Here is a 72,089-nt window from a genome sequence, read left to right as displayed (position 1 = left end):
CATGATGACTAACCGCGGATGAAATGGAAGAGGTGGTTAGGCACCGGCTATTTAACCTTCTGAAAGGATATTTGAAGATGTTTTTCTTTTTTCTTTTTGTTGGAATGGAAAACTGCAGCCTTTAATTTCATGCAGATTTTTTAAAATTCTGATCGACTCTTTCCCATATATCACTTATTAGTTGGCAAAAATATTCCTTTCCATCACAAGGAGCGAAAATGAATTTTCCGCTACGAGGGAAATCCCTGCCGCGCCTTTCAATTTTGATCAAGACAAAAAAAATAAATAAAAAAATGGTGCGTTAGAACTCAAGGCCTCTCTGACTGACCGGTCATTTCGTTTACGTTTTAATATTCATTTTGTGAAGTACGCACGTGTTTCAAGCAGTTTTTGTACACACTCGAGCCGTACCAGACTGAGCTGGTCTAAACCGTGTGTGGCTGGCCACATTTCAAAGCTGCTTTTGTGTGGCCACATTCCCAAGCTGCTTTTGGGTGGCCACATTCCCAAGCTGAGTCGCGGTATACTTTGGGTCATTGGGACTTATGGGCATCCCGTCCAGAACTGAGAAGTCTATATACGCTAGTTTCATTCTTTACTTTAAATTGCCCTGTTTCACGTGGTAATGCAAAGACGGTAGACACAAACATGAATGTGGTCTTTTGGTTGGCCTACGATCAATACATTATATTTAGAGTTCTTCATTGACGGAAAACTAAATAAATGATGTAGTGTAGTGTAATTTGGATTTTTAATGAAGCGTTAGCAATTTTTCAGTCATATCGCAGTGTCTGCAGTGTTGCGGGTTATAGTGATGTGTAGCACTGGGATATAATGTCGCAGGCATGTAGCATCACATCCAACCCAATCACATTATCCGGACACCAGGCCGACCAGTCCTAAGTCTAAATTCCTAATGCTGAGCAAACAAGACTGATGTTAATACCATTTTTAGAAGCCTTTGGTATGACTCAGCCGGGGTTCGAACCCGCGACCTCCCGCATCCGAGGCGGACACCCTAACCACTTAGGCCACCGGAGCAGTCTGTATCTAGGAAAATCAAATACGTAAACAATATATTATCAATCTTAATGTTATCACAAAACAAAATGATATCACATTGATATTCACGCCGTGTTAATTCGCGTGTAAGTTGAATCCAGCTGCAAACTGCACGGATCAGGGTCTGATGTCGCATTATGCAACGGTAGAACAAGGTCTGTGCAGTTTTTTTTTAGGAGCAATCAGTAAAAAAAAAAAACACAATCAAGACCCTAATCTGCAGGCGTATTATGTTACACGAATTAGGATCATTGCTGTTTGCAACTTTGTTTCAACTTATAAGCGAGTATATACGGTGCATGTATTGAAAAAATGTAATTAACATTGCAAAGATAAGAAGATTGCTTTAATAAGATACTTGTAATAGCATAGTCATAACTAGGTAAAGTTTAGATAACTTTGACAAAATGAATATGTCAGAGGTGCATGTTGTGTAACTTATTGTTTTAAACTATGAATCTGTCCTATTATAAACTTTGAGATTTTACCAATAAATATTTCTGTTAGAGGTATTGAAAGTGCAACTCATTGATTTGTATTATGCCAACTCCGAAACAAAAATGGAGGTCAGTTATCACTGGCTTTTACGCACATCTTTTATGAAAACAAGAGTTCAATGAATTTTTCAGATATTCACACTAGCAAATCTAGTACAGTAGGTCAAATACAGCATTCGATGATAAGACTAATTCGTGGAGGCTTCAACAGACAAAAGATCCACTTGACAACCTAGTATTTAAACCATATTTATGAACACCTGACCTGACTATAGGTATTATTTGGCATCAATTTTACCTGACAAAAATGTACGGTCCAAAAATTAGAACCCTTGAAGATTCAATTTTATATTTAAACCAAGGATTTTATGTGTTTCTATAAACAACAAAATATAACAATCAAAAATGGGGAGAGATTCTGCCACGTGAAAATCAAGGAAGACACTGCAGAAATAGTCTATCAGGCCTTTAACCTGCTGGAATGTTTTCTAATAATAGAATTTCACTTACACGCTAACTGAAAGGAAGACAATACAAATTCTTGAATAGGCAACGCAACGGTTTTTTGACACTTGTGACTAAAAATAAGATTAATGTGGCATTGACTCAGCTGAAACTACTAAATCAGTTTTTTTTATATATATATATAAAATAATTAAAAATATAATTCAGTGTTACAAACACACTTGAAAAAGAATTAAAGGGTTAAACAATATCATGTTCTCACTGCTAATGCAAAACAAATCAGTCATAAGGGCTTTCGTGTTTTTTATGGCTTGCTCTAGCTGGGAGTTCCTTCCTTGACTTAGTAGGCCATGCCGATTTAATCAAAATGGCTTTTATAGTCTGCGCCTAAATATTGCAGGCTTTCGTACAAGGTCAGATGCGAGTGTTTTGAATGAATGGAAAGGTTAATAGTGTTTTATATTTATCTGTCCAGTGATAATAATTAGAGTATACTTACTTATCTCCCAATAATAACATTCACAAAAAAAACCCAAAAATAAAAAACCCCAAAGACAGTTTGTGAATAGACAGCTAATCCATCATCAATCACACAAAAATCTTGAGCTGCACCTCGTTTTAGAAACATTTTTCAGTCCAAATTTAATATGTGTTAATAGTGCCTTTTGCGATGCGGATTTTTCGTACCATGGAAAAGCCTGTCACAACAAATGCCATCAATAAATATGTACAAAATCAATTGCAGTACACATGGAAAACAAAGTAAAATTGTTATCGTGTTACATATTTAGGTTAAGCATGTTTATATTTCTACCTCATTTAGGTTAAGCATTCTTATATTTCTACCTCATTTAGGTTAAGCATGCTTATATTTCTACCTCATTTAGGTTAAGCATGCTTATATTTCTACCTCATTCAATTATTTGGTAAAATACACATTTATGGTTAAAGTAAATAAAAAACAGAAACAGCACGCTATGAAAATTCCTACCAACTAACTAGAGCTATAAGATTTGTACAAACAAAATTACGAATATTTTGCTAAGTATAATACTTTTAAATACTTCTAATTACTGTTGCAGAAATATTTCTTTCTTTCTTTAAGTTGCATTTTGTATCGTCCTTTCCTTTCAGTAGGACTCTATGTTGGAACTGCACTGGGGATCGCAGCCATCTTAATTGTGATTTCTATTATCTGTTTTATCTGCAGGTAAGTTTGTGCAAGTGATTATTTTGCATCCAGCATTATCATCGACATCATCATCACTTATGCCGTCATGACCATACACATTTTCCTTGTTCCCAGCAATAATTACACAGTACTTATCATTATCGTTGTTGTCATCAACATTATCACTAAACGCATTACCATTATCATGAACAAGAATGGCAAACGCAACAGCATCTTCATTTGTCAGTCTGGGAAAATAATTATCACCAACATCGTCAGCATAACTTTCTTATCTCTTTTGTCACATGTTTAACGTCATAATTATTAGATCGTCTTTAATTTCTGTCTTCTTTTTATCTGATAATTCTTTACCTTTCCTTCTACTCCTGCTCTTAGCATTTCCTCTATGTAAATGACTGAAATGATTATGAAAGTACTGTAGTGTGTGGAGTACTCTTCACTGAATGACTATCAACGTACTGTAATGTGTGGAGTACTCATCATTGAAATGATTATCAACGTACTGTAATGTGTGGAGTACTCTTCACTGAATGATTATCAACGTACTGTAATGTGTGGAGTACTCATCATTGAAATGATTATCAACGTACTGTAATGTGTGGAGTACTCTTCACTGAATGATTATCAACGTACTGTAATGTGTGGAGTACTCATCATTGAAATGATTATCAACGTACTGTAATGTGTGGAGTACTCTTCACTGAATGATTATCAACGTACTGTAATGTGTGGAGTACTCATCATTGAAATGATTATCAACGTACTGTAATGTGTGGAGTACTCTTCACTGAATGATTATCAACGTACTGTAATGTGTGGAGTACTCATCATTGAAATGATTATCAACGTACTGTAATGTGTGGAGTACTCTTCACTGAATGACTATCAAGGTACTGTAATGTGTGGAGTACTCTTCACTGAATGACTATCAAGGTACTGTAATGTGTGGAGTACTCTTCACTGAATGATTATCAACGTACTGTAATGTGTGGAGTACTCATCATTGAAATGATTATCAACGTACTGTAATGTGTGGAGTACTCTTCACTGAATGATTATCAACGTACTGTAATGTGTGGAGTACTCATCATTGAAATGATTATCAACGTACTGTAATGTGTGGAGTACTCTTCACTGAATGACTATCAAGGTACTGTAATGTGTGGAGTACTCTTCACTGAATGACTATCAAGGTACTGTAATGTGTGGAGTACTCTTCACTGAATGACTATCAAGGTACTGTAATTGTGGAATACTCGTAATTGAAATGATTATCAAGGTGCTGTAATTTGTGGAATATTCTTCATTGAAATGATTATTTAGGTGCTGTAGTTTGGGGAGTACTCTTTACTGAAAGCTTATCAAGGTACTGTAATTTGTGGAATACTCTTCACTGAATGATTATCAAGGTACTGTCTTTTTTGTAATAGTCTTTATTGAAATGATTATCAAGGTCTGCAATTTGTGGAATATTCTTCGGTGAAATGATTATCAAGGTATTGTAATTTGTGGAGTATTCTTCATTGAAATGATTATAAGGTTCTCTAATTTGTGGGATACATTTCATTGCAATGATTATCAAAGTACTATATATAGTGTGTGGAATACTCTTCATTAAAATGATTATCAAGGAAGTGTCGTTTGTGAAGTACTCTTAATTTAAATGATTATCAAGGTAGTGTCTTTTGTGAAGTACTCTTAACTGAAATGATTATCAAGGTACTGTAATTTATGAAATACTCTGAATTGAAATGATTATCAAAGTACTGTTGTGTGTGGAGTACTCTTCGTTTAAATGATTATCAAGTTGCTGTACTTTTTTCAGATTACTGTTCATTTAAGTGATTATCAGAGTATTGTTATTTGTGAAGTACTCTTCATTTAAATGAATATCAAGTTAGGGTAGCTTGTGGATTACTCTTTATTGAAATGATTATCAAGGTAGTATAGTTTGTGGAGTACTCTTCATTGAAATGGTGTCAGATTTACGAAACTATTGAGCAATGTTTGCAGTTGGTATTCAAAACACCACTGCAGTGTTTTCTTACGTGCAACGTTTTGCTATTGCTTCTTTCCAATGCAGGAAAAAAATCAAACGTCCTTTATTATGGCGGAAAAGACAAAAGAATAGCAGAGAAGAGGATTTAAACTTACCAGTTTATCAAAGTCCAGACAACATAAGCTTTCCTTGTAAGATGTTTTCTAACCTAGAGTACGACATGACCTTGGAGACTACGGCTGCTACGCAGATTTTTCATTTTCCCGCACAACTATCAGACAACAGTACACACTGTGGTGTTAACCAGATGACTGCGAGACAACTAAGGCGTGATTGCGAGGTAGTAGTCTCTGATGAGGTTGATAACGCGGACTCAAATGTGCCTCGTATAGTGTACAACAGACCTTGTAAAGATTTGTCGGCATCCGTCGGGAGTGATCACGCGTACGACCATGCTATACAGACACCACCCAATCGTATGGTAATATTTCCTCAGAAGATTTAATTTGAGATAAACAAAGAAAAACTATTTTAACGCCCTGTAAATAGCACGAGAATCTAAAGATGTTCGTGTTTTTAACAGATATCAGAAATATAGGGTAGCTGACAAATATGGCTGATTGGAGTTATGAAATATAACGTATTTCATTTTACCATATTTACGTTATAAAGAAAATACTGGCAAGGAAGCAATTAGTTAATCATGACATTATTATTATTATTATTATTATTATTGTTATTATTATTGGCAATGAGCCGTTTTTTCAAAAACATAATTATGTAAATGGTTGGTCTTTCAAAAAAAATAAGAAAGAAACAAATTATTCGTCATGGTCTCCGTATTATAATTATTTTTTTTTTTGTTGCTTTTTGTTTATCTTTCTTGTAAAATAGAGAAAAAAAACTATTAAAGTCTTTATTTATAATATAGATATGGTGTATTTATGGCTTATTGTTCTGCAATGTTTTATATATACAACTCTTGTATAGAGTTGGTGAGTCTGGGAGCAGTGCTTCTCTGATTAGCTTGACAAATATCTACTTTTGTGAGCGTTCTGTCTGTCTTCATTTCATATTAGCATTACCTTAGTGCAGTCAGACACACACCCACTCAGTCACATCCACACAAGTCCCATTACATTTCGACAAGGCACGCACACACATACTCTCACTTCTGAGTGATATGGATTGGCATAAACACATACAATATACCCACTAACAAATATACACAAAAATGGACCGCTCCGGTCGCCGAAGTGATTAGAGCATCCACATTGGATACGGGGGTCGGGGGTTCGAACCCCACCCGAGTCATACCAAAGACTTATAGAACTGGTACTACCTTGACGCTCAGCATTAAGAGGTTAGTGTTAGGCTTGGTCGGCCTGGTGTCAGCATAATGTAATCGGGTGTGATATGACTGAAGTTACGTTAAAAATCCAATTCACACACACACACACACACACACACACACACACAAACACACACACGAATGAATGATAAGAAATGGGCTCAGACAAACGCTCACATACCATTTTGGTAAACACTGACACATATACGAACTGATAAACACTGACACAGATACACATCAAAACATCCATAAATGCAAATGTCCGTATGATGAGACAAACAAAATGTCTATTAGATCTGCAGTAACTGATTTATATTATATTTTAATACGCTATACAATGGACAATAAGTTTATGTAGGCCGAGACATATTTACTTATAGGAATCAATAGTAACAGTTATGCAGAGTGCACACATATACAGTAATATGTCATAAGAGTAAACAAACCCATCGATCCTCTTTACATTCACAGATACACAGTACGCATACCTATATCGGTATGCAATACACAAGAACACGAAATAAAACAACGAGACACATACACATAGAAGAAATTCTCTTATGACAAACCCATGTACATTAGCGGCAAGATTCAACACAAAACGATGGTGCTGGGAATAAGAATTGATTTTCATACCTACGGTCTTGTTGGTGTCGATTTCATTACAGATTGCCGTCCTCAAGGAGCGATTTAATAGAGAGTTTTAATGAATTGAAAATAAGTTGAATGACCGAGACGAACGATTACATATCAAAGAGGTCACGGATAAATAAACCCTAACGTTGTACGAAACTTTTGTTTTTGAAAAAGGTATTTGATGGAAGAGCACAAAGAACATCCACGAAATTTTGAAATATTGTTAAGGAGGTTAGATACAATTTTAGGTATAAAATTATTTGTGACTCTGTGTTAATTAGGTCCCTAACATATATAAAAATCCACGTAAATTAAAAGTCATATTCTTTGAATTTAATCGCGATTGCTCGTTTTTTCTTGTTACATGTGAATTGACGCTTTTCAGTGCATCAACGGATATTGAATGCTTGACCGAAGCCATACGGTGGGCAACATCTATGTTTAACAACTTGTGTGTTAATTGTCTTTATCTCATTGTTTGCTGACCACATACCAGACACCTGAGCTGAACATCAGGAGGTTTCATTACATTTTTGGAAAAGAAATGGAGAAAAAAAACCTGGTAAAAAATATTTTTTTATTTTTCTGAAATTTTCACAATTTACTGGATGAAAATTTATTTTAGCATCACAGCAAAAAAACTGATTAGCTTGTAGGCATGAAATATGGTTTCAAAGTATTTATTTTCAAACTTTATCCTACACTATCATAAAGAGTATTTAAAAATATCACAGCAGGAAATAGAGAGGATTTAACAGTTTTAGCATATTTCGAGGGTATTTACCAAATAACAATATTTATTTAGATGATCCGACTGCCTGAGCAATGAAATGCAATAAATCACAGCTTGATAAAAGCTACTGACATATTGATATTCATGTATATTATTGTATGAGTATTAAAGCAAAATACAAAAGTATTTATAGCAGAACTCAAGTTGCTACATAGTAATAAACATATGACAAAAATGGTGTTAACGGAAGTGTGGTAGGAAGGTAAGTGAATTTCAACTTCTATTCTGATAATGTGTGCGTTTATCAAAGCATAAGAGATCAAATGTGGTGAGGTCAATAAAAGCTCTTCTTCGTCTTCTCATTATTATTATTATTATTATTATTATTGATATTGTTACCAGGAGTACCTGACATTTAAGATAGTTACACGATTTGTTGCACACGGCCTTGGAAAACAAACACTTCGCGATCTGATTAACCTTGAAGTAACACTCATCAAATGGCTAATATAACAAGTATGGTTCATTCATATCTAGTTCTTGCTACAAGTATGGTTCATTCATATGTAGTTATTGTTACAAGCAAGGCTCATTTATATGTAGTCATTGTTACAAGCATGGTTTATTTATATGTAGTCATTGTTACAAGCATGGTTTATTTATATGTAGTCATTGTTACAAGCATGGTTTATTTATATGTAGTCACTGTTACAAGCATGGTTTATTTATATGTAGTCATTGTTACAAGCATGGTTTATTTATATGTAGTCATTGTTACAAGCATGGTTTATTTATATGTAGTCACTGATACAGGGTATAGTTCATTCATATGTAGTTATTAAATTCAATCAGTCACTACGACTGAGTGTTATTTGAGATGCATCCACTCATGCCTGTCCATTTCATCCTAAGCCTGTTAATAGTGACCAATCACAGCAAAAAACGTCTTTTAGACTGGCCGTAAAAAACGGTTTCGAATTGTTTACGACAGTACTAGTTGGCACAATCCATCTGGTCACTAGTTGTTTTATGTTATTACGACTCTATGGTCTTTTAAACTAAGTAACATAAAAGAGCGAAAACCACCAAGTTTTGTACAAAATTCAACAAATAATGTTTTTCCGTACAATAAAAAGTGAAAATTTAAAAAGAACTTACAGTAATGCGAATTAAATTCCAAATAGTCATAAAAGATATATCATAAGTTCAAATGTGCAAAACTCCTACTGAATTCCAGTGGTATTCCAAGTAAGTTTCAATATTTGATGTGCTGATGTACCTGTAGTCTCTAACATAGTAAGATGTCAAAAGGCCTGAATCTTAATGATGTGCTAATAGTCTTTTGATGTATCACAATAATCTAATCCAAAAATGTTGTTACCTGAAATCACTGTAAAATTTCAAATTAACGCTGCAATCCAAAAATATTATAGATATCACCTTGTATTACCAGCGAATAATAATTTTAATAAATATTTCCACCCAAATGAAATGCTGAACACAGGAAGACTGATATTGTCTCAGATGTTAAATGCAAGGATGAGTGATTTCTCAAGTAAACAATATTATATAAAAAGCTGAGGCACAAAAACAAAACCAGTATGAGAGTCAAAACGTCATTTCTATAATATTTTAAGTTGTCAACAATACAAAATCTTTTACTAAAACTACAATAAGGAAACATGAAAAACATGAGGTACATTGGATTCTTCATGGGGGAATTCCAATATATTAGACTCAGACCCAAATAAACATGTTTACTTCCATTAATAATGATCATAATATTTAACCCACAATCCTAGAGGAATATTAAATACATATTTTTTGTTTAGAAAATAAAAATAACATCATCTTCCCTAGTCATGTACACAATGAACTTGATTTTGGACAAGGTCAAGTCCAAAATAAAATTATACTTAACCAATAATCAAGGAGAAAAAGGTAATAAGTACAAATTAAATATACATACAATTATAAATATAATGACTATATACATAATTTACTGATTGGTTACTTCATAGATGTGTTCAACGCCAAATTAATAGTTCTTTTATCAATATGAATTTTTACAACATTTATTTTACACTGAAGGGATTACAGACTTTTGGTTCCGTTGCGTGATTATGTATTATCCTTTAAAATAATTTTTCCAGTAATCAGGTATGCATTGATCAAATTTTTACCCCCTCATACCCGATGAAGCACTCAGTGTATTAATTATAACAGGCTAGAGCTTAGTTCTTATTCTTACACGAAAAGATGTGACCTGGGATATTTTCTTAATCCGTAGGTTTTGAATGCTCGTTTTGTTTTAAAGAGCTATTTGGTCCATATTTTAGGAAATACCATTATTTTCACAAATGTATACTCATCCATCGAAAGCCTCTGAATAAGACTTATCCAATGAAAATTAATATATACGTTGTCATTATAGACACTATTTATCCATTTTTCACTGATGCTACCGCACATGTATTGTTTAGTGGACACAAAAATTTATGCTTCTGAAGTTTACATCTTCATGCCTGCTACATATGGTCAAACTGTAACTAAAGGATAAATAAATTGTACTACTTTTTTATATAAAATTCACGTTCATTCTTGTTTCATATCTTCTGTCATGATGTATGATCTGTAAAATCAAGTCAATAGATATCATTACGTAGTGCTTGATGAAGACGTACGAGAACGATGACCTGTCATTTTGACCTTTCAGTAGGATAATCAGGCGGACATAAACCACTCTCAAAAATAGCTACTGGCGTGCGTGCATGATCAGAAGGAATACTCTTGTGCACATGCAGTATGTATGTTACTTCTTACATTCTTCTCTCAACATGCTTCACATTCTTCTCTCCGTTATTAGGCAAGGGAGAAAACAGAACAACGAAAATGAAATCTGTTTTTACGTTCCACCTGAAGTGGCCAAACTGATGTGCGAGCGAGGTACATGTGTAAGTTAACTCACTACTATACACAAAAGGTGCTTTGCTTAAGTCGATAGATTCCTATACAAGCGATGTGCTTGTTGTTGTTGTTGTTGTTGTTGTTATTATTATTATTATTATTATTATAGGGTTTAACGCCATTTTTCAGCACAAGATATGCAATATATGGCGGCCAGAAGAATATCTAATTATGTTTGTGTGTTGAGCGAATGGACGTCATTTTTACAGAGGCGTAGCTGGGGGGGGGGCAGGGGGGTACATATGTCCCCGGGGCACCAAGGTACAGGGGCGCCAAAATGAGGCTTACAACGTTACATTATAATAAGTAAACAAGGGTAATATTCAAAAATGTGATTAAACGGGGAGGGGGCTGGGGCGCCAATTTTATAGTTCGTCCCCGGGCGCAAAATATCATAGCTACGCCTCTGCATTTTGTAACCTGTTAACACTTTTTTCATTTTGCGCGCTATCTTAAAGTGAGGAAATGTTCGATAAACATTTTGCTGCTTAAGTTTCCGTCAGTATTTTAAATATTATTCTCCCTGCATAACTAGGCAAGTACAATAGGCCCAGTGTATTCTCCTAAATGTCATAAGAGGCGGTTAATGAAGGCAGTCGCGGTGGGCCACGTGTTAGCGTGCTGGACACGAAACTGAAAGCGCGCGGGTCCTAATCCTACCATCAGATCAATGAATGTGTGTACAGTGATGGTGTGTCCTTCGGCAAGGCACTTTACAAATACCTCAGCACTAAATAACCTACTTGTGTTACTTTGCCGGAAACATCCAAAACTAAATAACGATAATAAGTCATTCCGTCTTCGACCAGTCTGCTTTGTTCAACATCATGAGACAAAAAAAAAAATCATTCTTTATGCATCGTTGTTTAATATTAAAATTCCATCGCCAGCAACATAATTTTCTATCAGACACTCTGCAAGCTTCGCTTCGATGCTGATTCTTGGATTGAATTTTTCTGTACCGATGCATATGAACGATTATATTTACTTTGCCATCACATATGAGCCAAACATTAGTGAAAATAATACCACGTAAACAGCAAAATATCTCATTTATGGAATAGCTAAAATAAGAGAGTTGGTTTAACCATAGTTTACAAGCGTTACCGGAATTAACAAGAATTAAGAATTTAAAAAGTGGACATGGTTCAGTTTGAGTTCTATGTTACAATGTTTCAATATGTTATCGTAAGGCTTATCCAGTTTTACCAATTACTAGGCACAAGGCACTTACTCTCGGCCAATGTGGATATGTGAGAAAGCTTGCCGGTAGCTTCTCGTGGGTCGGTGGTTCTTTCCGGGGTTTTCCCGGGTTCTTCCTCCACCATTAATACTGGCCGCCATGTATAGCCTATCTTGTGCTGAAAAATGGCGTTAAGCCCTATAACAACAACAACAACAACAAGAAGAAGGCACTTACTAGAAAACCATAGAAATTTCTCAACGTAATAAGGATGTACCATCCATATGATGCAATTAAATGGAATCGTTCCAAACCAGACTAAGATCACAATCGATGACAATTGATAAAGACTTAGGTTTTCGTTATGTAAAGGTTCACAATAAATTGGTTTCAAATCATTTCAAGTCTTTTTAAATTACTGAGTGGAAATGCTTTTATGACAGTCCCAAGATAAACACAGGTCAAAGCCGTTGACAATGCTTACAATCCTCAACCCTGATTGCTTAGGTTAATAAAGCTGTTGCATTTCACATGACTGATCAGCTTTATGCTCTGTGACTCGACCGGAAGTAGGTGTAAATGGGACTGTTAAATTGTTGTTTTACTCTCTCAGATTTACATTGAAAGCATGCCAGGGGAATACATATAATTACCGTACATATAAATGTTCAATATTCGATAACCTTTGATCAATACATTCAGGAACGGCTTTAGCAAAGCTAGGTCTTGATTTGGATCATTATGGAGGAGCTGCCTGTGAGCACGGCATTCGGAAATAGTCTCAGGTTATGCTGGGAGGGGAGATAATTAATGTAACCATAGCATTTTTATCATCTAAATTTTTCTTTCAAATTACATTAACACTTCATTTCGCAATATAGTTTAGTACATTAAACACATGCAGCATTCATCAAGTACTATAATTAAAGTTTCCACCAACCCCGTCCCCAACTTTGTCACCTTTTTCGCCTTTCAGATCAAACAATAGTTTCAGCGTACATAGGACAAGCCTACTGACTCTTTATTGATCGATTACTGGAAGAGTCCATATTTAATGACAGGGTGGCAGCATGTTGGATTTTTTTTTTAGGTTTGAGAGAGAGAGAGAGAGAGAGAGAGAATCGGTAAGTTGTTAGTAACGATACGAACCGTAGCGTGGTCAGCCTTGTTATTTTATTTTTTATGTCCTACCTGGTCTTAGTGTCCCTCTTTAAACTCTAAATAATCCATTTATTTTATTTTTTATATTTATTTTATTTTATATATGTTGTTGCTTTTTAAGTTGATTGTTTCTCTCCTCGCAATTTTGTTTTTAAAATGGTTTAAAGAATCGGTGTTTGTTGCGTTGAAAACAACTCCATTAAGAACTGCAGACGACAACAAGGGTTGCTTCCCTTGAATAAGTAGTTCTAGAACGTATACGCATTGAAAAAAACAACAACAACAAAAAAAAAAAAAACCAAAAAAAAAAAAAAAACAGTTGCGACAATTTGATTGAGATAAAGAGATAAAAGAGAAAATCAGCTACATTTTTCTGTCACATGGGTGAGAAAGCTGTGCATGTGCGTGCGTGTGTTTATTTGTGTACGTGAGTCATCATTCCTTAAAGGACGTGCCTAAATACATATAAAAGTTAAGCATCCAGATAAACAAACGAATGTGGCGAAATTCACATAGGGAACTATAAATATATCAAGAGGCAAGATTCCCCAATGGAACTGTTATATTAATAAAAAGTGTAAGGTAGTATTTCCCCAGGGAACTGGTTATGGAATGTATAAATGTGTAAGATTCCCTCAGGAATTGAAAATGCATAAAAAGTCATATTTGTACCCATCGGTGAACTGGCTACATTCATAAAATATATTAAGCAAAAAATATCTCTCAAAATGCCTAAATATAAGATTGTGGGGTAAACTGGAATCTCAGTCATAAAATTAGGTATCTACAAACCTTTTTCTAACTGTGAAATGATAGAGGTATAAAAGTAAATTATACCGTACAAATGAAGCCACGGTAGAGCGGTTAATTAGCTATCAGTGGAGATAGCCAGGGTACAATACTAGAATACAAGACAATAAATACCATTTGGACCACTTCGACTGTTTGCGACACAATAACTGAACGAGAAGTTGCGAATCCATTCAAAATAAACTTGGGTAGTTCCTTTGGACTTCTAAAACAAATTCCGAGTTAGTGCGAGCTTTAAAAGAAACTTGTCTATAAACAAAGTGGTGAACACCCTCGACGATGGCAAAAGAGGCGCCAAATTTTTAAAACAAACTTTTGACAAAGAATTAAAAAAAAAATGTTTCGATCACTGTAAATCCCGAAATAAACGCTGATGCAGTGGAACGTAATGAAAGAATGTTAAATGAACTTATGTTGAAGTATTACATAAATCAATATATTTTCAAATGCATCGATTTAACACATGTATTCAAGGCCTTTAATCAATCGTAGCATTAGATGTTCTCAAAAAGAAGTTACAAATAAAAACCAGGTGATTGTGTTTGGTCGATTCTTTAGACGGTCAGAAAAAAGAAGTGTTAAGCACTGGATGTTGGGCTCGTTTTTTCATTAACAAGATGCCTTTTTTGCAAAGGTTATTTAGACAATTGGACGACAGAATTGTTTCGTTTCACATCGACGCCTTGGAGACCAAAAGCATCGAACAATGAATCACCAATTTTATTTTTAAGATTACCAAGTGACAGGCCTGATGACCTGTTTCCAATATAACGCTGCACAGCCAAATTTACATCAAGCTCGTTGGGAAGTAGCTTCGATAGAAATCATTCACTCATTGAAGTCTGGAATAAAACAGGATCATACCACATTCCTCGTAGAAATACCCCAATATCTGTCCGACTCTATGGACTTCAATTAAGTAACAGAAACGTGCGAAAACCATTAAGTTTTTAAACATTAAACACATAATTCGTTTCCGTAAGGTACAAAGAGAAAATTTCAAAAAGAACTTACATCATTTTGAATTAACTCCCAAATACTCCTTTAAGTTCTATGACAAGTCCATAAGTATAGATTATTCCTATGATTTTCAGCGGTGCTCCGAATAAATTCCAAACTTAAATATGCTGATGTACTAATAGACTGGAATAGTGTTGATGTGTCATAGCCTTCATGTATCACAATGACATAATCAAATATGTCCTTGAACGAATTAACATAATTCCATGATAGAAAATTAGTCCTAAAAGTATTCATGAGTACTGTATAAATTCCAATGAATAATTGAAACAAATGCAATTAACTGAAACTGAATGCAACTAAAATGCAAATTCCCCTTCAGATGTTTGGATGATGATCAGTGATTTTAATACAAACAACCTTTTTATATATATATATATATATATATATATATATATATATATATATATATATATATATATATATATATATATATATATATATATTAACAAAGCCGCAATCTACTTCTTTAATAAGTTCACTCTCTTTCGAAGAAGACTTCTCAGAAAAAGGCAAAATACATGATAATAAAAGACTCCGAGTAGCTCATGTGTCCCTTAAAATTTTAACATGGATAGGATTGGCCGAATCATCCAAGAGTGATATAGAACCCTGCAACATGAATGGTTCAAAATTCTCCATAATAAAATCAGTCTCGGATTTATTAGACCCAACAAATGTATTGCTTTCAATACATGACCGTGGCCATGACCATTTAGAAATTAGAGCTTTTGGAATAGGTCTGTCTTGATTCTGATGCTTATTTTTCAATTTGTAGCAATCAGAAATAATGTGTCCATTCTTCTTGCAATAGTTACACGTAGGAAGAGACAAGGATGTTTGAACAAGCTTATCAGAAGCTTGATTTCTAAAAGTTGTGCCAGATTGAAATTTAGAAGGGCTTGTGTTAGGCTGAAATACTTTTCTACCAGAAGACTGCTTAGTAGAAGACTTGCTTACAAAATAGACTGTATGAGCTAAGAAATACTCGTCAGCAGTAAGAGCAGCATATTTCCCAGGTTTCAACCTTATACTCATCAAGATAAGTCTTAATGTCTCTATGGACACTGTTCTTGAACTCTTCAATTAATACAGGTTGTCTGAGATTTTCGTAATCTTGATCAACTGTCCTGGTTAAGCACCATCTATCAAATAGCTGCACTTTTTCTCTTGCAAATTCGACAAGAGTTTGCCCCGCTTCCTTTTTATAGTGTCTGATTTTTCGTCGATAAGGCTCAGAGACCAACTCATGCATTCCTTAACTAGATCTTAGTCAGCACTTTGCTGTATTGACAGTGAATTGCAAATATCACTAACTTTATCATCAAATACACATTGTAATAATATAGTCCGATGCTCCATTGTCCATTTTAAATTTTCAGCAATTTTTTTTCAAACTGAGGAAAACATTTGTCCATTTCTTTTTCTCTAAAAGGGGACACTAACCTAATATTCTTGGTGACATCAAAACTTGAATTTGTATGTGAAGTGGGAACGTGTATTTCACTTGCAAGCTCTTTTTCTTTTATTCTAAATTGATATTCCCTCTCTTCCTTCTCTCTTTGCATTTGAATTTGCATCTGTCTCTCTCTCCTCTTTCTCCGATTGTAAATGCATTTGCTGTGTCCGTAACTGCATTTGTCTCTCTTTCTCCTCTTTCTCCGCTTGTAACTGCATTTGTTTCTGTTTTTCTCTCTCCTCTTTCTCCAATAACATTAGTTTTTCTTCTTTCTGTAACTGCAATTGTTTTTCTTCTTTCTGCAATAACATTTGGTCTTTCTCTTTCTTCAATTTCAACTGCATTTGTTTTTCTACTTTATCTTTCTGAAGTTCCAACTTTCTTAACTCTAATTCCATCTTGCATTTTAATTTTAATTCCTTTACTTTTGTGCTTGAGTCTGATACAGACTTACTGTTCGAAACCAAAGCAATTTTATCCAAAACATTGTTTTCCATCAAATACTGGATCAAATTTTGTTTTATAGTTTCCTTCGTTAAGGAAGCTTTTGCCTTCGAAAGATCATATTTTCTGGCAAGTTGAATTAATTCATCTTTGATGACATTGCAAAAATGCCTGTTGATTTCATTAAAGATTTCTAAAATGTGAAATAATACTTGGGATTTAAACTTTTTCAAACACTAGGGGAATTTAAATTTAAAAACAAATGTGTTCTAAATATTTTACCTAAAATTCATATATCCCAAGGACGAGCACCCTAATTTACTCTGTTTACGTGTTTAGACTCTTACAAAACGTAACAAGAAAGAGTGAAGACAACAACCGTTGCAAACTTTAACAAATAATTTATTTCCCTAGTAAAGCAAGGTAAAAATGAGAAAAAGAATATACGGTTTTACGAACCAAATCCAAAAACAAATCAAGAATTAACAAAAGAAGTCCTAATGAAACTGAGTTCGAATCCCAATGAAATCCAAAATCGAAGGCGATGACGTATGATGTGGTCAGCGTCGTACTGATGTGTCAACGGTTCTTTGTTGAATAACAGAAAAAAATATTTCAGATTTTTTAATTCTGTGTAAATTTCGTTAAATGTCTTTGCCCAAGAAGAGCACTAGTATTTCAAGGGAAAACAAACTTGAAGTCCAAAGAAATTGAAGAAAACAAAAAAATTAGTCCAAAACTGGTCACAACATAAAACACTTTAACTTCTCAAGTGTTACGGCAATAATCATTATTATTTCTCAAAACATCAGTAATAAATCTAATCACAACGCAAAAGAGATGCCCAGATGAGGGTCAATCCTCCGGAAAAACAGGATTTTGTAACAGCTGCTACGTGACATTTACTCTGAGAAAAAATAAAAAAATTAATAAAAAAGTTGTTTGCTTCAAACTATCACTGGTTCTGAATCAAGGTCAGAAACTAGGTCAGCATTAGAAACAATGTTTCTATAAAGTTGATTACGTCAAAAGTAAATAGGTCAGTCAGAACTGAATTCTATTCGGTAAATAAACTTACATTACAATAGTTTGTAATGGAATAAAAAATTTTAAAACTTGCAAACAAACAATTAAATTAAATTAAATCAAATATAAATTAAATCAAACATACATAACAGAAGAAAACGAAACAAGTTTAGAAATGATGGATCATTTGCATTTGGACATGTAATTGTAAGACAGGTTTTTGCCGAATGGTGTGGATGTACGTATGACATTTAATTGAAGTAGTCCCGTGCTTCAAGAGACGGATCATGCTAACGGGTAAATAATGAACATCAAAGAATCCAAAATTTAATTGTGACGTGTGAAATTCTTACCTAAGTGTGACATGGCATCAGCCAAACTCTGACACCAATAATACTCTGGAAAACAACGATGTGAGAGACGTGATCGTAGTCTATTAAAAAGGTGGAAGACAGGTGTATGGAAATAATTGAAGTGGGTGGATTTTTTTCAAAACAGCACCAGTTATATGCAGTAAGTTGAAAAGAAGCAAGGAAAAACATGGAACAAGAAGTCATGGACATGTACAGATTGGATGATGTTTTGCACCCAAAGCAGCCGTCGCTGACAACCTTCGTTGACACAAGCGGAGAACGAGAAAGGAAACCACACGTGCATAAAGAAAAAGATTTATGATGTCACGATGGACAAAAAAGAACAACACTTAGTCTCCTGTTTTGCTATCCACACGCCTGGCAAAACAACGCTGTCATAATTGTCAAATCGATCATGCCGGTCACGAAGAGCACAACTATTGGGTGATAAATAAAAAATAAATATTGGCAGAGTATCTAGAAGACGAATCGGCTATCAACACAAAAGAGAAATCTCGAATGAGTAGTATACTGACTGTTACCATTTCCTGACCTCGATGGAGAGGTCTCTTGTTAAAGAGTACTTAGACTACCTGTCTATCGACTTACTTGTCAAATACCCGAGAACTTCATTACATTTTGACTTACAGTTTCTTGAAATCAAGTGGTGTCTGGCTGCCAGTGATGAACTGGCGCATCGAAAGCCTAAAGACGTTCGAGCCTATGTTATCAACACAGACAGACATCGCCGAGGAACCCATTTGCTATTCCATCGACCCCAGCTTGGAGTATTTTGATTTATGTGGATTACCTCTTCTGCAAGTTAACATTTTCGGCTTTACGAAAGGAAATGAAATATTTGCTCGTTTCACTAATGTGAGTTTTTAATTTCTTAGAACCCTCTCTCTCTCTCTCTCTCTGGCTTGGTATCAATTTGATATTTAAATTTGCTGCCAGTGAATTGGTAAAAACATTGGTAAAGCAGAGACAATTTAACTCCTCTTATGAAAAGTAAACATCTGTCAATCCGATGATAGGGTTGGCAAATTTTTAACATTGTTTCAAAACACTGTTTTCAAGCGGCATAGTGAATAAACTAAGGTTGCAGACAGTGTTGGAATGAAAGTATTGTACCAAATCAAGAACCAAATTGGGAACAAGTCATTCATTCGTTTTTAACAATGTAGCATATTAACAATATTCTTCAGAAACTGATGAAACTTTGCCTTACTTGATACTTGGTATGTTCGAAATAAAACTTGCTACCAAGAAAAACCAGCAGTGTTTCTTCCGCGTTTGGAGACAGCATTGCGGATAAAGAGCATGAATGTGTACTGAACAATTTGATTCACTTTCAGATTTTTGAAAGCTGCACTTCGATTAGCTAATTCAAAGATCACCAGAACATGACCCGTAAGCGATCATCGTCAGATCTTCACATGGGACAGCGGAGATCTGATTTTAATCAGACTGAACTACAATAGTGACCCGTTTTTGTCTCCAGAGCTGTCTACTAATAATACTGCGGCAGTTGGAGCATACGGATGTTGCAAGAACCAAAATAATTTATTTATATCCTTTTGTAATCTTTGCTTTATTTTGTCTAATTTCATTTAATTTTATTTTAAAAACAATACCAGGGTTGTTTTATGCCAACCGTGCAAACAGTCGTGGAAAGAAATAGATCAGGTTTTCATTTGATTCAGAGTAAATTACGAAGATCGATCTTCTTGTGCACATAACTATGTGATAACGTCTGCAATTTCCGCAATATATCATCTGAATGATTTGCCAGGTAGCAGTACAAACTGTATAAACTGCATAAAACTGGACCCACCTATTTCACAGTTATATTTTGGAGGTGTGATGTGTGTGTGATTTGCATCTTTAACGTAGCTTCAGCATAACTTTAACAATTTTTTAGTCATATCGCTACGATATCTGCCATGTGGCATCATGTCCCACCCAGTCACATTATCCTGACACCAGGCTGACCAGTCCTAACACTAACCTATTATTGTTGAGCGCCAAGCGAGACAGCTGTTAGTACGATTTTAACAAGTCTTTGGTGTGACTCGGCCAGGCTTTTAACCCGCGACTTCCCGCGTACAAGGCGGATACTCTAACCACTAGGCCACTGGAGCGGTGAAGAATGGCTGTTTAAAGTCTGCACGATTACATTATAGTTGTGTCAAAGGGTATGGAGACTAAGAGTTGCAAACATTCAAAGGCTCAAAACCACGTGGAGGACAAATCATGCGTTGTATGTTTTATAGCAGAAATAGTGACTTCCGTCTATCTGCGCAGTGTGGTTCGTGTGTGTGTGTGTGTGTGTGTGTGTGTGTGTGTGTGATGTTCTAGTCGTCTGATATGAGGGAGGTCTCAAATTTGAGTCGTGTTCCATTAGCTTATGTTGCACCCCCCACCCTCATCTCGTGATATGTTGGTTATGATGAACTACAATATATACAACCTGACCTATAAACGAGGGGAATGTGATCATTTCGGACGAGAGAGACACTGAATTAAGACACAAACGGGAACATATTGTAGCGCTCTGGATATGCAGCTTATCAGTAAACTATAAAATTTTAAAACTTATATTCGACTTTAATAATGATGATTTTGAGTCGAGTGGCTCTTTGTGTACACTAAGTTGTGCCGAGGTGGAAGATGTGCTTACACCCACTGATATGAACGTCACTTGTTGTTGAAAATAATCCAGTACATGTAAAAGCTATATATGCAGTCTAAACATATCCGACACGCATCGGTGCGTTTAACTGAGTTCTTTGGATTAAATCCAAAGTAAATTTGTTACTTAATTACGTCAACAATGACTCGTCAATTTACCTATGTTGAAACCCGGAAGTCACGAAAACGCTTGTTGTCACAAGTCTAGGTATAATATACTGGAGACAGTAAATTCTACAATGATAAATCCAACTGAACAGTTGCTGCACAAAAGCAGTAAATTCTGAAGTGATATCTTTACTCCAGTGGGCCTTTCTTGTACTCTTCGTCCTGCTATAGAATTTATATAAGTTTAATAATGTTTTGTTAGATTCGTGATTTAAAAAATATTTTGTACACTTCTATGTCAGGATTTCTGACAGCTAAATTAGTTATATCTGCCTTGGTAGATAAATAGAAACATTGGTGTCATTTTCTAGCCGATAAGTGGCAATAATAATAATAATAATAATAATAATAAAATTGTTCGCACTTTATGTTAAAGTTTTTGAACGATCTATATAACATAACAATTTTACCTCAGTCAACCAATATCTATGCAGATCCATCAAATATCTTCTTAAAAGGTATATATGCGTCATATTATGAGACACTAGAATAATACTGAGTTAACTTCATCTTTTACATTGATTATTGATTTGGCACGTTTTCAATGTAACTCCGAAGTCCATCATAACACGTATAACAATAGAGACATGGAAAGAAAGTCCTAACTTTTCTAATAACCTAAATGACTAAGAACCGTTTAACGATAAATATATTCCTCGTGTTTATGAAGTTTCGATTTTCGTGCATGTTACATTCTGTTTAGCTGCAAATATAGTGCACAACTATCACTGCATTTGTTATACAATTCACGTCGATTCCCTTTACTGTCTTCTGTTAATAACACGTCTGATTTATAAAGTTGTGTCACTTGTTTGTGTCACATCACGTTTGGTAAAGAGGCTAGATATAGCATGACAAGGATATCATGTCAGTTTAAACTTTCGGTGGCATAAACCAGTCTCCAAAATAGGTACTACCGCAAATTAATCTTGCGTGCAAGATTTTAATGAATCATCTAGTTTGCATCCAACATGTATGATGCATGCATTCTCGTTATTTTTGTTTTACCATTTTCTCAGGATATGCTTTAAATTATTGTTTGAGTCAGTATGCAAGAAAGAAAACAATTAAATAAGGAAAAGGAATCATTTTTTGTTTCCACCGCAGACGACACAATGCTGTATTAGAGAGAAGCTTTGTCTCAGCTGACATAACTTTCTGAATAATTTACTTAGGATAATTAAGGTTTCATGAAATGAAATGTTTTCTAAGAAAACTATTCTAATTACCATCAATAATATTTACTACAATTGCAAACAAACAAATTTTTTTACGTTGCAAGTGAAGAGAGGACACTTCGTTGTCACTGTGAAATATATACGAATGAGACTGGTCTCATCCTTTTAGATACCTGTTCATATATGGAGGAGGGCTGCTCTTTGTGCCATCAGGCTTACAATCACTGCGACCCTTTGGTCACTAGCCACGTTAGTGCCTGGACCTTATGTTTTACACCATTGCCGCCACTTACTCCGCAGGCCGGTAACTTGCACAATGTGTGAGTGTGTATGATTTGGATTTTTAACGTAGCTTTAACAATGTTTCAGTCATATCGCTACTATGTCGGCGGTGTAGCAGCTTATAGTGATGTCTAGCACTGGGGCGTCAGGCCGCAGACATGTAGCATGATGTCCCACCCAGTCACATTATCCTGACACCAGGATGAAAATGTTTTTGTGTCTTCTTCTTCCATTAAACTGTACACCTGGATAAAGTAACAAGTACCACATTTATAACTCCAAGTACGAACGTCACTGTTGATGCTATTGCTGATAATTTGCATCCCTACTGATTCACTTTCTCCCTCAAGATGTAATAGCTATCCCACACATAATACCGTCACTTGGCTCTATAATCACTATGAAAGAGGAAATATCACTGAAGTCCAAGACTTCGTGCAGTATGTTTGTAAACAATGTTTTCGATGGAGAAAATGTCAAGTTAAATCTTAGCCTGTACGCTGGAAAATATGTCTTTCCTTTTATCTCTCTATCTTTTACAGCACAGACCTTTTGGCATGCCTTTGGGAGTCATCATTAAAACAGGACCTAGGCGCCTGGTCGAGTAATTAAGTCACCAAGGTTGGCAAACAGGCAGAGAATGCTAGAAGAGATAGGAGCAGCAGAAAAGCTAATCGTTTCCGGACTGAGCCTGCTCAACTCAAGCAAAATTCATTAGATAAGACAGAAATAAACTATATTTGTCGAATATGCATGTCCGAATTGCTGCAATGTTTCTAGATGACCGCTACAAAGACAACAATGATCCAGGACCAACAAATTTAAAAACTAGACAAAAATTTAACACATTTTGTAATAAATGGAACCCATTTGTCAGGTCACCTACATATATTAAATACAAATATGCATATCCAATTGTTTCTTTGTTTATTTCAAGTCTACTTCGTCAGTCGTGCATACAAAGTTGAAGTCACAATAGTTCATATCAAAGAAGTGGAAATGACGTGAAAGAATATTTCAAGAACTTAGGAAATCACACATAAAAATATTCTTAAGAAGAGTACTCAATTCCTCGCCAAGTCTGCCAGGTTCTGCATCCGCCACGAATTGAGATAGAAACTTCCTTCTATTGAGAGAGCGGATAGGTCAACTTCAAGAGCATCGTCCAACATAAGGAAGGTCTCAGATTCAAGTCTCCGTCTGACCGCTAACGTTTTCTTCCCTGACAGAGGGATGTGGGTTATAATAAATCCTGTATTGTAAATCCAAACACAGGTGTGGAAACAGGAACATATTTCTGTCATCTGAATATATAGATCATCAATAAACACTTAATCTGATGTGCTGTTTTTTTATTTCTCTTGATTTTAAGTCGAGTATGGTAGGTTATCTTCGCTAGCCAAGGTTCCGATATGTTTACCTATCTACAGTAGATAAGTTAATATATCAGTAAATTGGCTAGCAATGATGGTGGTGGGTCAGGTGAGGGTAGAAGATTTTCTTCTACCTGCGTATTATGACACTTTACTGTAACTAATACGATGCACATTCAAGGTATGTCTACCGTCAAAACATATCATGAAACATTATTCCTTTTATCTGAATTATCTGGGTTAGAGCCAAGGTAAATTTAATCGTTATTTAACACCATAATGATTTACGATCTACTGTGAATCTCCGAGAAGGAGAAACGACATAGTTGTCCAATACCTTAGTGCAGTTATAAACACTTTGGGAGAAAAAGACAAAATACATTATTATCTGGCCCCAAGAGCAGTTATCCAGCTGTTGAACACGAAATATGAAATCCGAAGTGAAATATCTACCGCTATGGGTCCTTCCTGTACTCTTCATTTTGCTACAGAAATCAGGTAAGCTTACTAATTTACTCTTAAATTCACTGGGAAACTGTGGAAACTGTTTTGGACTCCAGTACAAATTTACATCATTGAGGTATAGTGTGAATTCATTTTACCCTAATTATGCTTCCGTCTTGAGACGTTTTGTACTTTCTGTTCTTCTGTAGTATTTGTTTATCTTAAAGGCATGGGTTGGGTTGAATGAATTTACTATACGCTCGTCAATGAACGCGAAACAACACTGACGCCACCACGCCAGTAGTGAATGGGGCCACCCTAGCCTCAATGGGAATTAGCATTACAGAGACCCCTGGGCCACTCTAGCCTCAATGGAAAATTAACATGGAGAAAAATAGTCTTGGGCTACTCTAGCCTCAAGGGGAATTGAACATGGAGAAAAAACCCTGGGTCATTCTAGCCTCAAGGGGAATTGAACATGGGATTTTTTTTTTAAAATTTTTTTTTAATTTAAATTTAAATTTAAATTTAAAAAAGGGGTAGGCAATTGAATAAAGTCATTCTCTTTTCGAGAAATATGGCTGGCCCTGAAAAGGGCCTTTGGGTTTATGTTAATGTATCCATTAATGTCTTTTTTAGCCCCTGTTTTTTTTTCTTTTTTGACGGTCTGGACACTCTGAAGACCAATGCCTTTTCTTCTGACAGATATAGCAAGTATCCTGACTTTTATCTCGAAAGGAAGGAGAGTAGTCCGTAGGCTGGTCTGAAGAGAATTTTCTAATGACCCCTCGCAAAGCTCTGACGAAACGTTCCATCTGGGTAGCCTCTTCCATCGTTGTGCTCTGTTTGAGAGTGAAATGAATAGTGAAAGGACAAGACACACACCCTTTTATATACGCTGGTTTGTCATGACTATAAATTAGTCTATGGTGTTTAAACTTTAGTCATTTGACGTTTTTCACTCAAGATGAAACGATCCTATTCATTCGAGAAGAAAGAAGAAGAAGAAGAAAGTAAGAGGCAGAAACGTGATCTATCGCCTCGTACCAGGGCTGAAATCTTGGCACAAATTCATGCCAGTGATTTTGAAGAGGACATGAGTGAACCAGAATCAGAACCCTCTAAACCAAGTTCACCACCCTTAGTCAACCCTGAAAAGTACTATTCCATTCGAGAGACGGAAAAGCGCTCCTCTAGAAAATTTAGAACCACGGCTTACACCTACACAGTGAAGTTTAAAGATTTCAAGGCCGACGTACCCTTGGAGAAAGCAGAAGGGTTTATCACCGAGATGTGGGATTCTTTGCTCACCGCACTCAAGCGACAATGTCAACCCAAAGAAGACGATCGCTTGACACTATCCATAGATCACGACGGTTTGAAATCCCCTGTTTGGATCGAGTTTAGCAGACCCGCAGAACTAACCCCTTCCAAAGTCATGGACAAGATTCAACACGTACAACAATCTAATGACCAGTTTGACATCACCGATGGTAAAGCCACACTGAAAATGGCCCACGTCTCTCCTCCTCAAGGGACTGGACGCAAAAAGATGTTATTGGTGGACGACCTTCGCAACACCAAAACAAGTCTCGTCCGAATTAACAACCCTCAAGACCAGATGTGTTTAGCTCGAGCCATCGTGGTGGGACGAACCTATGCCAACAAGAACGACACAGTAGAATGGAAAAGAGCCTGGAAAACTATTCGACAATCGGACCGAGCCAAACAACGAAACGAAGCAGAACTCCTGTTGCAACAAGCTGGTCTGTCCAAAGACACACCCTGTGGCATTCCTGAGATGCAAAAATTGCAAGATGCCCTAGCTCCTATGGTTATAACAATCGAGAGCAACACAAGCATTGTGGATGGAAATGCCCAGGATGTTTGGCCTCTCCACCCTGTCTGAGCGAAGAACCAGTGCCTTGTTCGACTTGTCTGCGCACGTTTGTCAGCCCTACCTGTTACCAACAACATTTGAAAACACAATGTTCACAGAAGAAATGTGCTTGTCAACTCCTGAGATTGTGCCCTACGTGAGACAAGGCATAGGTACCAACAGTATCAAGGCACACGTATGTCGAGGAAAGAAAAAATGTCACATTTGTCACCACATCGTCGACTTGGAACACCAATGCTACGTGCAAAAATACCAACCCCCACCAGAGCAAGAGGACGGTCACAAGAAGAAAAGCAATTTCATCTTTTTCGATTTCGAATGCATGCAAGAGACCGGCATTCACATTCCTAATTTCTGCGTGGCTCATCGAGCGTGCGAGAAGTGCATTCAAGAACCTATCTTCAGTCATTGCCCTCACTGCAGCAAAATTCCTGGAGGGCGTGAAAAAATCTTTCGAGGACCGAACACGTTAGCCGATTTTGCCCAATGGGTCTTAGATCCCATCGACAAGACGTGGAGCCAAGAGGACATCGAACGTTACGGAGATTGTCATCGTCATGCCACCGTGATGGCTCACAATTTCTCCGGATACGATGGACAGTTTCTTCTCAGATACTATACGGAACAAGGCACCGAGCGTCCTAAAGTGACTTTGAACGGAGCCAAAATCATTTTCATGCAAGTGTGACAAGTGCAGTTTAAAGATTCGATGAGTTACTTGGCCATGCCTTTGAGTCGAATGCCTAAAACGTTTGGAATGACAGAAATGGCTAAAGGGTACTTTCCTCACTTTTTCAATACGGAAGCCAATCAACATGCCGTTCTACCCCATTTACCTGAGGCTCACTATTACGACCCCGACAACATGCGTACCGAACAACGAGAAGCTTTCTACGCTTGGTACCAAGCTCACGCCTCGGACTCTTTCGACTTTCAGGAAGAAATGCTAAAGTATTGTCGTTCCGACGTGGACATTTTACGGCGTTGCTGTGGAAAATTTCGAGAACTGTTCATGGAACACGGAGGGGTCGATCCTTTGAAAGAAGCTTGCACCATTGCCAAGCGTGTTCCTTAGTGTATCGACAACGATTCATGCCTGAAAACACTGTGGCTGTCATCAGTCCTCAAACGACCCACTTTGTCAAACGTCAATACTCGGTCAAAGCCCTACGTTGGTTACATTACTTGTGCGACAAGGAAGACAAGTGGATTCAGCATGCCCGCAACGGAGGGGGCGAAAAGACCATCGGAACGTATTCGGTCGATGGCTGGGACTTAGAAAACCCCAAGATCGTGTACGAGTTTAACGGTTGCTTATTTCACGGATGTCCCGTCTGTTACCCTGACCGTGGCACTAAAAATCAGTTTTTGCAACGAACCATGGAAGACTTGTACCAGGACACTTGTCAGCGGCGCCTAAAGTTAGAACAGGAAGGATACCAAGTGGTGGTAATGTGGGAACACGAGTACGATCACCGTATGAAAACCGATCCCGAGTTTAAACGCCTCGTGGAAGGTTACCAGTTCATGGACCCGCTGAACCCGAGGGATAGTTTGTACGGAGGAAGGACCAATGCCACCTGTTTGCTGTACCAAGCCGACGAAGAGAAAGGAGAAGAAATCAAATACTTGGACGTGTGTTCGCTGTATCCCTACGTGTGCAAATATTGTCGCTTTCCTGTAGGGCACCCGCAATTGTTAACGGAACACATCGACCTGAAAAACATTCGACAATACGAAGGCTTGATCAAGTGTAAAGTTTTGCCTCCCACGAACCTATACCATCCCGTCTTACCTCACCATTGTCAAGGCAAACTGATGTTTCCATTGTGCCGTACTTGTACCGAAACGTGCAACCAAGATCAGCCTTGTCAGCACACCCAGGAAGAACGGACCTTGACGGGAACCTGGGTCAGCATAGAATTGTTCAAAGCTCTGGACATGGGATACCAACTGTTAGAAGTGTACGAAATTTGCCACTTTCCCAAGACACAACAGTACCACAAGGGTGACCCTACTCAGAAAGGCATTTTCGCCGACTACGTGGATGCCTTTTTGAAACTGAAACAAGAAGACAGCGGCTATCCTTCCTGGTGTCACACTCCCGAAGACCAAATAAAATTCAAAGAGAAATACTACGAACAAGAAGGCATCTCTTTAGACCACATCGAAAAAAACGAAGGCAGGCGATCGTTTGCCAAAGTGATGTTAAATTGCTTGTGGGGTAAAATGGCACAACGACCGTGTTTACCCAAGACGGAATATTTGACAGAACCTTCCCGCTACTTCCAGATGATTCACGACAAAACCAAATACATGAAACACGTGGACGTCGTTCGAGAGGATTTGATCTTGGTCAATTACGAAGAAGATCTGGACTTTGTACAAGACGACCCTTTTGGAAATGTCATCATTGCGGCTTACGTGACAGCTCATGCTCGCTTAAAATTGTACGAAGCTTTGGAACTGTTAGAAGAACGCGTCCTGTACTTTGACACGGACAGTTGCATTTACATCCATCACCCGAGTCAACAGCACCCTGACACCGAAGGAGACCGTTTAGGAGCCTGGACAGACGAGCATCCCGACGACAAGATTCTAAGTTTCGTCAGTGGCGGCCCCAAAAATTACGGCTACGAATACCGGGACAAACAAGGAGAAGTGCACACGACGTGCAAAGTGAAAGGACTGACTCTGAATTATCGTACCAGTCGAGTGGTCAACTTTGGGGTATTGAAAGAAGCCTTGCAATCGGGAGAGGATGGAAACTTTAAAGTGACCACCTATCAACCGAACAAGATTGTACGTTTACCCACTCACCACATCGTCAGTCGACCCTTGGAAAAAGTCTATCAAATTGTATACCAGAAGCGAGTGCGACTTCCCAATCACTTTACGTTGCCGTACGGTCACGTCGGTATTGGTCTGTATATAAAAAGGAACCCTAGGCAAGATCGATAGTTCATTGTTCATTGAAGTAACTTACCATGTCGTTGACGAAGAAGAAACCAGATTGGTTAGGAGTCAAATGTTGGACATCACCGAGACCAGGGTTTTGAGGCTTGGACACAAGAGGTAGCGCAGTATGCACGAGAGTTATTCAAGGAAAAAAGTTACTTTTCAACCTGTGTTAGTGACGGTGCCAGAAGAACCCGTCACCCAGGACAGGACTGTCGTGGACATGCCTGAAAGACCCTTTCGGGAGGACACTTGTGTGACCTTACCCCCTACTATAGAACTGGTTAGAACTTTACCCAAAACATGTGGTTGTTGTACAGACACTTGTTTTTATTCCACGTTCATGGTTATCATGTGCCTTTTATTCTTGTACTTAAGCCTTTGGCTTTTATGTATTGTTGTCTTTCGTATTCATGTTTGAAAAAAAACATTCAATAAACGTGTTCTGAAAAAAAGTATATAAACTCTTGTCTTGTTTGTTTTCGTGTCACAAGTGACATTTCTCACACTATGGCTACCTCTGCTGTCTCTGCTCCCTCTTCCTCTACTGTCAAAGTCATCGACGAACACTTAGATCGTGCCAGTTGGGAGGCTTTGTATCTTCGCCATCCCTTTAACATGCTCATTGCTGGACCTAGCGGTTCAGGCAAAACCGAATTCGTCAAACGTTTGATCGAACATAAACATCATTTGATCGATCGACCCCCTCAACGAATCGTGTGGTGTTACAAAGAGTGGCAATCGGCGTACAGCCTCTTGCGAGAAAGTCAAGGCGATTCCATCGTGTTTGTGGAAGGCATTCCTAAAGAAGACGACGGCATCGTCTCTGACTCCCGTCTAACCCATTTGGTCATTTTTGACGACATGTTAGGAGAAGACGAAGAAGAAATTAAACTGTGGTTCACGCGCAAAGGGCATCACCGTAATGCCAGTGTCGTTTACATCACCCAAAATTTGTTTCAACAAAGTAAAGCCCATCGCACCATCAGTCTCAATGCGCATTACGTGGTCTTGTTTAAAAGCCCTCGAGATAAATCGCAAGTGCAAGTCTTAGCCAAACAGTTAGGAACGCCTTGGCTGACTCAGGCGTACGACGATGCCACTCAAGCTCCACACGCCTATTTACTCGCCGATTTGAAACCTACGACCCCCGAGTATTTGCGATTTCGTACCCACTTGTTTCACCACTGGTGTCAAGACGGAGGGCCTGTCCTGTACACATCTCCGTCCTCGACTTCATTTCACTCCACATAAAAAAATCTATAAAAACCTCAGACCCTTTTTCGTCTGTCTCACTCTCAGTGCGAACATGACGTCCCTTCAGTCGCATCTTCCTGTCAAATTGATTCGTGCCTTGTATGGCATCAGTCGAGAAAAAGATCCACAAACACGAGCTCGTGTCTTAGAAGCTAGTCTCAAAGAAGTCTTACGATGGTTCACGGTTACGGCACGTCAATTACTCCAAGGAATCATTCAGATTCCTCATCAAACCAAACGCTTTTTTGATCGAAACAAAGTCGCTTTGGTCCAACTGGCCGATCCCCGCATCGACACTCAAACCAAAAACAAATCATTTTGAAACCTGGAGGGAGAGGTACTCTAGGAGGGGTCATCATTCGCTCACTCTTAAGATGGGATCCTAATGCCCCCAAAGTTATCCCCAAGACAAAAGTCCAACGAAGCCCCAAGAAGAAAAAGACCAGGTCCCCAAGGAGAACTTCTCCAGTGGCAGGACCCTCCTCTTACCAGACACCACCCCGGAAAAAGAAAAGAAGCCCCCAGAAAAAGAAACAGAGAAAAAGTCCTCAGAAAAAGAAAAGTCCACAGAAGAAAACTAGTCGCAAGAGAGGCACCTCGGCCAGGACGCAACCTTACACTCGCAAACCACGACCTGCCACAGCGGTGACTGCGTCTCCGGCAGCCTCACGTTTGTCCACTTCTCCGTTGATGTCACCAGGAACTGAAGAGCACTTGGAGACGTTGATCACACCAAGAACTTCTCCGTTGATGACCCCCAAAAGAACTTCCCCAGTGGCAGGACCTTCCAATTTAGCGGCAGTGGCTGCTGCTCACAAAGTACCTTCTCCCAAAATTAAAGTCCATGAAAGATCGGGCATGTTACAAAGTTTACTGGATTTGTCCAAGCAAGAACTGGCTCGATTTAGTCCGTTACGTACCCCTGCACGACGTGTCATGCCTGTCCTCAAACTAATACGACGTAAAGACAATCAGTGGCGACGCGTTCCAGTATAAAAAAGGCCTGTGACCAAGTCGGGTATCAGTGTTTTTTGGTGCTCCTGAAGACTCAAAGATGTCACCCTCCAGAAAACCCCGAGGAAAGAAAAGGAAAGGACTGCCACCACGTTTAGCCAAACATGGGGACATGTTATCTGTCCTGTCCAAAGCTTCTCCACCCCTACGAAAAAAACTCATTCAAACAGCCTCCAAAGAGGTCATCGATACCGTGTGCGAATGTTGTTTGAACGTTTTGAAAGGCACGATCCCTTTGTCCAAACACCAGAAACAATGCTTAGGCAAACATCGTCACGTTCTTCGCCAAATGGTTCAAAAGAAAATTCCCATTCGTCAAAAAAGAAGATGTTAGTGCAACGTGGAGGTATTTTACCTCTCTTGTTAGGCCCCATACTGAAAGGAGTCTTGGGAACCATGTTGGGAGGACTGGTGGGAGCAAGATAAAAAGGCCTCGGAAGTTCCAAGATCTCAGAATCGACCCCTGACAACCCCATGGAAGGACGAAAACTAGCTTTAGTGCCTTACAAACGATGGATGGAATACCATCGGTGGCAAGAACAACACACCCCGCATTTACCTCCCAATCCCAATTTGAGCGAGATGTCCCAGTTACAACACGAGTTGCAGTCCTTGATGGATCGCCAAGATTTGTCCGAAACAGAAAAATCGCAAAAGTACGGTCAACTCTTGCAACGACTGCAACTCTTTCACCAGAAAGCTTTAGACGAAACAGCTCTACCCACTCTGAAAGATTTTAAGACCTTGATGAAAAGTCCAGCACCATCACCAGTACCAGTACCAGTACCAGTGACCAAGACAGAAAAAGGAAAAGAAGAAGAAGAAGAAGGGTTTCAAACTCCACCAGAAAAAGTACGCAAGTTAACAACACCACCTACCTCCAGAATTGGATGGATTAAAAAGATGATGGCCACCCCTTCTTCATCACAAGAGAAAAGAAAGTGAAGACAGAAGTGAAGACAGAAGTGAAACAAGAACCGATATCCCCCGCTCAGACATCCTCCTCCTCTTCAACACCTATTGCCGGTCGCACACGCAAAGCATTGCAATCCAAGAAAATACCCCAAGAGAAAAAGAGTAGCATCCTCCAAGAGTGGGTGCCTTATTAACACACCAACCAACACAAAAAAAATGGAAAAAGTCTTAGCCAGCATTTACTACGATCCCTCCCATCCTGCAGGTTACGGAGGAGTTCAAAAATTGTATCGTGCTGCCAAAACGCGACTGAAAAGTCTCCGTTTACCTCAAGTGCAACGATGGTTACAAGAACAAGCTACCTACGCTTTACACAAACCCATTCGACGCAAGTTTGCCAGAAGTCGCACCCGAGTGGAAGGCATCGATCATCAATGGCAAGCCGATTTAGCCGATGTCTCTCATTTGGCCAGCTACAATCGTGGCTACAAATATTTGTTTTGTGTCATCGACGTCTTTTCCAAATTTGCCTGGGTCGTACCCTTGACTTCCAAATCGAGCAGCGAGTTAGTGCGAGCCCTGCAACGGGTGCTGAAACAAAGCGGTCGTCACCCTCTTCGATGGCAAACGGACAAAGGTACCGAATTTCTGAACCAAGCTTTCCAAAAAGAATTAAATAAACTTGACATTCATTTTTTTACCACCGAGAATCCCGAAACCAAAGCCAGCATCGTGGAACGTTTTCAACGCACTTTGAAAGAACGCATGTGGAAATATTTTACGCATCACCACACTCTGAAGTACATCGACATCTTACCGCACCTGGTGCAAGCGTACAACCAATCTTACCATCGAAGCATTGGACGTGCCCCGCAAGACGTGACTCCCGACAACGAAGTGTTGGTGTTTGAGCGCCTGTTTGGTACGTCCCCGACGAGGGCTGTCCCCAAGAAAAGTGGAGACTTGGCCGTAGGAGATTGGGTGCGCATTGGCAAAACCAAACGCACTTTCGACAAAGGTTACTTACCTAACCTGACGACCGAATTGTTTCGCGTCACTGGACGAGTGCATGGCCGTCATCCTGCCGTCTATAAATTGGAAGACATGAACGGAGAAGTGCTCAAAGGAACGTTTTATTTGCCCGAGTTACAACGTGTCACCAAAAAAGAAGACGACGTGTACGACATCGAAAGCATTCTCGAACGCAGAACCCGTAAAGTGGGCAAACGACGTGTCAAAGAAGTCAAAGTACGTTGGAAAGGATATCCACCCAGTTTTGATTCTTGGATCGACGCTTCGCAAGTCATCGACTATAAAAAGAAGTGACCATCATGCCCTTTCACACAGCAGACGCAGCTACGTCGACCACTCCTCCTTCACCTAGTTCTTCTGTGCAAGATTTACAAAAACAACCCTTGTGGGTGTGGTGTGGAGAACGTGTGCCTAAAACGTAAATCGTCTTTTTCTGCCAAATCTTCGTGGTGTATTGTGTCATCGGGGCAGCCATCGCCAATTTGAGTTTGCAACAAGGAGACAAACAATTGTGGACCATTTTATTGAGAAGTTGCATCGGTTACCTGCTTCCCAATCCCTCCCTGAAATTCTCTTCCAACGGGAACCTTGTGTCCAGTGCCAGTGGCAGTCACCACTCCAATCACCACAATCAAAACCCCATTTTGGGCGGAGACACGCCTCTGACGTCCAGTAACCCCTCGGACAGCCACAGAACTCTGGAATTATGAGTCACCAAAACCAATTTTACTTAACCTTACCCAGTGACAGTTCCATGGAGGTGTTTCCCCACAACACGTTGTGCTGTTACACGGCCAAATTACCTCAGGCCATCCCCTTAGATCACGAAGCCCATTGGGAAGTGGCTTTAGTAGAAATCATTCACCCGACCCAAGTCCTCAATGTCCTTCCCAATCAAAATTTTTTTGATGTGGAAGTTCATGACGAACAATTGCAACAGTGGATGGATAGCAATGTCAAATATGACAAGAAAACCCGTACACAAAAGTACACCACCTATCACTTGTTCATTTCCCCAGGCTATTATTTTAGTGGTCAACATTTGGTCAGCACCATAACCTCCAGGTTTAATGTCGTGTTTCTGAAAGCTTTGGAGCATGTTAACAAAAGTGTCACCATGGAGTACCACAAAACAGCTCGTCGCTTCTTGATGAAATTTGAACGGAGTAAAATCCTGTCCATTTTATTTTGTCCTGAATTGTATGACATGTTTGGCGGAGACATGAACCTGAGAATGAGCATGATGAAGAAAAGCGAATTACCCATCGTTTACGACAACGAGTCTTTTAGCAAGTTATTTCGTGCCCCGGTAGAACTGAACCAAGGACTGAATTTGATGTTTGTGTACTCCGATGTGGTGGAGTATAACGTGGTGGGACACACCTCCGTACCGTTACTGCGTGTCATTCCTTTCAAAGTGGATTCTGCCACGAACACTGACGAGGAAGGTGAAAACACTTACCACGTCCACCGCGAATTTGTACATCCTCACTATTTGCCTGTCAGTAAGTCGTATTTGGACACAGTCAACATTACTATAAAAGGAGATTTGGGACAAAATATTCCATTCACCAAAGGAAAAGTCACGGTGAAACTCCATTTTCGAAAACGGTTTTCTCACGATTCGTAAGTCATGTATCCAGTGTACCGAGGGGTTGCTCGACAGCGAGGACACGGTTTAGGAGATATGTTAAAATCGGCCTTTCGTTCGGTGGCCCCGGTGTTGAAACCGATGGTGACACGCGGATTGCACGCATTGAAAGATGCGGCACTGACGCAAGGCAAAGAATTTCTCCAAAATGTCATCATCGACAAACAAAACCCTAAAGAAGCCTTCATGAGGGCAGGCAAAAATGTCTTTCTGCAAACGGGCAAAGACATTTTGGGTCACCGAGAAACACCTATAAATGCCCTGCACGCTACCGAGTCAGGCATTCAGCAAGGACAAGGCAGAAAGAGACGACGAAGAAAACACCCTTTCAGCAGACTTCAGGCTAGAAAGGCCAAGAAAAGAAGAACCGTTCGAGACTTAGACGTTTTCGATTATTGAGAAAGAACAAAAAAAAAAAAATGATGCACCGAGAGTCTTGCGCTTGTTCCAAGACGGAACTGGATCTGTTTGCCATGCCCCCCACCATGATGACCATGCAAGAATCCCAGTGGGTGGAATTTCATCCCGTCTCCTCATTGGCCGATTCCGCTCCCATCGAGTTTGAAATCAAAGGACAGCCCGAAGATTACATCGATCTGAATAGCAGTTACTTGTACCAGAACGTCAAAATTCTAGATAAGACTGGAGGTGCTATAGACGATGAAGCAGTAGCTCCCGTCAACAATTTCATGCATTCCTTGTTCAGTGGAGTGGACTTGTACTTGAATAACAAACTGGTCAGTAGCAGCATGGATACTTACCCTTATCGTGCCTACCTGGAAAATCTCTTGACGTACGGAATAGATGCCAAGAACACTCATCTCAATGCCTGTGTGGTATGGGAAGCTGACGAACCTACCAAGTTTGAAATATTGGAAACTGATGAAAAGAAAGACAACAATGATGGATTTGTAGAACGAAGAAAGAGAATCACGGGAGTCGACACAAGTTTAGAACTGAAGGATCGTTTGCATTTGGACATGTGGTTGCAAGAAAAGTATTTGCTGAACGGGGTGGATGTCCGCCTGAGACTGAATCGTAGCAGTGCCGCTTTCCATTTATTGGCTGATAGTGACGGTTACAAAACCAAAATCCTAGAAGCCAGACTCTACGTACGCCGTGTGGAAGTGTTACCTAAAGTGGGAAACGACATCAATCAGACGTTGAGCAGAACGACTGCCAAGTATCCCATACGACGCGTGGAAGTGAAAACCTTCACCATTCCCAAGGGACAGCGATCCATGATCGAAGCTCATCTGTTCCAAGGACAGTTACCCAAACGTTTGATCGTTGGTATCGTCGAGAATACAGCCTTCAACGGAGCTGCCGAAAAAAAATCCTTTCTACTTTCAACACTTTGGCGTGTCCAAAATCGAAGTCAGTCGCGATGGCAAAACCTTGTGTACCCGACCTTTCGAACCTGACTTTACCAAGAAGAATTACTTGAGATCGTACTTGTCCCTGTACGAAGCCACCGGCCAGTTAGGAACCAACACCAGTCACGGCATTACGTACGAAGATTATGCAGGAGGCTATGCTTTGTGGGCTTTCGATTTCACTCCAGACCAAGGCAGCGACGAGGGACATTTCCACCCTATAAAATCCGGCCAGATTCGTGTGGAAATTCAGTTTAAAGACCGAGACCCTGATGAAACGGTGAACGTCATCCTGTATGCAGAATTCGATAATACGATAGAAATCAACAGTTTGAGAGAAGTCATCCTAGATTACTAGAAACCATGGAAGACTGTTATCCCTCTTTACCTAGTGGAGAAACTTTGGACATGAAATGTGAGGAGACCGTGGAAAAAGAAGAAGTGATCATGATGAAGTCAAGATGGCCAGAACAAGAAGCCCATTTAGCCTCCTGTTTTGCCAAACACTTGGTCGACAAAATGACGGAATTGATCAAGAAAAATTGCTATGGGTGTCAAAACGATCATCCCAGTCAAATTCAACACGATAAATGCCTGATGTTGAGTCAAGAAGAAAAATTGAACGAGTATCTGGACGAAGCTTGGAGTCTCATCTCGGACGAAGACGTGTTGCACCAGTGGTATAAAGACTTGCGTGAACATTCTTGTCCACCATTAACCACTCAAGAGATCCATCGTATCGAAGCTCTCCTGAATCAGAGTGAGGAAACAGAACGAATAACCGTTTATTCGTCAGACATTTTCAAGCAAAAAGTCAGGATCGAATTGACGACTTATTATTACCTGTGAAGAAGAAAAAAAAACACACACAAATCAATGGATTCCTGGGAACTTTATTACCTTTTGAACTACAGTTCGTATACGGCTTCTTGGAATCCTGTCGTCTGTGCTAAAGATGAACTCCCTCATCGCAAACCTCAAGACCATCAAGCTTACGTGATCAACACGGACGACAGTCATCTCCCAGAAACCCACTGGGTAGCCGTCTACTTTCCTCAAGAAGGATGTGTTGAATATTTCGATTCGTATGGATTGCCCCCTTTGGAAGACGATATCATCGACATTTTGAGAAGAAATGCTCAGACCACCCGATTCAATAATGTGAAATTACAAGGCACAGATTCCTTGGTGTGTGGACAATATTGCGTGTATTTTCTGCATCATCGAAGCCTGGGCTATTCCTTAGAACATTTAGTGACTCATTTTGATCCTCGTTCTTCTTCAAGAAATGATGTGAAAGTAGATCGATGGTTTTGTGACCATTATGCTTATCTTTTGTCTCAAGCTAGGAAACGTAGTGTCCATCAATGGCCTAATGATTTCCAACAGTGGAAATCACAATTTCATTCACAACGTTGTCAGCCCTGTTTAAAGTAGATTGTGAATTGAGAAAAAAATGTTGGTGATTTGAAAAAATTGTTTGATGTTATAGTGTTGGATTATTGTTAAAAATGTTAGAGTTGTTGGTTAGTGTTAAGTGATTTTTGAATAAAAATGTTGTGTTTTGAAAAAAATGCCTTTGTCTTTTGTTTAGCTATAAGAATGTTGGATTGATGCTCTTTGACTTCTTACTATCCCTCTCATGACACTCACTGTACATTGCGACTCGAAAACCGTGTGGGGGATGTTTTCCTTCACGTCCGCGCTTTGACTTTAAGAACCGGTTTGTTTCCAGTCTAACCATCCATTGTCGACTCATCCTCCTAAGAAGATGTGTTCCAAACTAGCTAAGCTCAACGAAGCCTACGTGAATTTGCATAGGGTCAGACACAGTCTGATACCGAAGCCAGAAGAAATAGAGAATGTGAGAATGTTAAAAATCACTAAAGACCTGATAGAAGAGCTTTTCAGAGAAGAAATGAACAGGGAAAAAGAAGAATGGACAGAGAAGTACAGACTTCAGAGACAGCAGCAACAGCAGCAACAACAACAACAGCAGCAACAAGAACCTGAAGCTGACAGAGGCTTTGTCGATTGTCGTATCGACACCAAAGAGTTCTTCTTCTCTTTCCGAAGAAGCAGACCTATCGCCAGAAAGTCTATCCTCAGAGGACATCGCATTCTTAGAAACTAAAAGATTGCCATAGCAAACAAAAAAAACCCAGCCCTTTTCGGGGCTACCCAATACTCTAGAAAAGAAATAACTATCCATTTGCCAATGTGTGTAGGTAGAGTAGTGTGAAAATAAACACTAACTCTTTTTAAAAAAATGTGAGGATATGTGTTTGTGAGTTTGTGTGTTTGTAAGTGATCAAGTACGTTGGTGTGGATAGTAGATTAAAATGATGTCTTTATTTGGTGTTTGAGGTGTAGATTTCGGGGTTAGATTGGATTGCTTTGAGTATGTGGATAGTCAATTGAAGTGATTTATAAAAAATTTTAAAATAGTGATGGGTAGAATAAAAAAGTGAGTGAGTGTTTCTTTTAGGTCCGCGCGTTGTTGTTTTTTTTTTTTTGGTCATGATCTAGGTAAGATCAATTTTATGTTTTTAAGGGGATGTTTTCCTTCACGTACGCGCTTTCACTATAAATTGAAACTCGTTCGGCAGTCTAGCTACCCTTGTTGATTGATCAACACAAGAATGAATAGTAGCAGAATAAGCAAACTTCTTGAACTCCAGACACATCTGGAATATGTCAGGCGCCTGGTAAATGAACTGGCTGCGGAGGCTATAATAGAAGAAGAAAGAATAAAGAAGGAAGAGGAGGAGAGAAGACAGAGGGAAGAGGAGGAAAAGAAAAGAGAAGAGAGGATGTCGTTCAATATTCCCGAGACAGAGGATTGGGGTGCTGAAGCGAATCATCCTCCCTCTTCGCTCCCCAGAAGAAAGGTGAAAGGAGACTGGGGAAGAAGATGCGTGTGTGGCGCCAGGCCAGGAAGGTGCAATCATTAGATAGTTGCATCTGGAGTTTAAAAAAAAAACAGCCCTTTTCAGGGCTACCCAATACTCTAGAAAAGAAATAACTATCGATTTGCCAATGTGTGTGTGTGTGTGTGTGTGTGTAGGTAGAGTAGTGTGATTATAAACACTAACTCTTTTTTCATAGTGCGAGGGTATGTGTTTGTGTGTTTGTGTTTGTAACTGCTCACGTAAGTTTGTGTGAATGGTAGATTATGGGTTTCTTTATTGTTTCTTAGCGTATGTGAAGAGTATAGTTTGGGTTTTGTAACCGCTCACGTACGATTGTGTGGATAGTAGATTATGGATTTTGTTTATTGTTTCTTAGCGTATGTGGAGAGTATAGTTTGGGTTTTGTAACCGCTCACGTACGATTGTGTGGATAGTAGATTATGGATTTTGTTTATTGTTTCTTAGCGTATGTGGAGAGTATAGTTTGGGTTTTGTAACCGCTCACGTACGATTGTGTGGATAGTAGATTATGGATTTTGTTTATTGTTTCTTAGCGTATGTGGAGAGTATAGTTTGGGTTTTGTAACCGCTCACGTACGATTGTGTGGATAGTAGATTATGGATTTTGTTTTAATGATTTGCGTGTGTAAATAGTAGATTTGGGGTTTGTTTATTGTTGCTTCACTTACGTGGATAGTATATTATATGAAATGAGAAAAGTAGGGGATGTTTTCTTTCACGTCCGCACGATGTTAGGTCATGATCTAGGTAATATCAATTTTATGTTTTAGGGGGATGTTTTCCATCACGTACGCGCTTTCACTATAAGAACCCACAGTATTCGTCGTTCAAACCATTCTACAAAGAAGATGGCTTCTAACCAAATTGACAAAATGCAAACATTGCAAGACGTTTTGGACAATTTAGGAATGATGGAGCAGATGTTAATAAGACTCGTTGAAGACCACTATTCCTATAGTCCCCATCGTGTAAAGATGGAAATTAATAACTTAAGAAAGGTAAAGGATAAGATAAGTGGTGTAATGAAAGAGATAAAGGAGGAGAAGGAGGATGAAGAGGAAAGGATAAGAATACGCAAATGGAACGAAAAAATTGAAAAAGAAGAAGAAAATGAGAAGAGGAAGAAAGAAGAGGAGGAAGAGAAGAAAAAAGAAGAGGAGGAGAAAAAAAAGAAAGAAAAGAAGAGAAAGAGTGTAGGAGAGAAAATAAGAAGTTGGTTGAGAAAAAGAAGAAATTAGAAGCAGAAGAAGAAGAAAAACCAAAGTCCCTTTTCAGGACCAGCCATATTTCTCGAAAAGAGAATGACTTTATTCAATTGCCTACCCCTTTTTAAAATTTAAATTTAAATTTAAATTTTAAAAAAATTAAAAAAAAAATCCCATGTTCAATTCCCCTTGAGGCTAGAGTGGCCCAGGGTTTTTTCTCCATGTTCAATTCCCCTTGAGGCTAGAGTAGCCCAAGACTATTTCCCATGTTAAATTCCCCTTGAGGCTAGAGTGGCCCACGATTTTTCTCCATGTTAATTTTCCATTGAGGCTAGAGTGGCCCAGGGGTCTCTGTAATGCTAATTCCCATTGAGGCTAGGGTGGCCCCATTCACTACTCACGCCAACGCGGCGCCTCCCTCTCCACCAAAATCTAGACACAATGCAATGAACATATATAGTGAATACATATCCGAAACGTATCGCTCTTTGCAGCTAAATTTATTGGATTAAAGCAACGTTAAATAGTTTTGATATTTAACCGAATAAATACTCGTCAATTTACCTTCACTGAAACCCGGAAGTCATGAATAAGCTAGTTCTAACATGCCTAAGTGTAAAACACTATGAAAATAGAGTAAAGTTTATATCACTCGGCCACATAAATACGCATGCAGTTGTACAAAAACAATGAAAGTGCTACATTCCCCTCCATGGGTCTTTCTTGACCTTAGTCAATTTCTAAAGAAGTCAGACATTTTTATTAAGGGAGATAGGCAAAGAAACATGCAACATAAAATGTGATCCGTCTTAATTGCGATGGTAAGGACTCATTGTGCGAACAAGCGTGATATCAACTGCACATCATACGCTCGCCTCATGTTCGGTAGTCTTCTGTATGGACATTTAACTGCAAGCTGTTCACAGACGTTGTTAAAGATAGTTGTCTCAAAGAAGCGTTACAAGCAAAAACCATTAGTAATATACTTATATATAATACAACCTTATATATTTCAGCATCTAACAAAAATACTAAATTTTAGAAGGTCAATATGTATAACGATTTAATGTGTTCAGGATTGTTTCTCGTCCATTTTTTCCAGCTCTGTTTGACTGTTTTTTTTCTCTCGATAAACCATAGTTCTGTTTCTCTTTGTGCTCTGACCTTTGAATGAAACATAGAATTGTTTTTTATTTGTGTTGTCATTTTGAGACACATTGCGAAAAAGGCACATTGTTTGTTCTTCAAATAACGGAGAAATGGCTGCTGAACAGAAATGTTTTGTTTCGAAAGTATTTCGAAAACCTTTTGCATTAATATAATGATTACGATTATATTCTCCATACTGAAGCTGCAGTCGATGCTTATATTCTCAAATTGTACTAGTGAGATACAAGAAATGGATGGCTTTAATGTGACTGAGCTATAACATAACTTGGGAAAAATAATCCTTAGAATACAAAACGAAATGTTCTTTCATGTCAGATAAAAATATTACTCAAATCTTGATGGCTCGAAGAGTTAAACAAAGGCATCAGCAAAGAAACAAACTGAAAAAGCTGATATGGAAGAACAGCAGTAAATCGTAGAAAGTACAAAACAACAATAACTTGGACATCTTATTAAAATATCAATTTAGTGGTTAAATTAAACTTACCATTAACCACTCTGGTGGCCTAGTGGTTAGAGCCTCCGCCTCGCATGCAGGAGGTTGTGGGTTAGATCCCAGGCCGAATCATACCAAAGACTTAAATAAATGGTACTAACAGCTACCTCGCTTGGTGCTCAGCATTAAGAGGTTAGAATTAGGACTGGTCGGCCTGGTGTCAGGATAATGTGACTGGGTGGGACATCATGCTATATGTCTGCGGCATGATGCCCCAGTGCTAGACATCACTATAAACTGCCACACTGCAGACATCGTAACGATATGACTGAAAAATTGTTAAAGCAACTCTGAAAATCCAAATCACACACACACACACACACCATTAAATGAAAAAGTCTAACATCAATTAAGAAGCAAATGGTCTAACAATTGCTGAGGTAGTCATTGCTGTAGGTACGGAATAAGTCCTTTCATGAGAAATTGCGCTCAACAAAACGGAATACACATTGTTGCTTTCTTTCTTGAGAGATTACATGGTGAGGTTTTCGGCGTGTTTTATTGTCAAATTTGATCAGAAAACATCTTTTAAAGATTTTCATCGGTGCACAGGAATAATGTATACCTCGCACAATATCAATTTATAGCATTAGATGCATTCAAAGTTTAATTGTATTTCCTATTTTTGAGGGCGAGTCTAAGGCGATCGTTTGTCCTTTCGAAGTTAGATTTTGGCCTATTGCAAAATGTTAACACCCACAGCGTGTTTTGTATTATTGCATGATATCTGCATGCTGCTTTCTGCAATGCAGGCCTAATAAGAATATTTCAAGAAATAGTGTGTATGTGTGTTTCTTTGTTTGTTTTTTCTTCTTTATTTTTGAAAACTTGATTAGTTACTTTAAATCATTTTGCCTACAAATTGATATTATGAAATTAGTAAAGGCGTATAGGGACTGTTATTATTGATATGTGGGGTTATTTTTCATAGTTATGAAGCCCGTTGTTGCATCATTCATGCGTGTAATTTTTAGCAATTTTAGCATTATTACCATAAGCTTTAAATTGTAAAACTTCGCCTACAAATTGGCACATAAAGTTAAAACTTCTTTATGTTTTCGATCAAGTTATATTAAATACACTGATCACATAATATTTGCGAGTAATAGATTTAATTCTTGCTTAATTTTCAATGTTTTTGCCACTGCAAAATGTATATAAAAGAAAACAACTGATTCCCCTTCTTAACTTTCTCCGTCGTCAGCGTACTCAAGGGCTATATCGCTATGGTCATGTTATTTCTCAAAAAGAGCACAGCAGCTCGCCCTTCCAAGACAAGGCCTATTCCAATTGTCGTTCAACATAAACACGAAATTTGAAATGTCCACAGTAAGTAGGGCTGTGTTATTGCAAGTGCATTTACAACTTGTCCAAGATAGAATTTGACCCGGACATATTCTGCACATATTGCCGAAAGGATTCTTCAGTTGAACGTAACTCAAGAACCACGAAAAATAGCAATAATGTCCAAAATGTTCACCGATGTGTGCGGATAAAAGTGTCTGCACGGATTGGCACATTTTAAAGCATAGGCGAGATTTGCCCCAAAGCGTCAGTCATAATTAGTACAGGTTTAAAGTTGATTTATCGGACTACATTTTTATCATATCCGAATTTTGTAAACAATTACTCATCTCTTGATACAAACCTTTTTGCATTTTATTAAAAAGAACCTGTCTCCTCTCCGAAAACTAATGAACTTAATACAATGGAGCTATGTGGCATTATTATGGGTAAGATATTAAATTTATATGGTATTCACTGCACTGGAACAAAGCGAAGCAGTTTCACTAACTATTTTCGTCTATCTTGTCTAGTAATATTTAGAGGATGGTGAGTGCTCGAATTTGAATGACTCATAATATTTATTTATTTAGAATAAAGACGTGAAGATGCTTATTTCACAGCGGTTTCACACTTTCTATATATATTGTACTATCCCTTCCCTTCCCTCATTTTACATCAGGGGCTACGTAATAAAGTCAATTTCATATTTATAACATTAATTGCAGCTTTCAAGAATTCAGGCTTGCTATTTAATCAGATACAGAAGTAAACATTATATAAAACACAAATACACCTTAATGTGGTAAAACGCCGGTTTAAGTTATCAATCAACATCAACTGAGATTTCATATTAAAGAATATAATTCTCATACACCGAACACACCTTTACATTTCCACCCTGGCCCGTCTATGATGTTTCACAAGGACCCAAACGAAAATGCAGATTATATCCAGTTATGTCTCGCATCAGCTTACATAGGCTGCTTTCGTGGACCCACAACCCTCTGTTATGCCTGACAAACCTGGCCTTGGCGGCTCACCTAAAGGGAAATATAAACTGCGTTGAATTTGGATTCGCTACGCGTTGAGGTCAGCTTCATCTAATTATCATTTTGGTGTGCGATTCCTCCCAGACATATATTTGTGTTTTGTACATATGTTCACAAAGCTATTTTTGAAGCCAAACTCACAGTCACATTTTAGGAAAATGATGCAATTTGACATTATGTTAGTGTTTTTAACAGAAATGTTCTGGTATCGAAATTAACATTATGGATGTCTGTGATATTCCACGTAAAGGATGCACAAATACGTTATGAGTTCTGTAGGATGATCTCATCTATCATTTCTGACACTCACCACAGACTCTATAGAAGCTGGCGTTTAGCATTTTTCATTTGAAATAACTACCCACCAAGGTGTCAAAGCACCAAGACTTTCATTTACAGCAATCAGGTGCGTCAGGAACAGCAGAAGTAGTAAATTAATAGTTAATAATTTTAGAGTGTCTGAAGCTTCTCTGCAGTCGAACAGTCATCAGGAACCTACTGAAGAAAATGTGGGTGACTTTGAGACGAATTATGTTGCACGTGCAGATCACAAACTGGTCGTTCATCGGAAGCTACCAAAATGTAGACACTGGTCTGCAGATTTCCGCAAAAGACTTCACTGGATTTTATCCGATTTATTAATTGGAACACGTTGACTTGATTAAACTGTTCGTGGTTGACATGCACCTTCATGCACGTGGTATTCATCCACATGCTGCCCTCGACAGTTACAGAGTTAATGCTGCAATTCTATCTGATATGTTGTTATTTGAGGGCACAGATGGCGGGATGAAAGTTATTGACGCGCCAGTGGAAAACTAATAAACTCTGGCCTTATACCAAAGCAGCTTGCAAAAAATGGTCGTCCATAGTCCAAAGCAGCTTGCGGAAATGAGGAGCGCAATAGGAAACGATTGCAGGGTCGCATTAAGGCTTTCTCCAACAAAGTTAGCTGGAATGGTCCCCACGTGATTGACCCAAACACAACTGTATTAGCCTAATGTGGCCAAGCAAAAGAACACCTTGATGATAGTAAAGTTCATTAAAGTCAGAGGTAAGACAACTGCAAAAGACCGGTGGAATATTTCCATTTCTCGCAGCCTCTTCAGAGTCGTTAGCGGCTGTTGCAAAAGCGTCCGTGTTAGGGGCAGCCGGTTGAGAAATCTGTTTGCTGTGGCAAAGTCAGTCAAGCATTTCTGAGGTGGTTTTGATGTGGTATGAACTTTTATCATTGATCCCACTCATAAGCGATTCCGGAATCGGTAATCTAGACTTGAAAACGGTGCCTGGAACTCATTCAATTGCATACATGGTAATGCCTTGATATTGTCTGCTTTTTGACACGTAAGGACTGCATTGACAATTGAAGTTGCAAAATTATCTACTACAAATAAACGCTCTTGGAGCGCAAGCGCTCGACAACAAAACCAGTTTTATTTAACACTGTCATGAGAAACTTGGCTGGACGGGCCAATTTGTGCGTAGCCTGTTGTTAAAGCATTGCCTTCACTTGAGGGTCCAATACCTAATGTTCTTGTTCATTTTACCTTGTAACTTATAACTATGAACGAGAGGTTTTAGCGATACGACGCGGCGTCGAGGATCTGACTAATTGTGCCATCAACGCGGATTGGACTGATTTTACCAGCCGGGTTGTTGATGATGTTGACCCCGGCGAGATTGTGATTTTCCAAGATCATTGATGAAGCCAATGCTGCGGTGAAACATTACATGGATGCCAAGTTGCCGTCGTCACCACGCATAGTAACAGAAAGGGGACTGATCAGCAAAACGTAAATCACTTTGAAAATATTAAATTCCGATAGATCGGATGAAGATATAACAAATGACCGACTTATTATCATTCTTTTATTCTTTTATTTTGATAGACTTGGATCTCCCATTTGAAATTTGCGCAAGTCAGGATCATATTTATTCATCTTAAGAGTACTTCATCGCGGGTGGTATATATATATATATATATATATATATATATATATATATATATATATATATATATATATATATATATATATATATATATATTAATTACAGCTTTTTAGAACAACAATATTCTGACGTGATGATATTTAAACATCTTTTACGTTTGCAATATCAGTACAATTATTCACGAGAGATAAAATTCAGTTCGAAGGATTCAGTTTCTGTCCGGGCTGCAGACCAGTGATGCCAAAATCTATTGTACTTTTTTTTACTTGCTGATGGATATCTGCTTGAAAAGGTGTTAACAAACCCTTATATAAATTTGTTAAAGGTCACATCAAAATGGACAGTTGAAACAACTCTAATGTAGCAGTAGAAACTCGAAAACGAGCTTGGAAACATTGCATTAGCACGTGAAAACGCCTAGTCATATACTGCACTGAGAGCTGTAAGGTTACTCAGTGATTGTTTCTTCAATGAGCATGTGGATTTCACCGAAAAATCAATCCCGATTGCATTCCCTGTTGATTTTGTTGCACTAGCATTAACTCAACCAAAAAGAGAATAAAACTACAGTTCTTTAACAAGGACGCGCTTTTCCATGTAACAATTTTAGACGAAAATGAGAACTATCGTTTCAGAAATTTTTTAATGGTGTAATCAGCATGAACGTTATACCAGACCACTAAAACGCAAAATCGCAGGAGACTGAAATATTCACAAAGCAGATATTTTCTCTGATTGTATAACATTTGTACCAGAAGAACAAGTATTTGCTTTGGAAGTGCTTATGTGTGTTGCCCATGAAGAAAGCAAGAATGTGGAGCAATTATACTTTGCGATCACATTATTAGTAAGAGAATTATGATCGACCTTTAAAAAGATTGACGTGAAAAAATAATCAAAAGTTGATATAAAAAAAATCAAGAGAACCCCGCAGCTCTTGAAATACAAAGGCCCGTGTGGTGTCGTGGATGCGATTAGGAGTCTCACCGCGTCCAACACCGTTGGGCTTTGTATGACGGGAATCACGACAAAGGAATTAGAAATTATATTTCCAAAACGTCAGTAATGGCTGTATAGTCACATACTAGCTGATTTAGTTATACCGCATCCACTTACATAAATCTAAAACTAAAGCGCCCATTGTGGTGTTACTTATGTATATGCCAAGAAATAGAAGAGGCAGATCTATTTGCTTATGAGTACAGAAGAGACTCGTAAATCCGAGCTCCGTTTTTCCGGAAACCTCGCTATCCACACATAGTTCAACGGGAACGGAATTCCTAAACGTAAATTTGCCCCGTTTGTCCAGAAATCCGCGTTACGGACACTGACTCAAAATCGGGAACCATAGCGTAAAATTACTGTAAAACATGCTTCAATAATCCAAAAATAATCTGTCCGAAGCTAAGAAAATTTGGAGAATCATATATGAAAATACAGTGAGCCAGATAATATAGATTCACCTACGCCAATTTGGAGGTGTGTCAATTGATCAATCTCTGATTGGTGAAATTCTATGGGTGAGTTAAATTTATAAATTGATCACGTATTCATGTGTGATGAACAAACAAAAAAACATGAAGCATCGTGACCATATTGTAAGTGGTTGTATAAACAATGCCCGTTTTAATACTCGTCGACTAGGGTGTTAATAGTTAAATAACACACTGTGATCAAATCGTCCATACAATTTCCATAATATATGGTTAATAAATTAAGTGTCATTAAGTCTCTGTTGTTTACGAATTGTATGTAATCATCACAGTTTGTTCATGGCTGCACAAATAAAATTGATTGATATGAGCTCTGTACAGTATGGAGCTTCATTTCAGAATTATGCGCGACGTCAGTTATCGGCTCAATAGCTGATATGACAGTTGTAAAATATGACTTCAAAAATGGCTGTATCTCATCAAATTACCATAATGCATTTAATCGCGAGAAATCAGTTGATTCGTTGTACCTTTTACATTAGTATGGCGACACCATCATGCAAACGTAGACTAGTATATATACCTGCTAGCGTAAACGTTTTTTTTGTTGCAAAGAACTTTTGCAAATTTACAGAGAAGAACACCCAAAAGCTACTATTCAAGATATCTGCTGACATATTGTATCTCACTCATATATTATAACACAATAAACATAAGTCAATAGATATACATGCATTCATTAATTTATTTCACCCATTACTAAATATACAGTATATGTACAGCTCGCAAATACATGTACAGTACATGCACATGTATACGGTATGATGCCATCGTGAATGTGCATGATTCGTTAAAATTCCAAATCACACACACGAATTTATGGACTTACATTAGGTAATGGTGAAAACAATAAGTTTTGTAAAATTAAACAAATAATTCATTTCCCTAAAATAGAAAGTGAAAATTTAAAATAACTTGCAGTACTGTCAATTAAATCCCAAATAGTCATAAAACTTCTATCACAAGGCCAAAGTATTCCAAATGAGTTCCATTGGTGTTCCGAACAGGTCCAATATATTATGCTGATGTGCCAGTTGTCTTGTATGCTGTTGATATCCTTGAATTCTTCATGTATTACAACGATATCATTCAAAACATCTATAAATGAATACACAGTAATTTCAAGATAGTTATTTTATCCTACAGCCAATGAACACTTTGTAATAAATAATCGAAATAAATCCCCCCAGCAAAAATGATTGATTTTTCTTCAGATGTTAAACTATAAATGAGTAATTATAAGGTAAATAACCCTTATATAAAAGAAAAGTAAGACACAATAACAGAGCCAGGATGAGCGTCGTAATTTCATTTCCAGAACATTATAATTTGTCAACAAGGTCCGGTACTTTATCAGGCAACCAATAACAAATCAGGTGGACCAGGTTTATCAAGGGAAAAATCAATGACCAGTACCAAAAAATACTATTATATACGTGTGTAAATACATATGTACACGTAAAATACTTTGTATTGACATGAACTTCTTTTGTTTTAGGAGCCAAGCATACATCCTGCATAGATAAGCAATGTGGAAGCAAAACTTCATGTGATTTGAAGACATGTATTGTCTCAGCGGGAGCAAACATAATTTATGCCGCACCATATCAAATCACTTGGAGGTGTTTTTCCAGCAACCCCTTGACCTGGAACTTTGGATACTTTAAGGATTTCCTATGGACAAGAAAATGTTGTCAAATGAGAGTACACGTCTGCTATGGTAACTTCATTTCCAGAACATTCTAAGATGTAAACAAAGGTCTAAATGTCATGTAAACATGTTTACCCAATTAAAGTACAACCCACAATCATGAAGCTATGTAATGTTGTTAACAAAGATGAGCCGTACAATCTACAATCACAAACAAATATGAAACACACAATATAGATATGCATAACAAGATAAGTATATTTGTGGGTATAGTTTGTGAAAACACTCCTACCCTTGCGTGTGTGTGAAAAGCGGTTCTGATTTCATTTCCCTTCTGTTATATCCGATCCTCTTGAGTGACATTACATTTGTGTGTTTTAAGTATGGCCAGTACATATTCCTACATTTTTTCCGTTTGTGGTAAAGGTGTTGATGTTGGATAGAAAATGCTTGGCTGATGATCGCTCCAACTGCGTATTGGATAGTAAGAGGTGGTATTGGTCGAATCAGACGTGTGTTTCTGACATAGTGTGAGTGTTGGATGATAGATAACTGGATACTGGATGGTAAATAAGTGGTCGTTGATCTCTCCGAATTGCGTGTTGATGGTATAGAGTTGGTTCTGGATAGTAGATAACTGTTTGATGAATGGTTGACGACTGGATGATTGACACTTCAAACGGTGTGACGATGGTTTATCGTGAATGCTTGCTAGAAGATAAATGGGCTTTGGTATATTGGTTAGTGGATATAGTTTTACTCCAATTTACCGTTAGAGAGCATCGACAGCCATAATGTAAAACATGGACATTTTTACCATTATATTTAACGTCAGAGGACATACAGATCCAAAATGTTAAATCCAGCTGTCTTTCGGATTAGAGATCATAAAAACCTCTAACCAAAATGTATGTCCTCAATAGTAAATTTAATGTTTCAAATCATTTAGTGGTTAAGTATTCACATATATTTCGTACTGAAATTAGGATTTTCGTACACTAATTTCGGTGCAATAGACGTTTTGCATATCAATAACTTTTTATACTGGTTCTAACCCACAATCGCCCTAAACTTTGACCACAAGCATAATTTAAAATATTTATAGTTTATAATTAATATATGTTTACCAGTAGTAAATACTTTATTACAGCTGACACGCATTGTGTGTATTTACAAGATACTTTTATTACTAAGAAACTCTTAAACTCTTTCGATTGAAGGATATATATATATATATATATATATATATATATATATATATATATATATATATATATATATATATTAGAGCGTGTTCGTACCAAAAACAAACAAATGTTTCAAATCTTTTGAGGTTTGAAAATTTATTCCTCACAAAAATTGCATTGTCTATGACATAGATGTTTTATCTATTGGCACCTGAATACAATAAAAAATACAATATTTATTAGTTTGAAAATGTTCAAATGGTCAGCTGATATTCCTATAAATGGGCAATTTATAGGAGCACACTAGTATTTTACCTCGTGAGTTGCGAGAACGTATTTACACTTACGTTTGTACAGATTTGAGAGAAACGCAAGAACAACCGCACCTGAAACGGCCTAGACTTTTGGATCAGTTGTTGTTGTTGTTGTTGTAGGGTTTCACGCCATTTTTCAGCACAAGATAGGCTATACATGGCGGCCAGTATTAATGGTGAAGGAAGAACCCGGGAAAATCCCGGAAAGAACCACCGACCCTCGAGAAGCTACTGGCAAGCTTTCTCACATACCCACATTGGCTGAATCCGAGACTCGAACCCACGCAGACAGAGGTGAGATGGCAATGATCCGTAACGAAGAGCGCTTTGGACCACTCGGCACTCGGGGCCCCTACTTTTGGATCAATGGTATCTGATTGAATAAGAAGACTGCCTACTTTGTGATTGACATTCATCAACTGATATGGCATTAAAAGACTTATCTTGCCATGACTTCTATTGTCAGTGTTGCACCAAATTCTTTGAGGAAGGAAATCAATTATACAGTTCAAGACTAATGGAATTATCCACTCATTTTCAGAGAAAGTGTTCTACAAGTCGAGAAGATTCATTTGTATTTGGGATGTCATATCGTGTATGTACTTTCGTTTCCCCTCAGAATCATTTTGTGAAATTGTTAAACTGTAAAAGACATGACAACCGTCGGGACTTAAACTGTTAAAATTGAACAGTGTAAGTGTAAGCTGTCGTTCTAAAGTGTCTTTAATTCACTTTTTGGGTTGCTTATATGCATAACGATATCAAGTTAAATCATTGCAGGTCAATATCATTTGAGTTCAACTAACCTTGCTTTGCAGTAGAGCTGTACTATGTACAGACGGTCCGCAGTGGTGGGTGGTGGCGGAATCAAACATTCTTCTGATGACTCATTCTTTAAAAAATATTTAGTTGGCTGGTGAAACCACTCTAATAAATGTTAATATGTTAATACGTATCTCGCGAAATGTAGAGCAAAAGCTTGTCAAAATTTGAGGTGGATCAAGTTCGCTAAAATTCATGCAAAATATCACATCTGAATTAGGTTTTTCTCGCTTCCAGATACATCTTCAGAATCTGATGGTGATAATGGCATTGTCGTAACCTCCACTACGGGTAAGTTGATATCATACTGTAAAAAACAAAACAAGCCAGACAGTATAGTCTTACTATTATAAATCACTAAGTAACTGCCATTCTGGTGAATTGAAAACAAAACGATGAACAGTGTACAATTTGGGTTAAATCAAAAATATTGTGTTTTACTGATTTTCAAATATTTCAGATGATATTTCACAATAGAAGACGTTAATTGTGACATTAGAATAATCTATCTTTCAAAAACAAAGGTCAATTATTTATATACCTTTATAAGTAAATACATGTCTTTCTGTTAAAAACTGATGGAAGACAGTATCTTTGTATGTCGGTTTTAACGGCTCTTTTAACACATTGCTGGCTATATTTATCATGCCAAGGAAATTGGAGCTATTTGTTTTTCCCCGATGACACACAAAGGAATCCGACTCAGGCTGGCCTAGACGCTTATCGAGCCCACGATGCATGTCAACTCCAGTGCTGTACCAACTGAGCTACCGCAGATCCCGAAGACAATCCGACAAGCATACGTACAAACAAATATATACAGACAGTTGTTTCGTTTCTGATTGTGGAAAATAAATACCACTTGTCCACGCACACAGAGATAACACACACACACACACACACACACACACACACACACACACACACACACATATATATATATATATATATATATATATATATATATATATATATATATATATATATATATATATATATATATATATATATATATATATATATATATATGCATGCATTAGACTGACAACGAACAATGCGAAATTAGTACCTAACTAGCCTGTGCGCTTTTGACTCTTAAATGAGTTTTTTCAAAGGCAAATACAAAACATAGACAAGACAAACATATAAAACAGAAAAATGGTTATTTTTGCGAAACTTTACATGGCTGTTTCTACAGGAATTCAACCTTCTAACTTGATTTTGTTTCAACTAGTTTATTTCAGCTTGTTGCTGATACTGGAAAATATTTGTATTGACCTAGAAATTGATGAGCCATAACGTTATCTGTTATTTTATGTAAATTTATGTAAGCGCAAATTATATCCCGGATATTTAACTGTTATAGTAGTCATAGCTTATTAAGCAAATTTAGAGAATTATTTAAAAGAAAATGTCTCGGCTGCAAAAGATAATTTTATTTGTGCATGGTTGTCTTTTTCTAATCTCCTAGGTTTAAACCGCTTGGTTTCAATGTTCTAAGGCGGCGTATCCAGTAAGATTCCTTCTCTTTCCTAGTTTGGGGACTCCAGTTGGGGTTGTGAGCCATTGCAATAAGTGTTGTATCACTGAAAGTGTGGCGAAGTGGAGAAGGTTTCTGCGACCGGGCTTCTATATAGCTTCTTTGTCATCCAATCAGATCTATGAAGGTTGATCCTTTTGTGTAACTTTTCAGTTTCTCTGATATATTGAAGGCTACAGATCATACATGTGATGAGATAAGTTACATTATCTGTTTTGCACCTTTTGTTTGGGACATGTATGTTTAATCTTTCTCTCGTGACTGTGCTGGAAAATGTCCTGGTCTCTATCATATGTTGACAGGTTTTGCGCCTTTTATCGTCACAGGGGCCAGATTGACTAGGTTGGTCTTGATTAGTGATTGGCGTTAGCTTCACCCTGACTAGAATGTCCTTGAGATTTTTGGTCTCCGGTAGGCGACTACAGGATTGTAGGGAGGATTAACTTCAGTGCGTCCGGCTGGAGTCTCCAAACTAAGAAAGAAAAGGAATCTTACTGGATGCACCGCCTTAGAACATTGAAACCAAGCGGTTTAAACCATAAAGACTAGAACACATACCACATAAAGAAGGGAAATTCACGATTTAGTCTGCGATCGACTGATCAAAGATCAAGGTCACTGGACGTGATCTTAAGCTGATTTGATGTTTTCTGCATGAAGAATTCAACATCCATATAACGTTAACGAGGCATTATTAGCTCCTAATTGATTCGGGCGCAGATGGGTCTAAAGTCGATACTTCTGACACTGAAAGTGCTTTTTTATTTATATTCATAAACATACCTTCTGCTGAATAACATTGGCAACTTTCTATTGTATGGAGGGTCAAAACTACAAACTTTAAGGTGACTGGATTTTAGATTTTGACTTAGTTTGTGCATAATGATATTAGGTCAAATCATTAACTGTCAAGGTCATTTGCCGTAAAATCATGTAACTTTTCCAGCTGTAATACTAGCATCTAAGGTCGTCAGGGATACTATCAAACTTTTTGATGACTATTCATATTTTGTTAAGTAGTAGAAACTACCATATAGAGAAATAGATGATTGTTTCCGCAAACAATTTAGTGGCACAAATTTCTTAATTTAAGATCTTTCAAGTTTGCTGCGTATAGTAATTAAGCTCAGCTTGTATCACTTTCAGCCAAATCTTCAGGTTCTAACCGTGACACAGAAACGCACAATGGACATACAGTTGTAGCATCAAAATCTACTACTGGTGAGTTGATATCATACTGTCAAGTACTGTTTGCACAGTTTGAAAAGACAAAAATTAAGTAATTGGCATTTTAATGATTAAACATAACCAAGACATTTAACATTTGGGTTCTATAGAAAATAGTGTTCTGCCAAGTTTTGTATATCTTGGATGATATTTCACCACTTGAACATGTTAATTGTCATCAGCATAATCTATCTATCTATCTATCTATCATACACAAAGCCAAGCCATGCGATATTTCTATAAATGATACAAGTATATCTACAATATATAAGAAGACGGTCAGACAGGTAAGCATACTAACATAAAGATAGATACATAGATATTTCGTGTTTGATGGAAAGAAATACCTGATGTTAATATTATATTTGTATATTATATAATTAGCCCTTCTAAGTTACAGGACATGATTTAAAAAAACATTGTATATTATCACAAAATAATATTATTCAGAGACAACATTGTCCATCAGGAGCGTAAGTGTTTTGGCGACTACATCTGATGCGTGGAGTAATGAATTTGACGGTGATGATTTCATGACAGTATCAACAATGACGATGGTGCAAGCTAGCCCTTTTGAGATGAATAATGCTTACAGTAATCAAGATCAGGACGGAAACACGAACAGTATGTTGGATCTTTCTATTGTTATTTTAGTTCTTATTATATATATATATATATATATATATATATATATATTACGCTATAATGTTAAGGTATAGGATAAGAGAACAATTAAAATGAAAACAAAATATCATTGGATCAGGCGTAGTTTTGTAAATTAGTACAAAGATTCCACAAAATGTATCAGCTGTTCGTATTGTTGTGAATTACAATCTACTTTAAGGACACGACACCATTTCAGGACCACTTACATGTTAAGGTGTCACCAAACTGTGCAGGACAGGAGAGCAATAACATTCAAAATTGAAAATCACTACACATCATTACTTTGGAAGCATAATGACAATTATTAAAATTCCTAAACCACTCTTATTATGATGATAATGAGAAAAGCACGACAATGGTTAGTTTTTTCCCACAGCAAATAAAGTGGCATATACGATATATTGTACTGAATTCATGAAATTCAAAGAGGTGAACACTAGTTTAAAATGAAAGCAACTAAGACGATGACAAGATATAATGTGGTTTGGCTTATATGTTTGGATTGGATACAAGTGCTGGCAAAGTTAATAATGTGTACAAAACACATACTGGAAAATAAAAAATGGTGCATTTTTATTTCAAACAATGAAACAGTTACACAGTAATTCTTTAGAAAAGACTTAATTTATGATAAGATGCAGTGGCATGGTTAAAAAAGTACGGTATGAGAAAAGAAAAAACTACGCATTTTATGCAATTAATTACACAAATTTGGATTCTACTCAATTCATAACACAGCCTGAAGATCGTGTAAATTTTAAAATGTCAATCTGCAATCTAGCAGCAAAACATTACAACCAAAAACAAACAAAAGAAGTTTGAAAAAGGACATACAGAATTTATGAAGAGCAAAGTTATACATTACATGAAGCTGTTTTCTAATCAAACTTATGAATAGCAAATATGCCGTAAATCTGAAATAATTCATCAAATTTAAAGCGTTTAAGAAACGTCACAAGTTGCTTAAAATTAAAGTACCCATTGTAGTTGGCATTCCGATAATATCGAAAGATAATTTCCCAACGATAAAGTAGTCTCTACACCTTTTTATGCTTCATCAAATCATGTATAAAGAGTAAATTTACAGTATTTAGGACATTTCTATTACGATGCTGAAAGGAAATATGCGTACACGAGTATCACTGAAATGTCGATGATATTAAACAGAAAAAATAATTATTAAATAGTCAGACTTTAAAGAATACTTAACTCCACGGATCACCTAAACATTACACTTTCAAGCTAGAAAAGGAGTTTGTGTTAGCAACATGCATGAGAAAAACCAAACTACAATATGGTGGAAATACAAAGAATTTTTTCTTAAAAGAAACGAGATTAAATTGGTATTACAGTGGAGGAAATTAGGTTAGGAAATACAAACAGCAACTAGTTACAAGCGAATGCGAAGAAAGCAGTAAATACTTGATGAAAATATTCATACAAGAAAAGGCTATATCAAATACGAAGTGTTAATGAACATGTTTGAACAGATTGAATACTTAAAAATAGTGTCAGCTGATGCAACGAATTCTATGGCACGCTAAATAAGATGAACGTACACCTTTCTGCAAGATGACAACTAATTACAAGACGAGGGAACAACTAGAATGACTCAAGGTGTCAAATCTTATACGATTGATTATTTAGCTGCACGGGTACAACAAAGTTCTTAACACAGTCCGTTTGGACATTATCAGATGCTGTTAAAACATTAGAGGAGTTACAGCAAGACGAGAACTGTCTACTTAATGTTTAAAAATACACATCTGAATCAACAGTGATATTAGACTCGGGAGATAATGGAGACTGTGGAGTTTTATTACTGCGAAATTTGGTCATGAAAGTGGGTGGCATCTTTGGATATAAGCACAATTTACACGAATCCAGTATATCGTTCAAACCTGGATTAAATCGAATAATTGATAAAAGTGATAAAGGAACGGCATTTCGAAGGCTGTCAAACAGAGGCAGTAAAAGAATAAATTGTAGAGAGAAAAGAAGACAATGGAAGTAAACATTATATAGAGAAGGTTTAATAATGCTTATTCCATAAGATGCTCGAACGTTCAAATGACACATGACAATTTGGAAACGTCGAATAACAACGTATATTGTTAAAGAAACAAACCATAATTTATGCTGGTGCTAATAGGTGTAGTTGCTACCATAGTTTACTGTTTGAAATAGGTCACATCTATTCTCGATCCTCTTTAATGTCGCCTCTAAACCTTCAGTCCCAAATGTTAATAACAAACACACCAGTTACAGGTCACTTTATACAACGTTGTAAGCTAAACATAAACAGTTGTGCCAGTACCCATAAATAACCAATTTATCATGTTACAGTCTTCAACTGAGTTATAAAAAGAGCGAAATCACAAGCGAAATCACAAGTTTAGTAAAATTCAAGAAATTTATTCATTTCCGTAGAACATAAAGTGAACATTTGAAAATGAACTTGCAGCATTGTGAATTAAGTCTCAAATAGTCCAAAACGTTATATCACAAGTGCAAAAATATATTCCAGTTGTGTTCCGAATGAATTCCAATCTTGAATGTGATGATGTACCAAGAGCCTGGACTGTGGCGAAGTGCTATCACAGTGATAAAATCCAAAATGTCTTTAAATGAATTTACAATAATTAAAAATAAGATTTAATCAAAAGATATCGAAGAGCACTGTAAATCAAATGTATAATTTAAATAAATAAATCCTCTCAATGTATAACTGGTCACAACCGAAAGATTGACTCCACTACAGATGTTAATATAGGAATGAATAATTTTGATGCAAACAACCTTTATATAAAATATAAGACACAATAAGAGGACCAGGATGAGGGTCAGAAGTTAATTTTCAGAACATTCTAAGTTGCAAACAAGGTCATGTATGTTTACTTAATTTTTAGTATAGAACATGACAAACATCAGGTTGAACAAGAATTTCCTAGAAGAAAACCTATATCCGGAACTCAGATTCAAGAATAGATGTTTATAAAAAATGACGTCAGTCAGGTAGGTTAGAGCTCCTACCCTCTCTTATGGACAAAGGTTAATCACAATAAAAAAATTAAATACACACTCAGACGGCAACATTTTGTAAGTCTTTCAAGCCCTTTTTGACTTTGCTAATGATTCGTTTGGTAATGTGGATTTAAAATAGATAGAGTACAATGAACACGAGTAGCATGAAATGTGTAGTTTGTAGAAGGCGGAGGTGGGAAGGGAGTATCAAAAGAACAATTTGTAGTAGTTGTCTATAAACTAACAATTGTTAAGATAAATATTGCTATCGACGTGGATGCAATAAAAATTGTTACACCTTTCTCTTTCAATAATCTCTTAAATCTTTCATTCCAACAGTAATGCTTCTCTTTAACATAAGAACGAAGTTTCATGTCAGTATAGTTTTGAACATTTCTCTTTTAAACTACTTGCACCATTCTACGTCCAAAAGTTTTTGAATTTTAACCGTTTGGGTGTATCTTGTTCCTTTCGGATATTTTTGTATGCCCTTAATTCGAATGTCACACAGTTCAGTTCGATTGTCATACAGTTCAGTTCGAATGTCATACAGTTCAGTTCGATTGTAATACAGCTCACCGTCAGATTTCAAAGTTCAATTTTTGGTAGCGACAACTTCGCAGCATTTACATAGCCACTTAATGCGCGTTCTTCTTATGTAATAAATACTATTTTAGCTGCAGGTGGAAGTTCTCTGCTTTGAATTCTTTCGTATGTTTCATAGTACATTTTCTGCTGATTTTACATGTTTATCAAACGGCTTATTACTCTCAGTGGGTCGTTTTCTAGTCCGATCCTTAAATCTACCTGAGTTTACACAGATCATAATTGCCAATTGTTTCGGATCATGATTTTTAAACTTCATATTATTTCGACTCTATGGAATTAAAAGAAGTAATAGAAAAGAATGATAAGCATCAAGCTTTGTAAAATTAAACAGATAATTTATTTCCCTAGAATGCAAAGATAAAATATAGTGAATATTGCGAATAAAATCAGAAATAATCATTAAATTACAGACGCAAGTCCTAATAATTAATGTCCTGAATAAATTTTAGTAGAAATCCAAATTAAATCAAACGCTGAAGGTGTTGATGTGCTTGTGGTGGCCTGTATCGTGGTATTGTACCAACATGCTTTTGCTAAATCACAGTAAAGTAATTCTAGGTTTGAATTCACTATAAATTTCAGTGAATGACTTTGTCCAAGAATACTATATTTTATGAGCACTCTGTATTTCCTGGAGAAAAAAATCACTTGAAATAAATAATTCAAAGAAATACATTCCAGTCCAAATAAACTTAGGGTCAGAATAATAATATAAATTGATTCTGCTAGATTTTCAAGCACGAATGAATAATCCTTCCAGTAACAAGATTATATAGTCCTCTACTTGACCTAAGGTCTCGATTAACATTTCTAAAAATCCATTTCCTAATGAAAATTTCCTTCGATAACTTCTTAGTGTTTACAAAATAAAATATAAAGTTATAATTTTAAACCTATTACTAAAATTACAATACAAAATATGTAATAAACAACAGGAAGACCTAGCAATTCTTAGGGTATTTCCAAAGTTATAGATTCAGAATGAGATCAATATATTTACTACAAAATCAAAATTAATAGTTCAGGTTAAGTAGTAAATGAACTTGATTTTGGACAAGGTCAAGCCCAGTTATACAATGTTATATTATCAATAGCATATAATGAAATTTAAAAAAAAAATACTATCAAACAATACAAATTACATATTCATAACAACGGGGATACCGATTATAAATAACTCCTTCATCATCTGTTTATCTGTGTCTCAATCTCTGCAATGGTAATACATACACTAAGCATCAAATAAGTAATGAAACAATCCTAGATAAATACTTGACTAGCCAAAATGATGGTTTTTGTATTCATACACATGAATATCTCCCTATGATTTTTTACAGTCAAGTAGCTACGTATCATTAAAATAATTTCTAGTATCATCTCTCTCTCTCTCTCTCTCCTATCTACATTTTGTAGAAAATAAAATTTCAAGTTCATTCATATCATTTATGCTGACGATATCCTGGATACTATAACAGGGTTCGTGTCATCGGGTCTTCTGCTCAATAAGGAAAAAAATATGGATGAATTTGTTTTGCTATTATTTACAGTTGCCCTGAAAGTCGCTCTACCTGTAGGAATTTTTCTGCTCGTCATCCTTCTCGCACTTTTAGGTTTCGTCTTCAGGTAATATAATTGTTATTGATAGAGACTGTCATAATACTTCGAATATGTTTAGTATTGGTCGCATTATGGTTTATTAGCCACATTAATATCATGCGTGCATGCGCGCGCACGCGTGTGTGTGTGAATTGTCAGAATGAGGGAGAACGAACAGGCATGAATGTTTCTTTGGATATTTCTACTGCTTTACAACTTTAAAACACAGACAGCACATTTTAGGCTTCAACAGGAGAGCTAAAACAATTATTTGCAGACGAATTTTTATCTATTGTTTGTTGGTTCTCTTTCTTTGTGATCCAACCGAATTCTGAGAGTAATATGATTCCGTATTATTAGCATTTTATGATGTAACGTAGTCATCCAGTAGTGGCCTTATGGAACTTTGCATTGTATCGTACTTACCCAAATATATTGACGTTACAGATAATAGAAAACCAAATAGTATCGTGTAGTATTCTGGCTTATTCATGCATATTGTGATTTTTAAGATGTTCTTTTTACGAGATAACATTTAATGATTCATACTACCTTTACAGAAGGAAAGTGAAGGGTCTGATGGGAAAATTTCGGGGACCCTCTGGCAAAAATCACAATCTATTAAACCCTGTGTACGGGATAAATGGTCCAGCTGTGGAAGACACGGCCGGCGATAAATTTGATAATTTGACATATGCAATGCAGACAGGTCAGGATCACATACAGTCTGGAAACATTCCAACAGGAGGTTATGACTATGCCAAACCAGTGGCCCAAAAGAATGTTGGTGGAGAGATCAACGAAAATAAATCAAAGACAGTAGGAGATTCTTCAGTGTCGAAGTACCAGCCTCAGTACGAAGAGCTCCGTCTAGGAAAGCCATGTGACGTGTATGACACAACATACCAGACATTCAACGGTGAGAGTTGCAACGCTTCCTATGACCATATCATGGGATCTAAAGCAGAGATCATGACTTCACCACATGCCAGGCTTGGCGGAACAGCTTACGACAACGCTGCCATTTGAATTTTCAAGTGCAACTACTACCATTTAGCGATGACGACGTCCACGTGAACGTCTGAGTTAATGAAACATACAACACAAACAAGATAATTATGTACAGCTTTACAGGAACACGTTTTCACTCTGACAAAACTATTTCTTTCTTTGCATCACAAGATAAATTGTTTTTAAAACAAACAATGGATAAAAAGAGACCTTTTTCATAAATTAGAGAAAGAGAATTTCTTTTGGGAGCCGGACCTTTCTTCAATAAACCCCCCAGCACTTCCAGAAAATTAAAAGGTCGCCCCCTATGGAGCTGAACACTGAAAACTTAACTACACAGCCTTTCCTGTAATCCGAGATTAACCTCGTCTATCAAATGAAGTAAGAACTGAGACTTTCACACATTCTCTTCTCTGTTTCAACATGGTCGGTTTATATCAACTCTTGGATGCAATGTAACATGGAAGGACATTATCTTTCTAAGATATTTTCTTTTTCGTAATCCCCTTTTTTTGGTTATTTCATTATCTATGTTTTTATGTAGTTTTATTTTAAAGGCTTGTAGTAAATAACATTTTTCCTTAATTAAGCATTATATTTCCCTTCTTCGCACGCGGTTATATCTTTTCTAGTATATATCTCCTAATGCGCATTTGGAATGTTATAAGTCTGGTTCCAAAAAATAATAATTTTGTGTGGTCTAGAGTGACCTCTTATATCTACTAAAAACATAAATATTTAAATGCAGCCATATGCAAATTTTAAATCCGTATAAATAAATGGAAGAGAGCGAAGAGTCAAATAGACAATGACTCAACTACTGGGTATTCAAGGCATATGCAATGTGTGCCAGAGCTTCAATTGACATGGACACTTAAAAAATGTAAAAGATCCGCGTAGAGCGGACGTACAGGGCAAGCTGGAAAACAAGTACAGTAATTCAAAACAGCCAAAACTGAATGCTTAAAGAAAGAACAACAAAATCAGAACATCATAAGATGATGAAAATTATACAACTTTGCGAAACTCACATGATAAATTTGAATTTGATAAGATGTGGTGTTGACGTTGTATATACTTTGTCAACTTGGTCAGAAAACAAAGTTCCATCTTCGCAGTGTTTTCAACATTCACTTGTAATAGATGCCGAGCTTGACAATGAACAACCAATAAAACCACAACAACAATAAACTGCCTGTTATACAGTCTGCACTTGTGCCAGTGGCAAATTCGTAAATGCTTTAGATTTTTACGTCTAATAGCAAATTTTTGCGGACAAAATTATTATAAGGTGTTGCAGAATATGACCTAACACTGCTTTTACTCTTGCCCACATCATGTTTTTAAAACAAGTTGTTTAAGAAGTCAATCTGTCCAACATACAAAATGGGTATTTTGGAAATGACAAAACTAATTATTCACTCTTCACCCAGTCGTTTCACAACATTGCTTTTACTGTTTTCCCACATCATTCTTTTAAAACGAAGTTGTTTAAGAAGTCATATGTTCAACATGCAAAGTGGATATTTTGTAAATGACGAAACTGTCTTTATGCAGTCGGTTCACAATTAGCAGCCTGATACGACATGAACTTTTGCCTAAAATATAAGGTTATCACTAAATAAAAAAGGTTAAATGAATCTTAAAACCATGACATACTTTACATTTTCAACAAATAAATAGCTTAACGATTACCTACAGACAATTGAAAAATCCCACACCTAACAAACAACAAAACATTACAAACATAATGTACTATGTAGCATTCAACTCTGTTCTAAACGTTGGCCTCCGCATGCTTTTGAAGATGTTATTGATGTTCCGATAGGCACATCATCAACTTAAACATTGAAGAAGTAATTGATGTTTAACCACGATCAACATGAATATTTGAAGAACTTATTGTAACGTCGCATGGATTGTATCACAAACGAGTTCAAGATTTGAAATATTTAATAAATAATAAAGGTGAAATAGAACATACCTTCCAATATAGCATAGTGAGTTACATCGACAAACTATTTATCACAACACTATCAACATCTGGTAATACAGAAATCACACTTGTTCATCTATAAACCCATTTTCAACGTTATAATATGCAATTTTATATTGAAGCTAATTATATCATCCCTATGAAAAATACCATCTTAATTAGTTTGATTCACTACAACACATTCTGACACAGTAGCGTGATCTGGCAATGTAAAATTTATTTCAGTGCTAGTGTACTTGAGCAATATGGTGGGAGAAAGCAGCGGCTTTATATAAATAAAAAAATTACATAATAATTATTATACTGTCAAATTTAATGGCACTCATGTATTAAATCTTCTTTAAGTTCATTCCGAACACTAATTTGGTTTATTTTAGGAATTTGTTAGTGTTAAACTAAATTTTATATTGGTGATGTGATAATAATGTATGATCCTTGATTGGATTTTGAATGTAGGTTCTTTTCTGCTCAAATATTCATATTTTTCCGCTCAGGCTCTCCCACTGCACTGTCTGCACTCGTATTTATAGACTCTTGTTCACAAGACTCTTCTTAACACCATAGGACCTCAGACAGCCAATCGATGCTTGTCCGTCTCAGGGATAGCTAAGGCAGTAACCAAGTCAACTGTTTAAACTGCACAGAAGAATGCTTTGAACACAAAATTAAGACAGAATTAAGTTGTTCTCTCAATGTTAGTGGCGTGCATTTTTATTCTTGTACTTTCATACCTGCAAATTCAGTAAAACAGAATAAAACCGATAAGTGAATTTTGATATGGAATCGAGCGATAGTACAACGACTGATAATTCGATGAGTCGTAATGCGGTTCAGAATAGTCTCTATACAATGTAAACTATGTTACACATTAAAATAAAATAAGTTCTGCAAAGTAAACAACTTACAATTTGGAACAGCAGCATCTCTTTTAACTTATTGTTAAAAGAATGGTAAGAAAAAATGTGATTATTTAGGTGGGCACATTGATTCCATGACAATTTTGGGTCACTATGCTTTGTAACAAACCTCCATCAGACCGTTGAAATCTCGGCTAGTATTGTACTTCTAATGTTGATATACGATATTTGAGATATGTTAGATAATTCGTTACTTAAACTATCCATGAGAATTTCCGGCATGCTACACACATGGTCCAGCTTGTAACGGATTGTGCACAATTTGTGTTTGTAACATAGTTACTCTTCAATCCTGACCTTTCAGCAAATTACATAAAGCACCCGTACAAGAATTTTCAAACTCATTTCTGCTGCCGGCCTGTGCATCATTAACAAACTGTTACTCTCTCCAATGGTGCCCCCAATACCCTGTTAATCCTCTGTCGCATGACAGCGAGTGAGAGGGATACAGACATTGATGAATACTATCGCCTGACTACAAATCAGTCAAAATAGACCTCTATCTTCAAATCGGTCAGACATTCAGTAGTCTTTAAGCAGTTCCCAGAATAAAATGCTCTGAAAACGTATCATATTTAAGTTGCTGTGTAGTCATCTCTATATATTTGTAAACAATATATCCATATATTTTTTTCATTGTATGGCTTCCGTATATGCTTAACAGTAATATGTTTGAGGTGAAATTAAGGGGCCTAATGTGGAAATGACAGACGTGCATAAAAATGGTACTTGATTTTCTTGTGTGAATGACAGACGACTACTAAACACGGGGTGAGCTTTCAATGCTCGGGTCATGATACTCTCGTTCACAAAATGATTCGTTACTATCGGAAATTAAGTATTGCACATGCGGTTGAGTTTTTTTGTAATTTGGTTTTCTTAATTAGTAAACTTACCTGTTGTACGTAACAATACGACTAATATAATATAGATCCATTGCAAATATATCGCTTCAGACTTCATTAGTTTAGTACAAAGAGATAGCTGTTGATGTGGCGTGGCTAATAACTAGAATCCGTAAAGGTAGTTCTCTCCTCACCTTGAAAGTAAATAATTGTTTTCGGGAGGGGAAACTGTCAAATATTATTTGGTAATTGAAAGGAAATTTCTCGTACATAATATTTAATTTCATTTCATGAAACCTATTCAATCGTATATCGATTGTTCTGCAGGTTTTATCAATTTAGACTAAGCACATTGGTTGTGTCACCAAAGGTAGAATTATAGAAAGATTCCGTTTACCTTATCTGGGTATGGTTTGTGCTTTGCCTAGAAAATAAAAACTATCAAGAGAAAAGGTAAAGAGTGGTAAACATTCACTGTGCTTGGCTGGTAATCGGCCTATAATTAGTAAATCAATGCCATACGATAGTATCTAGTAAAATTTGTGTCTCCCGATTAGTTAGTTGAGTATCCGTTTTAGTTTGTCGCAGATCAGTATAGGCGCTATGAGCTTGCAGACATATAGTTATATTATTATGTATATTTGATTTAATATATATCTTTCTCAATTTTTTTGTAAGTTTAAATGTTTTTTTCATTACATGATATTGTAATGTAAATTTGCTCACTATAGATGATACTTTTTCCAGAAAATAGTTTGACCTTGACTGTTAGTTTATAAACACCAGGTGTTGATCTAAATCCTGACCTTGTTTCAAAATGTGTTGCAACCATTGTAAACAAGTTCTATTTTACTTTAAAGTGATTGGTTGTTTTCGAAGTCATGATGGGACCTTGTCTTTAAGCTTTTTTTATTACTTAGAGTAAAATGATTGGTTTTCGTCAGGGTCACACTGGGTGTACGTGACCCTTAACAAGTATTTAGCTTCCAGAAGATGATCAGGTGACCCCATGTTTATATTTTAGAAAGACCATATAACCCATGTTTTCAAGAAATAATCTCAGTAGAAGCTGGGCTGTTAAACCGTTAGTTGTATGTTTTGCTGTTTGGAGTCCTTTCAAATTACATGGTTTGGAGTTATTTCAAATTACTTGGATTCAAAAGAATTAATTCTGTTATTTTTGTGTAGAAAAATACATGTGCTCATACAATATTGTCGAACAAGAACAGTTTTGTTTCACCAAAATATTCATTCAGCTATCAGAAACCGGAGTGATAATTCTTGTTTCTACAAGGAACTGTAGACTTCAACACTACAGATTGCAGCATATGTCATCGTCTTCCATCTTGGATTCTTCGTCGATATTCGAACGTGAAATCAGTAGAACATTCTGTTATTAGGACTACTAAAATTTTATTCTTGGATTATTCTTGGATTATTTTAGGATTTGATTCTATAAAACCGTAAGTTCATATGTTTACATTTTTACCGAATTTTTCCAGGGAAATAAATTGCTGTATTTTTTCAAAGTTTCTTGTTTTCACTCTTTCTTTTGTTACTGCTTATTCGAGCCTAATCAAGTGACTTATTCGAGCCTAAACAAGTGAAATAAGAATATCACTAATGTTATTATTCTGCAGATGTCTACTTGTAGTAGATTGTCTATGCCTACACTATAGTATATCCTGTATAGTCAAGAAATGAAGTATTCTGCGTGTATATAATTCTTGAAGTGGAATCAAAATTTTATTGATGTGTACAAGAGATTGATGGCCACGACTGATGTGGAAACGATTTAAGCTGTTGGTGGTATAAGTGTTAATTGAATAACTTGAGACATATAATTAATATATCAAGATACCAGCCATGATGAACGTGTGTGACCACGTATGCGATCTTTAACATTTATGAAGCAAGATATGTGCACTATCGAAAATGATAATGGATGGTATGGTAATTGTAAATGGATTCGTTGTCACATCGGTAAATGGGGACGAGTGTATCATATTGTTTATAGCCAGCGCTGTTAAGTTTACATACTAGTTCTTTTCTTTAATATGTCACGAGGTTTGGACGACCTAATTGATTGCAGCATCACACTCTTTATCGAGACATTTGAGGTTCACATTTACGAAATATGACAATTTTCTTTATAACTGAGGAAGCAACGAGCTGGGGTTGTTCTGTCCAATCTTATGATGTAGAACCAATGCTGATTATAATTTTGAGATGCGCATAAATCTTTGAGACGTAGTCCAATCTGAATCAACCACTGAGCCCTCTAGGATCACATTTGGAACACTAGGAGCTCACTCGGATCTGCATATGCCAACCGCAGTAAACAAAATTGACTAGAACACACATTAGAATAAAATCACAAGGCGAATATCCACATAATTTCTCTGAACAGGTTTTGATGAATACGTTTTCTATATGTGCGCGTTTCCCATATGTCTATATGCGGAATGAACTTTCATCGATGCTTCGCCGCACATGGGAAACCGGCATCGTCAACTTGGATCCGAGAACAGGAACATCTAGAACACATTTTGAACATCATTTATAGTTTGGCTCATACGGAGTTGCACCTCCATGTAATGTCGTTGATTATTGACATGGTGTTGAAAGCGGAGCTTCTGGACGGCAGGGTCATTTACGGCTATTTAATTTGACGCTACCGGTAAAAACGTGAACAGACGGTTTAATATGTGGCCAGCTTGTTACTGAAACACTGTATGCATTCGTGGAAAGTCAGACCCTTCAAGCACATCTTGTTTATGCATTGTCACTTTGAAGCTACACTTGAAACAAATACTAAATGTTTGTTACCATTTATGGACGCAAGAGCGCAGCTACCCGACGCGGCGCTAATTAGGCACTCTGTGGAAACTTCGTTGAGGACCAAAGAGTGCTACAATCACGGGTGCAGGCGTGTGCAAAACTATATAATCTGTAATCCCGAAGACGCTTAGATATTGGGAACTATTATCAGTTAGTTATTATGCTCCTCGCGCAAGGATCACCGCGCGACACGACTTGGACCTCGTGTCTTGTCGCCCACAGGTATTTCATGCTTCAAGTAAGAGCTAACCCGGATGTGATGCTCAACAGATATCACGTACGTCTTTAAAAGGTGACATGTATAAAGTGAAGTTTGCATCTGCAGCGTGTAGAGAATGTTGGAACATATATATGCTACTCTTATGCATTGTGTACGAAATATCTTTGGATATTGTACTTGTGAAAATTGTACACGATCCCAGCACACAGCGGACCAAAAGTGACCGCTCCCATGTGCTCGAAAATTCAGCCTGATCTAGTTCAATGTACATTAAATTGTAACAGTCATTAAAATATGGAAAATTAGCGTTGCTATAGTAGGCAATACCATCAGTTGAAAGTGCAAAATGTCTCCTAAGTTACCATGAATTTAGCAAGAAATTAGTGAACTTATCTTACCTCCGTAGTAATATAAAGAGAAAAAGAAAGACGCATTTATGGAATTCTGTCACTTCAGATTTCATTATTTCTGTTCAAAAAGTGTATTTACAGGTTGCTGTTTTAGTATGGGAAAATACAGTCCAGCTTATCTGAGCAATACTTCACGTCATTGGGAGTGCAGTATTAGGCCTAAAAACAGGCTCATATTTTCCCATACAAATGCAGTAAACTTCTTATTATATACTCGTTTTGGTTTTTTATATCTACCTAAGGCATAACAATGAAAAGAAGAAACTACATGACGCAAAGTAATTGAATTTATGCTGTATTTCAAATTAAGTGCACAACCGTAGATTCATTAGTACACAGGACCAATATTAATGCGCGCATAATACCGCCCAGTGACCGTTTTGAAATTAGTCGCGCGCTCGTCATTACTTAAAAAAAATAATTTTCGTTCATGTCTACTTAAAATTGAAACCTAAAGTCATATTGTGAATGAATGCGCATTGAAAGAACCTTTCCAGGTAGTCTGGAATGTTGGATATTGTATTTCTGTCGATCCAACTCAGTTCTGCTTTCCTGCTTGTGATGAACTGGATTTAATAGCTTGGTGAATTCCACACGATGTATATGTGAGTTTAGCAGTAGAGAGACTGACCTTGAATCAACTTCTCCTCTGTTTCTGTTCTGTCATTGATTGTATGGAATGTTAATGTGGGAAAATATAAATTCTTTTAATTGAAATTATCAAAAATACGTGATGGAATGTCACATTCATTTCGTTTTGAGTGCAGTAAGGAGAATGTGATCTCATAATAGCCCAGGGCAAAAGGTGAAAAATATCTGAAAATTCTTTTGCAATTTACAGCAAAACAATCTACATTTGAAAACAAATATATCAACCAAATTATATCGGTCTGCCTCAAAGTACACTTCCATGAATCTTGTAAAATGTGGATATCATATGCAAATTTAAAATTGTTAAATTGTATATTGGTACAAATGCACACAGCAACTGGATTGAAGTTCGTATTAACTTACTTAGTTCAGACCATTTCCATCTGCATCACCAATTTTCATACTTTGTCTCTTTGTATGTAGCATCGTGGTTTTGCTATCAATACTTTCTTGAAATACTATCTGATTCAAGTACAATTGTGTATGCACATATTCCCTAAATATTTAAATAACTTTAAATATACACGTATATGTTTACCCTTGTTCACTGCACACGTCAGTAAGGCCATCTAGTTAAAAATTATTACTAAATAGGCCAGAACCTGATATGAGCTTGAACTTGTAGCTCACACATCTCTATCTCTATTTTCACATACATGCAAGGGGATTTTTTTGACCGGCCAGCGGAAGAAGTAGAGCATGTGAGTTTGACGTGAAGACCGAGAACACATAAATATATTTCTGAGCCTTACGTCCACCTTTCCGAATTTTGATAAGTTTCACTACCCTCAAAAAATCATGGCGACCGTCCGCAACCCACCAGAACGTCCTTGGGACACTGATTTTGGAACGAGACCCTAGGGTTGGTAACAACGGAGCTAGTAGCTAGATTAGTGACCAGAATTTGATCGCACTATGTACAAACCACGCGATATAAACAGGTATTCAAGAACGGAGGAGACCCTTGTCCCTCATACATTTTTAACAATGACAAGGAGCGTCGTCTCCTCACTTGCAATGTAAACATTTTTGAAACTGTAATGACTATTCTGTGTCAATTGAAATGATAGTTTTAATACTGAATAATTACTTTATAAAAGTCCATTTATCTTAGTGTATGGTTCAGGTATTTCGGTCAATCTACACAGAGTAAATTGATTCTGCAGAAATCTGTCAACTTATACGCAGCACCTCGCTTGTATACCAATTTATACGAAGCACCTCACATCGCACAGCAGTGTGCAATATTGGGTCGATATATATATAAAAGATTCGTATTCTTTAGTTTGTTCCATTTTCTCTTTCTCTAATAACAAAGACAAGACATTGAAGCACACCCGGATGTAGTGTCAAAAAGCGAAAAATCTGTCTCTTTTTCGTTCAGTGGTCTTTTGTCATCTCGGATGGTTGAAATATTCGCTTCCCGTACTGGTGTTATGCTTCTATTGCGTACTTATTAACCTAGTTAACATTGCTTCAAAAAAAAAAAATGAAATAAGCAGGGGGAGGTAATTATCAGTACCTTTTTGCTAATACTGTGATGCAGACAGAACTTCTTAAGATGGTGTTTATCGGTTAACAAATATATAAATACATTTTGGGTGAAGTTGCTTATTTTCTATGCCCATCAAAAGCTTGAACACAAAGCGCTAACATTGATGTATGTCACTTCTGTGTTTGATTATCTGCCAGGCGCCAATAACTTACCTGGCCCTCATAAGTTCTCGCTTAAAACATGCAAAGTACTTTCTGTATTTGAATTGTCTGTGTATGCTTTAATTGTGCTTGTTCGTACGGGAATCGAGAGTCTGGTCAGTTAAGACATAATTATAGGAAGATATTTGTTTACTTATCTTTTTTTTTCTGTAGTAAAATGAAGAATACAAGAAAGACAGTTCGGGGGAAAAGGAACAATTTCAGATTTTATTGATTTTGTGTCCATGTGGCTATATCATTTTCTGTCTTTTGTGTTTTACACAAAGGTATGCGACAACTTGCTAATTTCGTGACTTCCGGGTTTCAAAAAGTTAAATTAGTTTAACTTGACTTTAACCCAATTAATGAGGGCGAAACAACAGATGCATCTCAGATATTTTTACAGTGTGTATTTATCCTATATGTGCATTGCATTCTTATCTGCAAAGTGTAACGTTTATTGACGTGGATATGAGACAATTTTTCACCTCACTTCACCCTAGTAAACTAAACGAGAATTCAAGTTAAAAGTTGATCGTTTTTTATACGCTTTATATCCAAAGCAGAAAACGGTGTTCCCCTTTTCACTCTTTTGTCTTTATTCTGATTATCTATATCGTTGGGAATACACTATCTCCATTCCCACTTTTTTACTGTCTATTTAATATCGCAGTATCGTAGCTC

At 37.1% G+C, this 72,089-nt stretch overlaps 1 protein-coding gene and 1 long non-coding RNA gene across 2 annotated transcripts; both read left to right on the top strand.

Annotated features, from left to right (window-relative positions):
* Positions 1-20,762: 20,762 nt before the first annotated feature.
* Positions 20,763-23,590, top strand: LOC149780534 (uncharacterized). The gene is made up of 2 exons (XR_016414901.1): positions 20,763-22,718; positions 23,223-23,590. It is a non-coding gene; the product is annotated as an uncharacterized LOC149780534 (long non-coding RNA).
* Positions 23,591-24,288: 698 nt separating this feature from the next.
* On the top strand, positions 24,289-67,117 carry LOC149780533 (uncharacterized). Its single transcript, XM_089937548.1, has 7 exons — positions 24,289-24,551; positions 49,682-49,903; positions 52,395-52,448; positions 54,844-54,918; positions 55,375-55,548; positions 60,771-60,846; positions 61,380-67,117. Exons 1-7 carry the CDS (start codon positions 24,482-24,484, stop codon positions 61,846-61,848), a joined length of 1,140 nt encoding a protein of 379 aa, XP_089793674.1. The 5' UTR covers positions 24,289-24,481; the 3' UTR covers positions 61,849-67,117.
* The last annotated feature ends 4,972 nt before the right edge of the window (positions 67,118-72,089 follow it).

The sequence above is a fragment of the Sinohyriopsis cumingii genome, chromosome 16, assembly GCF_028554795.1.
Source record: "Sinohyriopsis cumingii isolate HCF-2022 chromosome 16, ASM2855479v2, whole genome shotgun sequence".
Taxonomy (NCBI): domain Eukaryota; kingdom Metazoa; phylum Mollusca; class Bivalvia; order Unionida; family Unionidae; genus Sinohyriopsis; species Sinohyriopsis cumingii.
The sequence above is the reverse complement of the archived record's forward strand: the minus strand, read 5'-3'. Positions and strand labels throughout refer to the sequence as shown.

Excerpts from the sequence above, each read along its gene's own strand:
- LOC149780533 (XM_089937548.1), top strand. The coding sequence starts at position 24,482 with ATGAAATCCGAAGTGAAATATCTACCGCTATGGGTCCTTCCTGTACTC. Across the intron at positions 24,552-49,681 it reads CATTTTGCTACAGAAATCAG|GAGCCAAGCATACATCCTGC; the intron begins GTAAGCTTACTA and ends CTTTTGTTTTAG. Across the intron at positions 60,847-61,379 it reads CTTTTAGGTTTCGTCTTCAG|AAGGAAAGTGAAGGGTCTGA; the intron begins GTAATATAATTG and ends CTACCTTTACAG.